Source organism: Ixodes scapularis, unplaced genomic scaffold (genome assembly GCF_016920785.2).
Source record: "Ixodes scapularis isolate PalLabHiFi unplaced genomic scaffold, ASM1692078v2 PGA_scaffold5__190_contigs__length_132052651, whole genome shotgun sequence".
NCBI lineage: Eukaryota > Metazoa > Arthropoda > Arachnida > Ixodida > Ixodidae > Ixodes > Ixodes scapularis.
The window spans coordinates 119,677,158-119,749,246 of record NW_024609880.1 but is presented as its reverse complement, the minus strand read 5'-3'; the positions used below and the strand labels follow the sequence as shown (position 1 = coordinate 119,749,246).

Genomic DNA, 72,089 nt, shown 5'->3' with positions numbered 1-72,089 from the left:
AAAAACGGCGTTCCCTTTCCTTCTTCCGGTGGGGAAATTTTTGTTTTATTTCTAAGAGGTAAATTCTAAAAAGAGTTTAAAAAAACAATGTATTTACAATAAGCAGGACATCTAACGTTTTTTATTACTTAGGGTTTATTTTGTGGGGTCCTCTCTTGGTAACAGTCGACTTCAGGAGAGGTTGTTGGCATTAATTCTCTTTTCAGTGCCGAAAATAGCGGTAGAGAAGTGAAAACATTTAGTTAAAGGAAAAGACAGAAAAAAGGACGTGTCAAACTTAACCACTTTCTTTGCTTCCACGAATCCTCATGCACTCAGAAAACTAAGGCCGACTATGGCTATCACTGAACTACAAAGAGACCTACAGTTACACAAAGAGAGCAGGTTACCAGACATCGAACGTACCCTTATATCCAGAACATTAACCAGATGCAAAAAAAAAATTAACCTTATTTACTTTTCTTTTTTCCCACCTTCAAACTGAACAACGAATCAAACCTTCACGAAAAACTGGTGGTTTTCAAGACCGACCGTCAAAATTCAAAAGTCCTAACCCATTTCAACTTGCTCGTCTCGCGCACAACGATATCGAGATTCAGACTGTTGTTAAGTTCGAACAAGAGACTGTGTGAATTAAAACATATGAGGTTGTTGTAAGACGCCCGTACATTGTGGGGCAACGGTACACTTAGCTCGCCTGCATCGCCCACCACCATAAACATGAATATGACAACACGCTGAAATTTTTAAAATAAATGTATCAACAAATGAAACCTTGTTTCCCCTTGTTTTCTTCTCCGGTGTCCTTGCATTACGGCATTCAAATTCGTATATTCCCATTTGATGGGATAAATAAGAATAAAAACATCTTGTGAAAGAATTAAAATATGTTAATTAACAAAAGGCAGATGTAACGTATATGTAACGATATGTTTCATTTTTTAAATTGTAACGGGAACGAGTTCCTTTCTCGTAGATGGAACTTGTAACGGGAACGCGTTCCAAAAATCAGAAGGAACGAGGAACGAGCTTGCGTTCCTTTTTTTGAGGAACGTGTACAACACTGCAAGGGGACGAAGGAGATAACGGGGGAATTTTATAGATCACGATGTAGGGCCAGCGCCCCGCCCCCTCTGTAGCCCTCTATCAAAAAGAGATACAATATCTCGGCCCATGGGAACGTGGGTGTGGTGTATTGTTCGGGTTTTTTCGCGGCCTTTATGTTTTTTGTTTTTTTTCTCTATTAAATTTTTGTTGCAAGTCAGCGCCTTCTCTTTGGGTATACTCTTCTACTGGTCCGTTGTTTGTTTGCGCTGTATTCTCGTTCCGATGCATCACCAACTCGCCCATATTTCTACGCTTCTACAGTTCAAATCGGGAGTAGCCGTCGGAGCTATTCGCACTGTTTCTTTGTTTTTCTCTACGCGTCGTTTGCTCTGCCTCGTTTATAACGCACGCGCGCGCGTGTTTGTCCGGCGAATGGGCATGCCGAACAAATATTGCACTACATCCACTTCAAAAACAACAAAAAAGTGAATGTGTTTAAGTTCTCTCAACACGGTGACCGGCAAGCGAGGGCAAGAGCCACCCCAAGGGAGAATCTTGAGTCTCAAAAAACCAGGATAAAAACTCCTTGTTGTGATTTGCCGGTTATCTTGCACAGTTTCAGGCGCTTTCTAATTTTTCTGAGCTTCCATCGAATGACTTACGTCGATTACCATCATGTCGGGGGTCATTACAGAAATAGGCTCAATGTGATCAAAGTACTTCGGCATCCGTTTAAGTTCGACAGCTTACGTCAAGGACTTGAGATGCTACTTATACTTTAACAGCCTGTTTATACAGAACGAGTGAAATTCCTTCTGCAAACGGATATGACTTTGAGTGCGGTGCCAGGTGGCCAGGTTAACGGCTCATTCATTGAACAATTTTTTCTATTACTACGACTGGGCAACCGCAAAGCTTCCTCAGTTTATTTATGCTGTAAATCATTAAAAAAAAAAGATAAGACGCGTGTAAAAGGTCACATCTATTCGTGTAAAAAGACGTGCACGTGAAAATATGCTGACTCGCGTGTTCCCGCACGAATATAATTATCGGGATCATTTGTGCATCGTGTGACGCGGGAACCAAATACAAAGTGCTGATAAATTGTTCTCATTTATACTTTATTCATTGGCAAACAACATTATATGTTTGACGAGTTGTCACAAACTGTAAAAGAAATTGCATAGCAATCACCAATCTATCAACGACCAATAAACCGCCCTCAATCCACCCCTCGTGTAAATACTTCCTTATCTGTTATCTTTACCAACATACGGAGCTTCCTTTCAAAGCGGGATTTTGTATCTAATCTCATGTCGTCATCCAGCAGCAATATATTACTTGCAGTTGAAAACGAGCGTGTTGGTTAATAGATACAAAACTTGAAAGTATAAAACAGAGAGGACGAGGACGAGAACAGGACATCTTTCATTTAGCAACAACATAGAATGGCACAACGATAAAACCGCCCCCCAAGGGTCTCAACGTACTCAAAGAGGGAAAGGAGATACTAGTTATAAAGGAAGGTGAATACACTAAAAGAAAAGTTTGAAAAGCGCATCAGTAATCTAGTTATTTTCGATTACTTAGAATTAACCTTGGTCATTGTCAGTGATAATGCGGAATTATTCTTGTTTGCAGTCCACAAAGGGAGTTGTACTATAAATATAAAAGTTTAAAAAGCTGTAGCGTCACGACGAGGCGTCAATATTCTAGTCATCTCTGGTGTTAAGAATTCAACCTCTGTCTTAGTCAATGATAATGACGGTGCAGAAATGTTGTTGTTAACAGTCCCCATGGCAAATGACTCGATGATTTCTTTTCCAAATCTGTTATTGTGCCCGCCCAGTACATTAGTATTAGAAAAATGAGGTGTACAGTCATCGCATGTGCGGCTGTGAACGACAATGGGGTGATACGACTCAGTTGAAGCCTTTGATGCTTCCAAGTTATGTTCTCTGAGTCGGTGGTTTACGCATCTCCCAGTCTGTCCCATGTACTGACTGCCACGGCTTAGTGGGATCGAATAAACCTTCCTTTGTTCGCATTCTACGAACTTTTTTGCATGTTTTACATTGCACCCTCGGGGACTGTCGCTCCCATTAACCTTTTTGCACATCTGTTTGAGGCGCATACGACAAGAAAAAACCACACTCGTGTCAAACTTGGACGCGATAGACCTTAAACGGTGCGCGGAATTGTGCATGTAGGGTATCACAGCGAAACGACCTTTCTTTTTTGAAACAACTTGCGGAAGTTGTGGTTTGATAATGAACCTCTCAAGGGTGGAGCGAAGTAGGTCAGCAGGAAAGCCTGCTTTTTCTAACCTCTGCTGCTGCAACTTAAGGCTACTTTCCGAGAAATGCGTGCACGACTTGGAGAATGAGGACTTGAAAAGTGACCTTACTATTCCATGCTTAACGGACTTGGAGTGAGCACTGGTGAAAGGGAGGACTGGCTTCTCCGACCTCTGCTGGAAGGCCCAACAAACACCTGAGGAATGAGGATGCAATCGTAAATCCAGAAATTGTAATCCTTCCACTGAAGGATTTTCCCGGGTAAAAGTAAGCCCTGCCGCACAGCCTTTGAAAACTTCAAAGATGCTGTCAGCGGACGCAGCATCTGGATAAATGACCAAGTAATCGTCAACATACCTAAAAACTAGGCAACCCTGGAAGGACTTTTTCAACTGATCGTTGATAGCCCTGTCAACAAAGAGAAGAAATATTTCACTAAGGACAGGTGCAAGGCAAGAGCCTATACAAACTCTCTTCTTTTGTCTGTAAATATTTCCTTCGTATTCTACCAAAGTGGACTGTAAATAAATATCTATCAGGTCGATGAAGCCCTCAACCGAAACGCCGGAGGAATTTTGAAAGTCGCAAATTCCGTGTTCATGGATTGCATTAGTCACAGAATCTAAGATGAGTTTTGGTTCTAGGCTGTAATACATATCTTCAATGTCGAAAGACATAACTGAGTGCGGGATGGAACAAAAATGAAGCGAATCGAAGCGGGGGATTAATTCAAGGGAGTTTTGGACTCTGAAAGGCTGAGGGAGGATGATATTAGACAAATGTTTTTGTAGATAACGACCCAGAGGCTTTTGCCAACACCCAATTTCTGAAATTATCCTCCTGAAGGGAACTCCATACTTGTGAGTCTTTGCAGTAAAGAAAACAGACAAATACTGTTTGGCAGGACCTCTCTTAAGAACGTCATTGGTAGTCCTGCCAAACAGTATTTTTCTGTTCTCTTTACTGCAAAGACTCACAAGTATGGAGTCCCCTTCAGGAGCATAATTTCAGAAATTGGGTGTTGGCAAAAGCCTCTGGGTCGTTATCTACAAAAACATTTGTCTAATATCATCCTCCCTCAGCCTTTCAGAGTCCAAAACTCCCTTGAATTAATCCCCCGCTTCGATTCGCTTCATTTTTGTTCCATGCCGCACTCAGTTATGTCTTTCGACATTGAAGATATGTATTACAGCCTAGAACCAAAACTCATCTTAGATTCTGTGACTAATGCAATCCATGAACACGGAATTTGCGACTTTCAAAATTCCTCCGGCGTTTCGGTTGAGGGCTTCATCGACCTGATAGATATTTATTTACAGTCCACTTTGGTAGAATACGAAGGAAATATTTACAGACAAAAGAAGGGAGTTTGTATAGGCTCTTGCCTTGCACCTGTCCTTAGTGAAATATTTCTTCTCTTTGTTGACAGGGCTATCAACGATCAGTTGAAAAAGTCCTTCCAGGGTTGCCTAGTTTTTAGGTATGTTGACGATTACTTGGTCATTTATCCAGATGCTGCGTCCGCTGACAGCATCTTTGAAGTTTTCAAAGGCTGTGCGGCAGGGCTTACTTTTACCCGGGAAAATCCTTCAGTGGAAGGATTACAATTTCTGGATTTACGATTGCATCCTCATTCCTCAGGTGTTTGTTGGGCCTTCCAGCAGAGGTCGGAGAAGCCAGTCCTCCCTTTCACCAGTGCTCACTCCAAGTCCGTTAAGCATGGAATAGTAAGGTCACTTTTCAAGTCCTCATTCTCCAAGTCGTGCAAGCATTTCTCGGAAAGTAGCCTTAAGTTGGAGCAGCAGAGGTTAGAAAAAGCAGGCTTTCCTGCTGACCTACTTCGCTCCACCCTTGAGAGGTTCATTATCAAACCACAACTTCCGCAAGTTGTTTCAAAAAAGAAAGGTCGTTTCGCTGTGATACCCTACATGCACAATTCCGCGCACCGTTTAAGGTCTATCGCGTCCAAGTTTGACACGAGTGTGGTTTTTTCTTGTCGTATGCGCCTCAAACAGATGTGCAAAAAGGTTAATGGGAGCGACAGTCCCCGAGGGTGCAATGTAAAACATGCAAAAAAGTTCGTAGAATGCGAAGAAAGGAAGGTTTATTCGATCCCACTAAGCTGTGGCAGTCAGTACATTGGACAGACTGGGAGATGCGTCAACCACCGACTCAGAGAACATAACTTGGAAGCATCAAAGGCTTCAACTGAGTCGTATCACCCCATTGTCGTTCACAGCCGCACATGCGATGACTGTACACCTCATTTTTCTAATACTAATATACTGGGCGGGCACAATAACAGATTTGGAAGAGAAATCATCGAGTCATTTCCCAGGGGGACTGTTAACAACAACATTTCTGCACCGTCATTATCATTGACAAAGACAGAGGTTGAATTCTTAACACCAGAGATGACTAGAATATTGACACCTCGTCGTGACGCTACAGCTTTTTAAACTTTTATATTTATAGTACAACTCCCTTTTTGGACTGCAAACAAGAATAATTCCGCATTATCACTGACAATGACCAAGGTTAATTCTAAGTAATCGAAAATAACTAGATTACTGATGCGCTTTTCAAACTTTTCTTTTAGTGTATTCCCCTTCCTTTATAACTAGTATCTCCTTTCCCTCTTTGAGTACGTTGAGACCCTTGGGGGGCGGTTTTATCGTTGTGCCATTCTATGTTGTTGCTAAATGAAAGATGTCCTGTTCTCGTCCTCGTCCTCTCTGTTTTATACTTTCAAGTTTTGTATGTGTGAATATATTACTACTAACTGAAACATGGTTAACTGCCGACGTCACTGACGCAGAAGTCCTTGCTGACTTGCCAAATTTTCAAATCTTTCGAAATGATCGGAAAGACGCACGAGGTGGAGGTGTACTCATCGCCGTTAGCCAACAGTTGTCCTGTTCTCTCATTACCATTCCCTCTGATATTGAAGCATTGTGGCTCATCTGTCGGGCTTCTCCGCAAACAGTTGTACTGGGCATCTGCTACAGACCACCAAATTATAGTACCGAATTTTCCCGTAAACTAAACGACCTACTATGTCAACTTTCTGCAGAGTACCCAAATGCACAAATTCTTCTTTTTGGTGACTTTAATTTCCCAAATATTAATTGGATTGACCCATCACCCTTAACTGTAAGCAACTCAGAAGAAAAATAATTCATTGAGGTTTGTCTCAATTTTAATCTAACAGAACCGACGCGCGTCGCTCGCGAATCTGCAAATATTTTAGATCTCATATTAACCAATCAACCTGACAGCCTATCATCCATAAACTACCTTCGAGAGATTAGTGACCACAAAGTTATTCATGCTGTCTTTGAGCTTACTCCTCCAAAACGTCATACCGAAAAGAAAACAGTACGCCTATACGATAAAGGAAGTTATGAAACTATAAATAACGAGCTGAACACCTTTTTTCCAGTTTTTGAAGCAACATTTCACAACCAGTCAATTCATGAAAATTGGTTGATTTTTAAAAATAAGTTAAACGAACTAGCAAATAATTTCATCCCCTTGTTCAGTTTCCACGCAGATCAACATAAACCGTGGTTCACTAAAAGCCTAAAAAAATTTAAAAAAAAAACAGGAAAAAACGTCTTTTCCGCTCAGCCAAGCTGTCGGCTGGCCCTAGTGCATGGGAAAAATACTACGCGGCTGAGGATGCCTATTTAACCGCAATCCGAAACGCCAAGTACACTTTTTTCCACGTGGACCTACCAAATATGTTGATTAAAAACGCCCGAAAATTCTGGCAAGTGATAAACCCTCAGCAAAAGCATACTGTTGCCATTATCAAGGAATTGGGCGAACCTGTGAATGATGCTGAATGTGCGAACATTTTCAACGCCGCGTTTTCATCGGTTTTTACTGCAGAATCTGATGTGTCACTTACAATGCTCCCTGCAAACACCGAGTATCCAATGTCTCCCGTCACTTTTTTTGCTGATGGTATTGCGTCAGTAATCGATAACATTAAACTGTCATCATCAGCCGGCGTAGACGAAATTAATTCCAAATTTTAAAAAAATACTAAACACATCTCTGCAGCATGTTTGTCCTTGTTATTTTCTCAGTCACTTTCTACAGGTAACATTCCGGAAGACTGGAAGGTGGGAAAGGTCGTTCCCGTCTACAAATCAGGTAATAAAGAATCTCCATTAAACTACTGCCCTATCTCTCTAACGAGCGTGCCTTGTAAAATCATGGAACACGTCATTTTTTCTCAAGTCATGCATTTTCTGGACTCGATCGACTTCTTCTATTCTTCGCAGCACGGCTTTCGTAAAGGATTCTCCTGCGAAACTCAGTTAGCCCTCTTTCTTCATGATCTGCACATTAACCTCGACTGTAACGTACAAACTGACGCCATATTTTTAGATTTTTCAAAAGCATTTGACAAAGTACCTCATCAGCGCTTGCTACTAAAACTTGCTCAGTTTAACTTAGACCATAATACCTTACGATGGATCAAAGAATTTCTTAACAACCGCTCCCAATCTGTCCTAGTTAACAACCAGTCTTCTAATCTCATCCCAGTCACATCGGGCGTCCCCCAACGGTCTGTTCTTGGTCCGCTTTTATTTTTAATATATATTAATGATTTACCGCAACATTTATCCTGTAATGTTCGCATGTTTGCAGATGACTGCGTAATCTACCATTCTGTCACTACCGTATCGGACCGATCTGCCCTCCAAAACGACCTTAACCACGTGCTGCAATGGTGCGACCGTTGGTTAATGTCACTTAACTCTACTAAATGTAAAGTTATGTCCTTTCACCGCCACCGCAATCCCCTTTTCTTTCCCTATACCACCACTACCACCCCCGTAGAATTAACCGAATCATATAAATACCTTGGTGTCACCCTTTGCAGCGATTTATCTTGGCGTACGCATATTACTAACATTACCTCATCTGCTAACAAAACCCTGGGATTCCTTAAACGTCAACTACGCCGTGCCCCTCAAGAAGTAAGACTACTAGCCTACAAATCACTAATAAGATCAAAGCTTGAATATGCATCCGCCGTCTGGGACCCTCACCAAGTATACCTCATCAACGCACTCGAAGCAGTCCAAAATCGCGCAACTAGATTCATTCATTCTTCATACTCGTACCATACCAGCATATCACCCCTGAAAGCTGAATCAGGTTTACTTAGTCTCGCTTGTCGTCGCCGCATCGCCACCCTCTGTTTGTTTCACAAGTTATTTAATTCCCCCCTCTATATCTCACCTTACATAGTACCTCCCACACGCATATCTCACCGCACCAGTCATCCTCTCCAGGTTGCTCGCCCACGCGCTCGCACTGTCACTTTTTCCACGTCATTCTTCCCCCGAGCAGCTCCAGACTGGAACGGCCTTCCCCACCTCATTGCTGCCATCACCTGCCCATCAATCTTCTTCGAAAATGTTACCAATCATCTCTCATCCTGAAGACTAGCACCTATGTTTGATTATTTTTGTAACCCCACCCCTTATGTAACACCCCCTAAAAGGGGGTCTTTAAGGTAATAAAATAAAATGAAATGAAATGGAAAGGGACATTTGTTTTTCCAGTGCGCGAGCTTCACTTCACGGAGAATGATATCCTTCGAGAGAGGTCACACGCGGATGATGCTACAGGGTCACAGGTCATCGTTCCATCGAAGCCTCCCCGCGTACGCCATAGTGCACTGTCATAATTTCAGCTTGACTTGTGGTGTAGATGCAAGTAGCTCTTGAGAAGAAGCTTTCTAAACCGCTTAGTTTCAGGCGAGAATGCAGTTATTACATTTGTTTATTAAGTCAACCTTGTTGATGCTGTGATGTACAATGCCTTTTTCAATCGTTCTTCATCTTGTAATTCTTGGCAAATATTGTTTAGAAATAATCCATTTTGCAGGAATAATTACATCATGCACAATTTCGTGCTTAAAAGTAAGCCCTACCTATCTCGAGAATTATACACCTTCTCGGTTCTTGAATTTTACATCAATGATTTTATGAAAGAATACCTTGGCAGTTTAAGAAAATTAGCTTCCTAACCCAAATTTTTTAACAGTTGGAATATAAAGAAATGAACAAGATTGCATCGATAAAACCTCGTTGCTAGGAAGGTAAACCCGCGCGTTTTACCTTCTCTTCCCCGCTTTAGAGCGGCAACGATGACGTTCTCTTTCGGCCATTTCCGGAGGGAGGAAGAGAGCCCGCACACAGCTTTATTAAGCGCTCAAAATGAAAGAGGGAACGCGTGCCTGTACCTTCCGCTGCATTGCCAAGAAAAGTTGTCGCGGAGTATAGTCTACGAGGTGCTGCCTAACCCCCGCTCTAAGCCTACACTCTAAGAAAAAAGGGAGGAGAAAGGTAGCAAAAGCGACTGTTCCTCCTTGTTGCGGACAAGTTGCCCAGAGAAGGGAGGAACGGCAGTTCAGATGAAAGGAGAAGGGCGAGTTCCTCCTTGTTCAGTTGGCGCAGGGGTAGAACATCGCGCTACTGACTAGGTGGTCAACGGTTCGATCCCCAAAAGAGTTTTTTTTTTGTAAAGTTTTTTTTAATTATTTTTGTTTACCAAAACACACATAAACAAACCCAGACCGATGAAAGGAAAATTAAAGTCCTTATTATTCTCCGAGACGTTTTCCTCCTCCAGGCAGACCGGAGAAAGCTTTCGCCCTCCCGACCCATCTTCTTTCGATTTCGTTTTTCGAGCACATCGCGCACGTTGTTTAATAAATTAATGTTGAGTTGATTGAGCTTCAGCGGCAGCGAAGGCCGCCTGTAATTCCGTCTTCTAGTCCAAACGTGCAGGACATTTCGGTTGCATTGACGTTTTTACCACTAATTTTATCAAACGAGCTAACGAAGCCGCTAGAAACAGCGAAGTTCCGGAGCAGTGCCAGCAGCGCTACATACACTGGGTAAGACGGCCGTCTCCAATTTGCGGGACACATGCGGAACTACAGCAGCGAAACCACGAGGAACTGTTTCGACGTTTTCGACGTTATGGAAATCGCGGGAACTGCGTCCAAGGAAGGCAAGTTTTACTGCCGGCTGCCTGGGTGCCTTCCGTGCTGAGTTCGGTTCCGTTGTCCCGTGCCGAGTGCCAACCGGCGTTCAACGTGATTCTTCTGCGTGTCAGCAACATCGTCAACGTGATTCTGTATTTCTTCGTGTCAGCGACATCGTGATGGCAGTGTTGTGGGTTGTGAACAGAAGGCTGGAATTATCGCCGATGTGACCGTGCGTTCGCGTATCAGTGGTGTAACAACAAGATGAGATGACGTAAACTGTCGGGCATTGATGCCGCTGGTCGGGCCGTTATCGGAGGGGCCGGGGTGTCGCAGGATGACATCCCGCTTTACATTAAAGAGTTTAAAACCACTTGAGGGATTAGGTGCAGTCGATCGACGTGTGGATAGTCATGTTGGAACGCTGGTCTGAACGGTAAGCTCCTATCGTACAGTGGCCAATGTGACTGTCGGTCCCCGAGAGCGATTGCGCTCTGGGGAAAAGACAACACTACGAAAGTATGACGGAAAGTACGTATATTTATAATGGAAGTTTAGCATAAAAAAAAAGACAGGCAAAATCAAAAAAAAAAAAAAAACGCTATCCTTTATTTTACTGTTTAAATATATTACGGTTCCTGTAGAAACTGCCCTCTAAGTGGCGCGCTGGGATGAGCGCTAGACGTTTTCGAGCTCGCAACGGCGCAGCTCCGTATACTTAACAGTTGTCGCAAGTCGCGGCTTTGACTGCATTCAAGTTGATCGAAAAGCGATTTCTGTGCCCGTGAAGCATCACTTCCAGCTGAGTGGGTATCCGCTCTACAGAGATTAACTCAAGACGGCAATTGCAGTTTTGCGCGAACAGCACAAATAGAAAAACGAACACTACAATATAAATACTGCATGGCTACGAAGGGCCATGCGGGAAAACAAACTCATGGCTTGGAACCACATTGGAGCGGCTCGATTTATTGGCTTTCAAATAATTATGGCATGATCGAGCGTCTTCTTTTTAATAAGAGATTCATCCCCTGAGCAATTAAAAATAGCCTCAGATGTATGACATTGCTGGAAAAAAATGAACATGTTCGGAATATTTGTTTTTGCTTAAAGAGTCACCGAAAAATTCCGTTCGTTCAAAACGACCACTATAAAAGACGGAAACGCAGGGCACGGTAGTAGTGATCGGGGTAGTGTGACGTTGTATTGATGTTTGTATGTGCGATGCCTGTGTATGCGTTCAATATATGTTGACCCGATGTATGTAGTGTGCGCAACGTGTCTACATGTGCTAGAGATTCTGAAAAAAAGGAAAGGCAATTGTGGCGTAAGGAAAAATATTTTTTGCAAAACATGAATTGGGCGGTACCTAGCGCCACCTAGCCTAGCTACGTGCGATTACTCTGCTTGACCCTGCGATCTGGTGGTAACACGCCATAATTTCGTGTTACCGTGCTGAGATAAGCCAAGAGGTTCCTTCGGATTTGCTTTTTTTTTTTTTTTTGAAAGCGGCTTTTGGTTTTGCGGGCGAATGATTTTCACTCCTCCGTGATGTGCGGTTGACGCAACGGTTGACGAAGGAATTGTGGCTCGAGGAATAGCAAAGGTAGGACATAAAGTCCGCGAACTGAGTGCCGGTTGTCTCCGTTGAACATCGCGGTGCTGACGATGAGAAGACTGAGTGACTGCATGCTTTCGAAACGTAAGTTTCTTTACCTGCAGGGGTAAAGAAACTTCGGAAATAAATACAGTTCGCGGAAAGCTCGTGTTACGTTTTTATTTCCTGCTCCTCTCGCTTCGTGCAATAGACTTAGTGTTCCCTGTTAAGCCTTACCGAGCTCGATTTGCTCGATTCGTGGCCGCCATAATGAGATGCAGTCGACGGAGGAACTTTTCCTCCCCTGCTTAAGGGAGGAAAGTTTCTCCCTTTCTGAAGGAACATATGTGTCAAGAGCGTTCCTCCCTTTAGGGAGGACTATACTGACCCTTTTTCCTAAGAGTGTAAGGTAAGCAACAAGAAGGGGCGGCCGACATCATAGAAACAAATCTCGCGCCTCCTCGCTGCAGACGCGACACTCTGAAAGCAATTTAGAGGATTGCCGCCGGTGGCGCTACAAGTGCAAAAACACCTGGTTAATTTACCGCTCTGTCGAATTTCCTTCGGTGAATTTGACGCAAGTGAATATGCACCATCGTAAGGGACGCAAGGAGTTAGACAAAAAGATAGCGTTTCAGCCCAAAAGAAATGGACAATGCCACCTCACCCCGCATTAACATGCTACGCCGTGACTAAGCACCTTATAGTTTCAAGATAAAGTGTCCAATAGCAGATGAAACAAAATATTGGCACGTTTTCTTAATCGTTTTAAGAAAAAAAAAAACTAAACAAAAGAAAACTTTCAACTGCAGTAGCGGAGGCCGATGAGAAAAGCAGCTAGAGTAAAGCCCGGTTCTCAAACCGATTTAAGGTTGTAGCCCTCGGCAACACAAGCAACTTGATGCTTCCTGTACACGCTGCGGGAGGAAGGCGTCCGGTTCGGAATGGATGGATGCGCAACACGGTATACAGGATGTTTCACTTAGCTTGTGCCAAGACTTTGGAAAAAAGCTGGTGCACGCTACGCTTGTTGAACCAATACAGTAGTGTTCATAGTCCTCTCGTGCAACTCCAGATATTTCTTGTGATATGCTAAGATCGCTGATTAATATCAGATAACTGTCAAACTCTTAATTTGCGCACAAATCCCCCTATACACAAGTGTTAGAGTGAGTTGAGCAATATCCTATCCTGTCATTTACATAAATGTAGAAATTGTGTGCCGAATTTTTTTTTATCTTTCAACAACTGCTCGAAGATCTTGCGCGATATTAATAGCATTAGACGTAATTACCAACTGTTGATCTGCAATGCATTTGCCATTAACTACGTAAAAAAACAAAAAAAAAAACCGGATGTAATTTTATTGCTTTAAAACATTAGACACGAAAGGGCTACCTTAGTAAAAAACGACACTATCGGATGGTTCTCAACGCTCACTACTCTATTAAAAAACGTACAAGAAACATACCTGCTGTCTGTACGGTTGCTTGTACACCCGTGAGCGATATGAAGGTGAGCAGCCCCCTTCTTGTTTTTGACACTCCTCCAAGTTTTGGAACAAGCTATATTCCAGAAGAGGACTGGAACGCAAAGTTTAGACCCCCAAGCCACGTACCATTTGAGACGTTCAGAGTTGATATAGCTTTAGGAAGCCGTAAAAGAGGCAAGAAACCAGGTAAGGTGTCCACCTTCATATTGCCGGCGGGTGTAGAGTTGCATAAAAATAACTTGACTTACTCAATTGAACAATTCCGGGTTTGTTTGAAACGCGTAGCGCGCATAGTGCTTTTTTAAAGACTCGGCGCAATTCAGCTGAAACACCCCGTATATATTTTTGTGTTCTTTGCTATCAGAACCAAATGAAATCGGTGGTTTCCCCAATTCATTTTATTTCTAGAGATGCAGGCCCCGACACGTTGGCAGATTTTTTGAATGTCAAGTGTGCATATATGCGGCTGTTTCCTCACCCCCCGAAGTGCAATTGAGGATCACGAGTGATAATTGTAGAAACTTCACACGTATTGCCCCGTTAGTGAGGCATTGCAGGTTACCGGATTGTAAACTCTAAACACGGGGGCCCCGCAGGTTATCATAAAGGCGAGAATGCAGTCGAGGGAAATTCGTTTCCATACGACATCTTGAAACCATCTTTCAATGTCATCTTGTACGTAATCTGTTAGTTCTTCTATTTGATAATGTTGCGCAGTACAGTTTTCAAAAATTCCAAGTTTTTTCTTATACTCCTCAATCAGTTCCTCTTCTTTTCTTATAATCTCGTCTTTCAGGTCCTCCACTATGCTTTTCAACTCGGTTTTTCTCAGCCACAAGTCGCATCCTATAAAAGCGAGGAGATACCAATTAATTGAGAAAAGATTGCACAGACAGTTTTGGGCGAATGGGGAAGTACTGAAACCTGCGGAAGCAGGTGACTCCAAATGAAAAAGAAAATCAGTGGCAGCACGGAGGAGTTGGTGAAAGTTAATACATTGATGTCTTGTTAATATGGACACCTCCGTTCTCCCCAAAAGATTGTCCATAATGCGAGTTGTTCATAATAACGAGACAAAAATGCATGTATTTTCTAAAGTTGTTCCAGAAAATGGTGTCGATATATCGGGATATCTATATTAACGGGGTTCATATTAACGGGACATGACTGTAATGTAAAATACAAATTTCATTTTTCAGACCGCGCTTGTTCTAAGTACTTACTGCTTTCTGTCTGTGTCTTTTTTCACTTTTTGTTTTGTTAATCAAGTTCTAATATTAACCCTTACTAATGGTAAACAAAATTTATATTGGTAAAGTTTTTTGTTTTTTTTTTGTCTTCAAACCCCAGATTTTCGTCGCTTCACTACACGATAAAAAAATGAATATCTCATTTAATGGGTATAATTTGTTTGTTAAACGAAAAAGGCAGGAACAGGCATTGAATAATTTTGTTTTATATTTAGAGCTCAGCTGCCTATTCTGACACAGCATTTCGTAACTATCCCTGTTATATTCCTTGAAAACATCATTTTAAAGATATTTGTTCAGATATTTATTTGTCTTGTGTCCAGAAACAGTCGATGCCTTAGTACTGGTACACATTCATACGCACACATACATTTTCACGAGGAAAAAAAAAACACAAAATAAAAGAACATACAAAAAAAAACGAACATGATGTTAGTAAATCTGGATCATTAGTACACTTTTAAACTCTTGCTCACTTCCAAAAATGTCAACCGCTGCACTCAGTGCATTCCACTTGCTCTGAATTCGTAAAATGAGGCCGATGAAAACATATCTTTCACGTAGAACGTATTCTGGAGACAGCAGAAAAACAAGTCTAGGGCAACGGTTTCCGTTATGTACAGTTTTATGCAAAAATGCATAATCTCGAAGTTTTGCCCAAGTAACATAGACTCCTACCTAAAAAAAAGGACCGGCGGTTGTAATAACGGTCGTACACAATGCGTGCCAACTTTCTCTGCACACGTTCTAGGTTCTCACAGCTGGTTACTCCCATACAGTTCCAAACTGCAGCATCAAACTCTAGTCACGAACGCAAAATAGTAGTGTAAAGTCTGACGAGACATGAACGCTCTCAAAATAACGGGTTAAGAAGTGTCCGAACAGGTTCATAATTAATTACAGCGCGACTGGGACAAGGACAGTCCCAGTCGCGCTGTAATTAATTATGAACTCTTACCAACTCGCCCAATTGTCCATTTTGCTATGTCCGAACAGGATATTTCGGAACGTGTGAAGCGATACTTGTCCGCCATTTGACGCGAAAGTTGAAGTCCGGCAGTCCGTCTTCACCACGGCCTTACCTCTTCTGCTTTTTTCTTACGTCATAACTCTCCATCTGTTCTGCCGCGCCTACGTATCCTCCCCTTTGCCATATTTGGAAATAGACTTGAACAACAGCGGAAGCCTTGAGCATTTGGCTGACAGCCAACAGAGCGTGTGAGTGGTTGTCTGGACCCACGTGATGAGCATGGACTATGGCTCCGTCAAGCACAGAAGCGGACAGTAGCGAAGAAAAGTTTTAACGGACAGAAGGAGATGGTCTTACGCGGAGAAGTGCCGCATCACGTGTTCTTGAAGTGTCCTGTTTGGACATCCCTTCATACACGAAAACAAACCTAAAAGTCCCATGCATAAACTAACCGACTTTTAGCCATGAGGTCATAAAAATTGCAGCCGACTGCGCGTTATTTGTTCTCGGAAAATGCGCGTCAAACCGAGACGCTGCCGGCAAGCAAGATGATAATTTTTTGACCGCCACTTTCGATCGCTCCCCAGACCGGACTCGGGAGCTCCAAAGTAGTTTGAGACGTCAAAATAATAGCAAAAATATGTTGACGAGAGACGCCAAAATGCTTTCTGAAAATACTTTCACGTATTGAGGAAGTGGCGTCACGGATATAAAAAGATTAAAAAATATTTTGAAAGTGAACACCGACATAGTCACTTCCTTTACCTTACACATATAGTACGTGTCTACGTACGAGTCTAAATCAAATCAAAGCAAAATATATCATTGGTAATAAGCAGCCCGCTTCATTCTAGAATCCTCTGTTAAGCAAGCTTGATTTGGCTATTTCTTCTTCCGTTATTAAGCAAACTGTACTACTATCTTTACTACCTAAATGAGTGAAAAAAAGAAAGTGTGACATTAACATCAATAAAGTTTTAATAACCTTACCTCCCCAGGCTGCGGGACTCCTGAGAGCGTAACATTGCGGCTCGTTGTATACCACATACATGTCCATATACTGAGGATTTTCCGGGAAGCGGAACAACTTTTTTAGAATATCTTCATTTAAATCATTATAGTCTAGTGTACTCAGCTGAGGTTTTGCAGCGTCCCCTGCGTGGAAAAATTGTTTCTGCAGTGAAAATTGTAGGTACCACCAACAAAAAATGCTCCACGTTTGGCGAGCACGAAACCTAAACTTACCCCTGTCAGGGAAGGGGGTACTCCTGGAATAGCAGGTGGAGTTATCATACTCAGCGTACGTGTAGCTTCCTGGGGGTAGTGGAGTAGCACTTGGGAGTGTTCCTGGTTTGGGGGGCAAAAATAATTTATCGCACTTTTACAATAGTTTAGACGATTAGGCAGCTGAAATCATTCCAGGCTGCACGCTAATCCTGACCTGAGAGTGAAGCGAAGCAGTAAAATAACTAATTAAAATTATGCACGTTACTGTAACTAGTAACATGTTTTGTAACTAAATAAGTTAAAATACAATGTTCGTAACTATAACGGTAACTTGGTGATAGCTTGTAACTTGGCATAGTTACAGTATCTTTAAGAAATTTCACTTTTCAGCGTCATCGCCGAGCACTTGAAATCTGTAGAAGCACCTGTTGGTGAGAGTGCTTGAATTTCATTACTATATTCGTCTTCGATGACCCTTGAATTTTGTTAAATGTGAGGGAAAAATATGGAGCCTGACTTAATTGCAAATGACATAAATTAGCATTGTGTTCGTGGTCTGCACTTTTGGAATTAAAGCAAACACTTAGCACTTTAGGAAATTTAACTCGTGAGACGATCGTCTGAAACAGGCTAACATATAACCGCAGTGTGGTAAATAGAGCAAGTAACATGATGTTGAACGAAACCCGCTAAAGCTTCTTCGCTGCAGGTACCTTTCTAAGTAAAATAAAATGGCAAAGAGTATTTAGATCCAAATAGAACGAGTCTGAACAAATGTTAAAGCAAGGGTGCCAGTGAGCTCCTGAAGAGCTGACATGATTAGCCCTGGAGAGTTGGGAAACAGAGGGACAGGACACACGAATCTCCAAGCACAGCTGAAGTTTATTTTACGAAACACAACCTTAAATTCACAACCAAGAGAAGAAAAAAAAAGCGAACAGACCAAAAGGAGACATCGAGGACAGCGATGACGTCACACGTACCTAACCAGGATACACGTACCCAAAGAGGGTACACATCAAGGCACAGCGCGAACACGACATCGGCACATTTTCGCATTTTACTTCTAAATAGTATTACCGACCAGGAAATTTTATCGCTTACAATATAGAACTGAATGAGCTCTTTCTGTTGCAATAATGTCTTGGATGACATCCCTTAGCTTCCAAGAGAAAAACTGGAAAAACCGGCGATCGCTTGTTTGCGCTAACAGTGTCGCGCTCTGTACACATAAACCCCAAGCCAAATTCCGGAACTAAAAGACGATAGATTTTACCGTACTACGGATAGAAACTGAGGACATAGTCCAAGTGCACAACCGAACGATCAATAAGCGATAAAATAAATGAGGTAATCCAAGTACTAATACGAGAAAAAGAAAACGGTTCTAGATTAAGAAACGCTTTCATGTTATTATCTAGAAAAGTATCATGTCGCTAAAACAACTAGCGTGCACATCGATCATCAATGACTATTTCTCTAAACGTTTGTAACAATCCTTTTTTGTGTGTGTGGAACACTTCAGTATTTTTCCAAACAACGAAACAATTTCTACAGGAGGTGAGGTTATTTGCTAATTTTGAACTTCTGGATTTGTTTTTACAGCTCGTTGGTGTTCAATTAACCTGCGATTAAGACACTTCTAGCCCACATAGCAAGAACCACACCTCACAGGAATCTTGTACGTTACGCACACACTGCAATAGACTGCAAGGTCCTTTATTTTTGTTACAGTCTGCCTTCTGTCACAAAAAAGGCGTAAGCCGGTCGAGCTGAAAATCAGGTTTAAAAACAGCTATAATACTTAAAAAACAAGCGAGCTCGTGACGATTCATGGTAATAAAACCCGAGACTCAGGAACACAGAAGGGGACGAACACAAGACAGCACAACACAACACACCACGTTGTGGTGTGTTCGTCCCCTTCTGTGTTCCTGAGTCACGGGTTTTATTACCATAAAAACAGCTGTCGCACCAAACGTTCCTGCTAGCGGCTTAAGGTGATGGGAGACATAAAATTAATACAAACAAGGAACCCTACTTTTTTCTACTCGTACGTGTTTCGTTAAGTTAGAATTTGTCATCAAACGAAGAATGACCGAAGATCCGAACTCCCTGCTGTAGTCAGCTAAGAACCATATACGAAGCTGATTTTTCAAACCGGCGCCCAAACGGTTAGAACAAGGAAACTTGGTGAGTTCGTTAGCACAGACCTGGTAACACCCCACTTTACTGAATGAGAACTTAACCTAAAGTGCAGTGGCTTCACCCTCTGTTAAAATGTCAGCTCTCAACACATATGTTTTTGAAAACTAAATTGAGCGTCGGCAATTAAATCACTTATGGCCATACGTCACGCGATAGTTTACAAGGAACTGCAACGTGAAAAGGAGCCTCCGGGCCTTAAGCAGAGTGGCAACGACGTTTTAATAGAGGCCTGGATCTTCTTCTTCAATATGTGTTAAAAATAATAGAGTGACGACTGGTGTGTTTAGCGTTCTAGTTCGCCCACACATGCAAAGTGGTGCCGAAGTCGCAACAAATGACGTCACAGAAGCCGGAGTGTCCTGCTGTCATATGTCGCGATCGCGGCGGTTTACCGTAGAAATGCTGCACATCCGAACGCGAGTGCCTCTGTTGTGGCGGCGTCCCAACTTCTCGCTGCCGAAGCTTCCGTTAACTGGTACACTGAAGGGCCACCTGGAGAAGAACAGGCGTCCGCCACACACCCCCACCGCTGCTGGGACGCCACCAGGATCGCGACTGGCGACAGCTTGACACTTGTATGACGTCATCAAGCGGAAATCTAGGGACAACATTTTTGGACGTTGTAAGCACTGCATTCGGAGACGCGTTCCAGACACCGTAGTGTCACTGGATACCCAGTGAAACGGCGAGTCTGCTGCTCTGCTGAGGCTTACCGGAGACTCTTTTTCACCCCCCTGCTTGCTTAGAACCCATGGGCACTTCGGACGAAGTGCCTTCGATGTAACTTAGTTAAATGTTTTTTAAGCTACCTTTAACGAGTTGCAATTTTAAGTGTGTAATTGTATCTTAACTCCATTTCAGGTGAGGTAACTGCAACTGTAACTTAATTAGTTTTCATAAATAACTTTTACAGCTCTGCAGTAAAGCTATGTCGGTCGATAGTGTCACCAATATAGGCTAATATTAGCAGATGCCACGAGACATTCGCGTTGCCAGGGGAGGGGCTTATGGGGCTTCAGACTCCCCCCACCGCAACGTTCAGCCGACCAATAATATACATATGTCTTGACGGTCCCCCCCCCCCTCCGCCTCCAAGTCATGGACACCCGAGCAATCTCAGCACCCCTCAGAAAAACCTTTCTGGCTACGTCATTGCTGCCAGATGCAAATCTGGAAACTTCCAAGCAGAGGTCGGCATTTTAAGTCGCCCTCACTCACCCTCCCCCTCACAGCCACACTCACCTAAGCCCGTCACTCACCTTTAACCTCACAAGTACACTCACCTTCATCCACTCACTCACCCTCATCCTCACAGTCACACTGACCTTCAGCCCTTCGCTCAACCTCATTGGACCTCACGGCCCTCACGTCCCTCACGCCACTCACACACTCACCGCCCTCATGCACTCATGGCCCTCACGCACTCACCACCCTCAAGCACTCATGACCCTCACGCCCCTCAAGGCCTTCACGCACTCATAGCCTTCACGCACTCACAGCCCTCACAGCCCTCACGGCCTCCGTCACCCTCACACACATGAATTTTCCTGGTTCAGAAAATCACTCACCCTCACCTCACTTGTGAAGACGAGGGTGAGTGAGGGTGAGTGGGGGCCCTCATGAGTGAGGTTTCCCGGGGTATGCTTCCAAGCCCCAGCCGTGTCTGCCCGTGGGGACCCAATACAAAACCGCATTGATTGCCTTTATTAACCCGCGTTTGCTACAACAACCTACCTAATATTTCGAGCACTTCTTTCTTAATAAAAATCCTTAATGGGTTCAGTGTTTGACCGTAGAGCCACCATATCGAGGTCCAAATTTTCCAAGCTTATATTAGTGAAGAGAGCTTCTCTTTTTTTTATTACTTTGTAAAATATGTTTCCGTATGATCACGTACTGAAACTAACCCCTAAACACTAAACCCTAGCATTCCTCTCATGGTAGCTGGAGCTTCAGTATATTAAAGGTGACCTAAAAACCTCGGTAGATCATCTCTTACGCGGGAGTCAATTATAACTCGGTTAGGCTTACGACAGCCCTCATGCCTTGCCCGAATATTTGCAACAAGGTAGCTAACGTGGTTAAATATAGCCTACACAATTTGATAATAAGCAAATGTGGGCACCATGGTGGGGCAATATTTGTACTAATGGCCAGTCAAAGCAAGCAGGTTTTAGTATTTACTCATACTGCTTAATTTTGTGAAATACGGTTCATCATTCAACCCAACGTTTTTGCTTTAAACAATGTTTGCTCAACACAATGCCAGGACAACCCCATAAATTCAAACAGACAAAATGCAAAAAAAAAATATATTATATGAGCAACCTTACTGGTTGAGAGTCGAGACCCGTAACAGGGCTTACAATTGGTCCTGCCCAGTGACATGATAGTGTGTTATCTTCAGCAGTGACCTTGTGACAATAACTTCCGATACAAGCCAGATTGCTACTTTGCTGCTCTTTAGTATTATTTCCCTTAATGTTCTCGGCAGTTGATCTGTCGAACAATGCCTTCTACAAAAGATAGCTTGCACACAAACGACGCAAGCTGGTACCTAACTCTATGGGGACAATGAAGTTTCAAAAGGAAATTGACACCTATGCTTGAGGTGAAATTTGTATGCTTCAGACTCAGAAAATAGAGAAACCTGAAGTTAAAACTTCACTGTATTTTTTCTCAGTTTCACTTTTTAGCTGGAATCGCTGTTCGAGGAAAGCATATAATTTCACGTTCTGATAGCGTAAAAAGTTAATTCATAAATGTCCTGAACTAAAATTTCATGAGGAGAAAAATAAAACTCAGTCTAAAAAAAATAAAAAAAACTCGGTCTTTCGTGATAAAAATTTTGTGAATTTTGATTTTTGATTTTTGGGTGTTATAGTGCTTTGTTGTTCTTCTAGAATTGATTTTTCTGCAATTTGTACCTTAACTTGTACGAAGCCACTCTACTTCACATTAAAACACACTATTTCCGGATTTTAAATATAATTTTTTTTAAACATTTCATAATGAAGTCACTTGTTTTCTGGAGCTTGACAAGCGTAGGATGCTGTATAATTGGCCTATAAGGTTGAAACTTCAGAATTTAAAATTCCCAATAAAGCTTAATTCGTCCTGAAAATTTAAATAAATTTGAATGAAGGGATAAAAAGTTGACCCTCTCAGACTATACCCCCCCTTAAAGCATGGTTGAAGTGAATACATGCATAGATTTGAAATTTGCATATACATACATACCTTTGAGGTTTGCCCTTATGACGTTTTCAAGCGGGTAGTCAGTTTGATTCAAAGCTCTCACTTGTATTGTGGTATTCTTGCTGAAATTAAAATAATTTACGAGCAAATTAATTTGAAAACATATGCGCAGAAATCTAAGTGAGAGAAGGAGACGAGAGCGTGCGGGGACGTCAAAATGTCGAGCTCTGATTGGAAGGATTAGTGGGTAGACCTAAAGCAAGCTGACTTCGCCTAACGTAGACTGCGTAATCTGCCTTCTTCGGACGCTCTTTCTTCAGTATTTTTTAAAGAACACCTGCATCTTTCATGCAGGGAACTTTTCTGGAATGCAAGAGTAAAGGGGAAGAGAATGCAGAAGTTTGTTTAGGTAAAGTCGGGAGTAATTTATACGCTGAAATCCGAAAATGTGGACATCGTTCGTATCAACAATGTCCAGGATCTTGAAGAAAAAAAATGTGTTGGAGAACGGCAGTGACTTTCAATACGTGTAAGGACTTCGATGATTTGAAGCGGTTGTTCGTTACAGCCTACCATTCAATTGCTGTTCTGCACGTTAACATTCGAAGTTCGAGAAAGTACTGATTGAAGTTTGGCCTCGCATTAACGCTCTTGTTTTAACGGAATCTAACGAACCCGAAGGTTTGTGGGATCTTTACCAGTTATTGGGCTACAATTTCTTTTGATTTTCTCGTGAGTATTCAGTCGGAAGGGGGATCGTAGTACAAGCGAAAAGTGAATAACTGTGTCTCAAGTCAGGACGTAAATTTTTATTACGCAGAATGTATTTTTCTAGAAATTGAGAACTCTTTCTACTCTTTCAGTCTATTAGTTCGCTATAGACCTCCTTCTAAAAGATACAGGCAATGTCTTCATGAGCTCACCGCGAGCGTTTGAGCGAGTTGCAGTCAGGAATTATTTTTCATCGTAGAAGATTTGAACTATGATTTTCTGAAAGATTATAAGTCCGAGATTTGCGACTACTTCAATACTTGCTCGTGTTTATGTTCAAAGTGTTATCAGTGCATTAACCATAGAAGAGGTGGTTGGCGGTAGATTGGTGTCTTCGTGTATTGACCATATTTGTGTCAGGACGTTAGAAGCAACAGTGAAATCGGCAGTAACTTCGCAAAAAAATGGCTCACCATTTTTTTTGTTTTCGTGTCAAATAGTATGGCAGTCCACCCCGTCAGCGGCTGTGAAAAGGGATCAACAAATCGTTCGAAAGATTTTGGACAGATTGGCTTTGTCATACGATTGGAGCTCTTTTCTCCAATGGTATCGTTACTCCGCTGTTTACTCAACAATTCGTCAAGTCCACGACTCTTTCAAGGCGAAGGCACAGAGCGCTTTGTTTCTGATATGTTCAATTAGCTCACAGAGTCAGTCTTCCTTCCTTTTGGCTTCCAGTACAAGAAAGAAAATTCCTCTGCTCCTCTGTGTCGGACACAATATCGTATTGTTTTCGTTCGATTTTCGTTTTTCAACCAGCCTTTAATTCAGTGTTTTTATTGATGTTGATTATGTTTCCGAATCAGACTTGATAGAGCCAGGCAAAAGTCTTGTTGGACAGGACCCTACAGTTCGTGATCAAAAAGCGTCCCCACATGCGCAAAGGCCCAAGCTCAAACGTTCATCACATACATTGTGATACAAACGATGATGGTCACAAAAACATGCACATATACACCACAGTCACAAAGTTGCACTAATACATTGGAGTACTTGCTTAACTCTTTTTAGCGAGTCCACGGTGTAAACATCGTCCGGTGAGCTATTAAATATAGAGGGTGCATAAAAATTTCGAATACCTTTTCAGTACTTCGTCATAACAAGAGGCATTTCATAGCACTCGGTGTACCAATGCGATCTAGACACGACATGGGGGCACTTTGAAATTATGACGCCAGAAGTGTTCCAGTACAATGGTCTGAACCAATAAAGAGCTGAACAATGGCAAACCCATGACTGTTATAATCTCTTCGGTTTGCGACATTGAGCCGTTGACAATGCTTCTAAATATTCCCTTCAAAATTTTGTCTTTTTTTACTCCATTATACGGGGCTGTGCCTCAAAATGGTTATTCCGTAACGCAAAACACTGGATACTAAAGCGTGAGCTATTTTCTTTTTCGTTGAAGCAGGAGTTAGAGACCTGGAATTGTGCAGTAAACAAGATACGTTTCTCAGTCGTTTACGCTGATGCCATTGATACCAGATGCCTTGTTAGTTTTGAAACTAAAAAGCGAACTTCGTAGATTAAATTAAGATATTTAAGGCATTTTTCGTTTGCTTTCTGCTCTTTTTTTCGTTTACTTGGCCGCAAAGCCTGGCCTTATCGATTTTTTATGTTAATTTTTTGTGTGCAAATTTTGATTTACGTAAAGGTTTTTTGTTTGTTTTTTGTGCACGAGAGACTGTGCGAGATTAGACTTGTTTTATTTTTAATGCGGGTGTTGTCCTACAAGCCCCTGCCGACTTTGATCAGACCAGATAACACACTTGGAGAGAGCGCCATTTGTGAATAGCTTATTATTATTATTATGATTATTATTATTATGCAAACCTGCACTCGGCCTTGAATATGCTGATCCTTCGCAAATAAAATCGTATTATTATTATTATTAATATTATTATTATTATTTAGCTGGTGAGTGAAGTACTTACTATTTCTTTTTTTCCGAATCGTAAATCATTACGGTGTAGTTGGCAGTTTTGTTCGTTTTGTCTGTGATTTTTGCTGTTGCGGAGATACATATCTTATAAACGGGAGCGTGGGTGCGAAACAACAGAAAATACGTATTGTTTGACGTTTCTTCTAGGACCTGCAATCATGCAAACAACACATTTCTTATTTATTTCCTTAATATTACGAGAAGACGCATGGCCGGGCCAACTAAATACGGCACTTACTCAAATTTAAGCATTCGTATCCGGTCGACAGCAAAAATCAGGCGTTGCCTCACTTTAAGTCACAGAAAAGTAATTGTGTTCGTTTATAATGCATACCCTTCACTGAACGCTCTTACACAAAGAACAAATCGAACGCCTGTATCACTAACATTGGTTTCAACACGAATACAAAATAAATATGCAGGTGCCACTATATTACTTACAAGCCCGTATATTACTTACAAGCCCTACACAAGTAAACCTTCTCGGCATATCTTGGCGTTTGAGGTTTGTTTTTGACAAGATGCCGGTCAATGCAATTTGCAAATAAACCTCACTTTTGCTATCTCGAGATTTCTTTCTGAAGAACAAAGTAGTACTTCATACTCTACTCGACATGCCAACTACTTACTTACTCATTTCTGATGGTCTGTGTGCGCAATCATCATAGTTTTTGTCAGGAACACATTTATGTGCCAAGAACACGTGGTTATTTAAATCATCTTTAAACTCAGAAATTTGTTTAAGGCTCTCCCAAATCACTTATAGACGTGCCTATCGAGGATAAAAACACCGAAAAATACTTGCAGGGCGTACTTAAGACAATTTGGTGGTGCGTTTGCTTGTCATTTATATCTTGAAGGCGATTGGCATTTATTTATGTTGGCAAATTTTCAATCAGTAAATATATTTGTAGTACGATCAATAAATTGGACTGCATGAAGTTCACATAACCACGTAGACCGACACGAGAGGAATATACTCGAAAATACGCCATCTGTTGAGTCTGCGGAAACGGGCTTTTTTTTTCGCTGTTTGGCAGAGAGAAACACCGGTGCACTGGGTATGCCAAAAAGGACTGTGTGCTCACATAACAGATCTGAAGGCGAATAGGCTAAATATGTAGAAAAAAGGCGTATTTAAATGGTATTCTAAAAAATTCTATACACAACGCCTTATTGCAAAAAGAAATGCGTAGAGATGCATGCAGTATTCCAAATTAGATATAAATAGCGCGAAAGACACACAATATGTATATAATATAAATCATATTTGGACATCGGTTTGCACGAGCTCGTAACTTCGCAAAATACTGTCTCGGGAGGCTAAGGCTTTATTCGGTCTTACGTGCACTTTCTCTGGGCCCTAACTTCACAACATTGTATTTTATCAGTCAGGAGCGTTCTGACTTTTTACTAGGCTGCCGACGCCGCATATTATTGCGAGACCACTATATATACTGTAAAGCTTTACAATTTGGAAATTCACTTTTGCTAGTGATAAGAACGTCGCATTTCACCAGAAAACAGTACTGTTTATCTTGTAATGTGATGTCATCGCCATAAAATTATCGCGCAAAAAACTAAGACAGGACGGCACAGGGGGACAGGGCAGTCCCATTGTTCCTTCCTGTCCTTCCTGCTGCTTGTCATTGCGATTTGCTTTCGCTAAGACAATAAAATAGGGTGGTGCAAAATGCACGCTGCAGAAGGGTAGCGCTCAGTGCAAGATCATGCATTCGAGACACAAAATTAGTTCTTGCTTGGTGCTGCGTCATGAGGATCGGCGAGAGCGTCTGGCAACACGAAAACGCGCTTTCTGGCATCTCTTGGAGGGCTGTTTTCGCACGCAAAATAGTTTCCGGGATCACGCTGTCTGCTCTGTGCCGAAGATGCAATGCGGAGAAAACTTTAGAACACAGTATGTTTTTAAAACTCTTTCTCTCCCCCCCCCCCCCCTTTTTTTTTATAAGAGCGCTCTTAGGCGCTTTTTTTCGGGTTGAGCAGCGTCGGTGTGAGCACGCTATATTTAGCGGGAAACTTGAGGTCACTTTACCTTCTTAAACTTCAACTTCAACTTTATTATTTCTGTCCAGGGGGAGGAAAAAGAAAAAAACAGACTTTTGTCGCTTGACAGAGTTTCTCCACCCCACCAGCATCGAAAGAAACTATTTTACATACTAGTGACCCCTAGAACAAGGTTTACATAGGATCAAAACACAACATTGAACGAAACAAAACAAAAATCTGACGTGCATTACGAACATGTTTTTGCAGGTCGGAGGTCCCATCAATAATAGGCACAAATAACGTTAGAGAAACAATGAACTAATATCCTTTCTGCTCAAACTCATCAAGTCCGTGCCCAATCTATGTGTTTTGTTTATAACATTAGGCAACGAGTACTGCAACATCTGGAGGCCGTAGTCTGTTCTCGAGCGAGGCGTTGACCATGTGTCAACACAACGGCCTGCATATGTGGGCACTCTTCGCTTAATATTGGCGATTGATAGAAAAACAAGTTGATTTTACCTTACAGACGTTTGATATGTTAGAAGAAGTTTATAATTATAATGCTCTGAAACTGGAACTATATTAAGGTTTTGAAAAGTGGTAATGTGTGAGGGTTGAACTCCGGATTGCACACAATTTGAATTATTCTCTTCTGGAGAACATGCAAATGATGCATATTTGTAGCCGTTGTGCTACCCCAAACAAGGAAGCAGTAATTACAGCAAGGGTAAAAGAGGGAGTTATAAAGAGAATTTAGACCGAAAGGGGTATTATATGACGGGATTTATAAATAATGCGCACAACTTTTGAAAGTCTCCCAGCTATACATTGTGCTTCGGCGTCTCAGCTCATGCATTCATTAAATATCGCAGCAAGAACCTTCACACTTTATACAAAGTCAATATTTCGTCCTTAGAGAGAGAGCACTTGAGTAGACAAAAACACTGTAGTTTTGGATCGAAAAAGTATTGCTTTCGTCTTATCTGTATTAATTACTAAAGAGTTTGAGATTGTCCAGTCACTTATCTTCTGCAAAACACTATTTGCCGCACATAAAACCTGGTGGACAACTTTCCCCGAAAAGAATAAACTGGTATCGTCTACGTAAATTATAAAATCTGCGCTGTCGCCCACATTTACTATATCATTGATGTATAAGTTAAACAGAAAGGGTCCAAGGATGCTCTTCTGTGACACCCCTGAGGTCAGTTTCTTTAAGTTAGAGTGCTGACTATTGATCACGACACAATAATGCCGATATTTAAAAAAAAAATTAAAAAAAAAACTCTTCATCATTGTTGAGGCTACTCCTCGCACACTGTATGCGTTTAATTTTTGAAGCAGAGTTTTATGATTTACATGCTCGAAAGCCTTTGAAAAATCAATGAAGACCGCCCAGGGTATTCAAATTCCTTTCGATGTTGTTTAAAATTAGTTCCTTCTGTTTTAATAGCGCGAGTTCCATCAAATGCTCCCTCCTAAAACCAAACTGGTAAGATGTTAGGATAGTGTTTTTCGCAGAAGATGTATAATCTGGCATGTATTTTTTTCTCTAGCCCCTTTGAAAACACTGGGAGCGCAGAAAGAGGTCTATGATTTCCCAGGTGGTTTTTATCCCCAGCACCAATTCAATTCCCCGCTAAATTTACTGGAGAAATTCATTCTCTACTAGTTATAGCAGAAACATTGACGTCACACGACCTCAACACCAATTCAATTCCCCGCTAGAGTTAGCGGAGAATTGAATTTTTCAGGTCACGCGACGTAGATTTTCCCGCTAAATCTAGCGGAGAAACTGGATTTGTTCATAGGTGATGTGACACCAGGCCATGTGATGTCATTTGTCGCTCTAAATTTAGTGGGAAAACTGAATTGGAGGAGGAGAGGAGGGGATGGATGAGGAGGAGGATGAAAGGAGGAGGGGAGGAAAAGAGGGTATGCAAAAAGAGGAGGGGCATTCTCTCCCCTCCGTACCCTCCTCTCCTCCTCCTCGAGAGCTGCGTTCTAATTTCACATTAAAGAGATTTGTAAACAGGTTTAATTTTTTTTCTTCTTTTATCGATGGTCCTCCTGGGAATACTTTTTACTCCTGAGGAACTCCTTCCTCTGTTTGGGGTGTTATTTTGACAATTATAGTCGTGTCATTTGTTAACAGTGATCCTACATTTCTTTTATTTCACTCTCCAAGACGGTTGGTCAATGCTTCGGGAAGAATTTGAGAACGACACTCCTATGAGACTTTGAGCGGCTGCCAAGTTCGGCTGTCCCTCTGAAGCCACTGGGATTTTTCGGTTCAGGTAACCCTATTGAAAATTCCATCAAGCTACGTAATTTGGGACACTGAATACCAGTCAGCAGCCTTGGTGGAACGTGATGGACCATCAGACGTCATCTGATGGTCCATCAGATTACGTCTGACTGCCACTGCCAAGGGATTTTCATCAACAAGGGCAGCATTTATATAAGAGTAAAGCTATACGCACTCATAAATATCGCCAAATGCCTCGACAAAAAAAAATGTTCGAGAAAAAAAAAATGCAGGACCACCGCTCATCGAACTCGCGACTACATGCGTACAAATCGGACACTTTGACCCCTATGTTACGCCACCGTTACAGAAACTCGATTTGTCTACTCGTCTTAGCGCAGCTCTTAGGGGCCCGTTCCTGGCTTGAGCGGCGTCGGCGTCGCCGTCGCCGTCGTCGTCGCCGTCGGCGTCGCCGTCGGCGTAATTAAGGTCATCCCAAGGCCACTTGAACCCCAAGGTCATCCCAAGGCCACTTGAACCCCAAGGTCATCCCAAGGTCACGTGACCCCAAGGTCATCCCAAGGTCACGTGACCCCTCCCCAAGAATCATCGGGGGTCACGTGACTCCCCAAGGTCACCCCAAGGTCACGTGACCCCTTCCCCAGGGTCACGTGACACCCCAAGTCACGTGACCCCCGGGGGCCCCGTGACCCCCGATGACGTCATCAGTGACGTCACTGATAACGTCACCGGCATCCGCATCGCCATCGTCATCATCACTGATGACGTCACCGGCATCCACATCGTCATCGTCATCATCGCTGATGACGTCATCAGTGACGTCACTGATGACGTCACCGACATCCGCATCGTCATCATCGCTGATGACGCTAGCGGCATCCGCATCGTCATCGTCATCATCGCTGATGACGTCATCAGTGACGTCACTGATGACGTCACCGACATCTGCATCGTCATCGTCATCATCACTGATGACGTCACCGGCATCCGCATCGTCATCGTCATCATCGCTGATGACGTCATCAGTGACGTCACTGATGACGTCACCGGCATCCGCATCGTCATCGTCATCGTCACTGATGACGTCACCGGCATCCGCATCGTCATCGTCATCATCACTGATGGCGTCAACGGCATCCGCATCGTCATTGTCATCATCACTGATGACGTCATCGGTATCCGCATCGTCATCGTTACTGATGACGTCATCGGCATCGTCACGTGACCCCCCTAGGTCACGTGACCCCCACCCAAGGTCACTTGACCCCCCCAGTACCCTTCCCTCCTCCTCCTCAAGAGCTGCGCTCTAATTCGGCGTTACAGGGAGTTGTAAACGGCTTTCACTTTTTATACGAGATCCTTCGGCTGCAAATGCAGTTAAGCCGTCAGCATGTTATGCAAAGCACTCGCACATCACTCGCCGTACTTCAGTTCTACTCACCTGCCATGTAGAGTACTTTCGCGTCGTAGAACGATCCCTTTGTTCGCGCGTCACCGGCCCAGTAGACCTGGTACACCTTGTCGTCTTCAACTACACCGCTAAAGTCCCTTTCATTGTCGGAACACACAACAGGCTGGGTCTTGTCGAGTAGAAATTCTACTAAAACATAAGACATTGTAGAGCCCGGGCAGGATCGACAGGTTGGAGCAAGCGGGCAAACAAAACGAGTCGAGAGCGATCGTTCATGAAAGCTCGGCGAAGCCTCTATGGGCGAAGCGAAGTGCGAAGTGTCGTGTTCGGCGCTTCGGCGGGCTTCTGATCAAGGTTGTCGGTCGGTTGCGTGTCATATCTTTCACCTCAGCGGTTTTATAAGCTCACGTCCCGAAATCGTTTTCTCGTGCATAGATTACTTTTCGTATTCATAGATTTGACGAAATAGTGGTATCCGAACGAACTTTACGTGCTTTGGCCGTACGTCTGTCTGCACGTCAAAGCCTTCTGACGTACAGTCAGAGACAATCGATGTACAGTCAGAATCACCACCAAGACGTCCTGATTGCATTTCGCGGCGGCCGACTGCCACCAGGAAACCATCAGAAAGCCGACAAGCGGGGTCTGACTGGAGTTTGACTGTCGGTCAGAGTAACTTGCTGGCCAATCAGACATGTTTGACGTACAGTCAGGCACAGCCAGCGGTCCACTAGAAAACATTGACTGCCTAACAGGGTTACATTGATGGATTTTTCCTTCGGGAACCCTACCGTCGACACTTTTAGTTCTATTTATCGTCGGATTAAAAAGTTAAATTTAGTCCTTTCAATGCTTCTATTCTCGGGGACAACTTTCTGAAACAGTTCAGCAACAGCGAAAACATGTTTGGGTGCCTCAAAGGTGTGTACATGTAAAATGGGTACTGCAACGATTTTTGTACTTTCAGTAATTACCAGTAAGAGGTTATCCCTGACGTTGATAACTTGCAGAAACGCCCCTTAGTTCTCGTCTCCACTCAATGGCAGACGCAGAAAAAATAAAGAACAGAAACAGCTTTCCCCTCCTCAACTCGCTATTAGAACAAGCGGACACGTGAACATTATAGACATGCGCTGAGTTGAGAACAAGTGAACGCGTGTTCAATAAAGACATGCTATGGCATTCAAAAAGAATCAAGCATGGGTTGAGCTGAAGACGTTGTCAGAGTTCGGCTATCCTCACATCTGATTGAACACGAACCGTTACCCGAATGTTTGGCGATGCTCATTGTCATGAACCCCAGCACCCGACTCGGGCTCATGAAAATCGAATGCGTCAAGGTGTTACGTGACTCGCGGTGAAAAGTCGTGTTGCCATGTGACGTCACAGTGTCGACAACGCACATAATCTAAGGACATTCTCAATTTAAGCCTACTTGACGTAGTTAGTCTCGTGACTACGTCACGAAGTCACGTGACATTACTTCACAGCATGTCTTAAAACCATGACGTCACGTGACCACGTGACATATGATTAATCATAGTGACAATACAAAAGCGCCACGAAAACCCATAATTTCTCATATATTGCGATTCGGTATAAGACAATTTGAGCACTGCATAAAAACACTAGCTGCCAATCTTTTTTTCTCAGACATTCATTCTGTTATACAAAAAAAGAAGAAAAACGGGAACCGTTTCGAACCGGTTACCGGTATATCTTTCCGGTTCAGTTCCAAGATGGCGGTGAAAATTTTTGTTCGGTTAAGTTCCGGTTCGGCCAACGTTACTAGAACAACTCAACTGAGAAACTACCATGGAGCCTCCTATGAAAAAGTGGCACCGGTTTGTACCCAAGAACCGTGCTAATAGCGACCGCAACGCCGCCATTTCTCCGGCAGCGGCCACTCTGGGAACTGCACGGCTGCTTTTATTGGTTTAGGAGTATCTAATTCGATAGCATCCACTGTTCCTCTTCTATTTTGGCTTTAATCGGCCATTTTGGCCTCGAGACATATACGGTGGACCGTGGAAAGGGTTTCAGGGATGCCAGCCCTGTCTCCGAAGCGGACGCGCCGCGAGTACTACCGAAGCTGGGTCGCGCTACCTGAAATCACCGGTGAGATATAGTCGTATAAAAACAATATTAATTGTGTCACAAAGCCTTGTAAACTAGATAATTTAGAAAACATCACGTGCCGCTCATTCTGTACTAATCTCCAGTAAAAGTTCGTAAACAAAGAGCTCTTCTCATTTGTTTTTACACAAAAACATGTTTTCTAAAAGGTCATGGTGACCACAGAAAAATAAAAAATAGATACAGCCGGCATTTTCGCATCTTGAGCCCGGGAGTTTGGTACTCTGGGAGCATTCAGTGGCTCTCGCCGTAGCGATATAAAGACGCTTTCATGTTTCAACTTGTTCCTCAAAGGCGGCGCTGTTATCGTATTCAGCTAGGTCTCGGTGGACGCCAGCGGTCCAGGTTTCAAGGGTGAGTTTCCCAACTAAGTGTTTCAGTAACTTTGGGTTCGGCTAAAAATAACGGTTTGGTTCCGGTTTTCGGTTTGATTCGGTTCCGGTTCGACACTCTGCCTCCAGCACTTGTGCAGAAAAGTGTAGGGCGGTGTGCTTCATGTCGTACACTGCCTTACATTTCTCTTCATCGGCGCGAGAGGTGAAGGTAAATCGAACGCACCTAGTGTTTCTCTGCACGCGCGACAACCACGCGGGGGGTCTGCGCGAGCAGAGCACGAGGCGGCACGAGCTCTCTCGTGAAGTGGCGCCTGCCTCCTAGGAACTACAAGTATGGCGGCGTCACGCATGCGTGGAGCGCTTAGTGAAATCGTTCTGTAAGGAGTCTTCACTGGGCGCCATATTTGTGGGTGCTGTCTAGAGAGCAAGCTCAGAACGAGCCGATATTAATAAACTGCTAAGACCGGCAATCCTGATAGTGTGGAATGCACGTCGCTAAAGAACCGTGGAAGCCCGCCATCAGCACGCGCTCAGCAGTCGCGCACACAACTATGGCCGCCAGTGAATACTTCCTATTACAGTGTACTAGAATACGGGGCAGTGTTTGGACCGGCGCGGCTAGGCGATGGCAGCCTGTGTGGCTGCGCGTGTAGTCAACAATTGCGGCGCTGGAGTCGACAGGGAAGCAGAAAGCCGCTGAAGCCCGCACGTGCCGCCGCACGTGCCGCACGCGCGTGAGCATGGAGCAAGTGCCCCCGCACGCGCGTGAGCATGGAGCAAGGAGCAAGTGCCCAGCCACCACCCTGTTGACCTTACCGCCAATGCACCGGTGTCGACACTTGTCGCGATCTACACCACGCGCCTCACGTGAGTGGCTCCGGTCCCAACACGGCACATTGATACTTTAGACCCATGTTGTAGTAAAAAAAACACTCTCCAAACTCCGGTCTAAAAACAAGCTTTTCATGCAAGGCTCGTCAAATTATGAGGCGCTGGAGAAATGCAGCCTTCTGCGTTAAGTCCTTATTTCGAACTCTTTTTGTTCGCCTTCCGCCCATTGAAAAGCATGCGGGAAGGGCCTTAGAACGCACCTGGTATCGCTGCGCCAGAGCGTTCTTCCGCATCAAAAAGTTCGTCTGCTTTCCTCGCCGTCACCATGCAACGAACACCGAATGAATAGAAGCACGCACGGTACCGCCGCGTGAAGCTAGCAACAGCTGACGCCATTTTACGAACGCCGTCTGCTAGCCAAAGCCGAACGCGGTGTCTCAGATCAACTGCCTCCGCCGGTGCGCCGCTAGCAAAGACGACGAAGCTGAGACATGCCGACGGCGATCGAGCAAGCAACAACACCGCGGGACGACTGCAACGGCGGCATTTATTCGGATCAAAGGCCGGCTTCGCCGGTGCGCCGCTAGCAAAGACGACGAAGCTGAGGCACGCCGACGGCGAATGGGCGAGCAACAGCACCGCGGGACGACTACAACGGCGGCATTTATTGGGATCAAAGGCGCGAAATAAGAAAGAACAATTTTTATTTGAATCATAACACGCGACATACGAGCTGGGGAGCACCATACCTTTGCTGGGTCTTTCCCGTGAACTTTTTACAGAGACACGGGGTGCCGCATTAAAAACACAGCTCCGTTTGCGAAATATGGGGGCCCTGAAAAGGACCGTTTAGACCGCTACCAGAATCTATAACTGACGTAACGAGCACTTGACGAGCGGTTGGCGCATAAGTCGTCTTTATGCATGCAGGCGGGTGACGGGCTCAGCGCAGCGGATCCCTCGAAGTCACCGGGGCCGTCAGAATCCTCGCCCGGTCTGCGTCGGGGCTCTAGATTTTGGCGGCCGCGGCGACGAACGACTGGAATCTATCAGTGTTTCCGCGCGCCTTGTCTCTCCTCCAAAACATGAACTTTGCAAGGTGACCAGTGAAATGGTGGCTCTCGCGCCGTCCAGATGGAAGAGAGTTTTTGACGTGGGCCCAGGTGCAATCCACCGTATTGGTGTGCGCACCAGTGTTCGCGTTGACAAAGTTAAGCTTATGGTTGACGGTGAGGTGCGTGAAGCGAGCGTCATCTGCAAGCTTGCGATAGCCAGCCCAACAATCAGTGATTATTCGTGTTTCAGGGCGGACCCACTCGGCTATTAGCCCTTGCAGGGTTTTAGCGTCACGGGTCTCCACGGGAAGAAGAAAGCAGCACCCGCTGCAACGCGCCACACCGCCGAAAACCCACTGGCCAGGCCTTAAATACCCGCGATGGTACTTGTGCCGACCGAACATACTCTCGTCTGGTTCTACAGTCACGCCGTCGCCACCAATCATGTCTGAATGCTTAAGGACGGCATTTACCACAACCTCCCGACAAAGGCTCGCCCAATCAGTTATTGTCTTACTTGCGATATCAGCCTCCCGCTGAATGACGGCGCACGGTAGGTTCTGGCATCCGGAGGATGATTTTCATGAGTTGGAGAAGCGTCAGGTGCGTGCGATCCTTCGAAAAGGGAACCGCTCCGTATCGAGACTTCGCGCCGGCACTGAACTTGGACCGACTTCCTCTTGGGCACCTCACGAATCATCCACACACTGCACCCCCCCCCCCCCCCCCCACCCCCGCCGTGTAGCCATCCGCAGATCTAGCGCGGACTTGCAGCTTGTCATCGCAGCTTCGCACTCTGGACACGCACGAAAGCCCAGGAGCCAGGACCAGGCCAACGCGCTGAAGCAAATTAATTGCTTCAAGAGGGTCTTTCATGGCGCCAAGAAGACGGCACAAGTTGAACGCCATGGCACTGTGATGCTCGCCTCTGGAAGAACAAAGCGCCGAGGGGGAACTGCGCGCTTCTTTGCATTTATTATATTTATTTCATCCGCCATTTTATACCTCGTGACACAATTCTAACAAACTCATTGGTTGATCGGACGGACCACACCATCGCGTGACAAAAAAAAAAAAAAAAAAAAACGCCAAACGTCTGTCCATGGACGGCATCGTCACAGAGAAGGGAGCAGTCGAACCCAACAACAAAATGAAGTAACAAAGTGAATAAAAAAAAAATAAGAAGGGAGCCGTTGGAGTTTCGGACGGCGTCTTCTTTGATGAGAGGGGCTTCTCTGGCCAGAGCGGCCAGAGCAGCCGTGCTACTCTGGCTGCTGGGAATATTCCTTTTTGTTTTTTTTTCTTACTCTACAGGGTGCCACGACCAGAGTGTCGAACCGATATTTTTATCGGTTCGGTTCGGGTTCGGGTTCACGGCTTTCGGTTCAGTTCCGGTTCAGTTCCGGGGCGCAAAAATAACGGTTCAAACCGGTTCGAACCGGTTCGAACCGGTTTGAACCGCTAAATTGAGAATATATTTTCTGCGTTGTTCTGTCAATAGGCACTATTTAGGCCATGAAACTAACTGCTGTAAACAATCTGATTTTTGCGAGGACCTATTTTTGAGAATTTCGCGAATCGCCTACAATTCGCGAAAAATGGGTCCCACGAACAATTTCGGTAAAATGTAAACAGATTGAAATTTATAGTGAGATTCCACCGCGTCGAGAAAATTACAACCCACGAATTATTCCAAAACTTCAGCTTTGACCTAAATCGCGAAATATTGAGCCCACGAAAAATAAGTCGTTTACAGTATATAGTTTTCTTTTTTTATCGTTTGTTCAATCCAGTTTTATTTTCAGGTACAAAAATTATAAAATTCTGTTATTTATACCTACACAACAAGAAAGGAAAATCTCCATTAACATACCAAACGTCGTGTTTATACGACTCAACATTCCTTCGTTTACCAGAGTCACATACATTGTACCTGAATCGAAATGTTTTCGCGAAGTGAAGTAGGTTGCCTAAAATACCGGTGACAGGTACAACTTTGTATCGCAGTATTAGATGTTGAATCGTGGTTTTGCCCTTGAACTAAGAAATTAATTACAGTGAATAAAATCATGAAATGGGCACCTCGTCGCCATATATACCATAAAATGTGTTATACGGAATACATTTCACAATATATATATGACGACGGGACGACTGATCTTAAGGCAATATAATTTTAAAAATGTCACAAAAGTCACGGGACAAGTCCTTCCACTCTATATTTTATAAAAACACTAAGCGACAATCGCAATGCTTGTTTTTTCTAACTAGCATTGTTTGCTCTCAGCACCATGATGCGGGCGACGAATCATGCGAAAAGGAGTGGCTGAAATTGTTCACTCTAACCTATGAGCACCTTCGTACTGAGATCGAATCTGACCTAAAACAGTGCTTACCCATGCGAACATTTTCTATATTGGATAAACTGGCATAGCCTGGTTCTGAGGTTTGCTCTTGACAAAATGCCGGTCAATTTAATTTGCAAATAAGCATCACCCTCTCTAATTGATGATTTTTGTCAAATAGAACAAAGTGGGATTTCATGCTCTACTCAATTCGGAAGCTACTTAATTGGACACTTTCTGAGCGTTTAAGTGTGCAATCGTCATAGTTCCATCATTCGTTTCAGTAAAAAAAGGCGATAATAAAAACACATAAAAAACGCAATAATAAACTTCTATATATTTGAGAAGTTATATATGCGTGAGGAACACATATAGTTATTTGAATTAGCTTCAAAATAAAAAAACAACAACATTATTTAAAGCTTTTCCAAATCACCTATAACGTGTCTATAGAGGATAAAAGCGCCGAAAAAGATTTGCAGAACATCTTTCAGATAATTTAAAAGTGCATTTACATATATATCTTTGAGGTGAGGATCTTCTAGTTATGCTGCCAAATCTTCAGACAGGAATTAAGTATATTTGTATTATCATCGATAAATTTGACTTTATGAAGTTCACATAACCGCCTGAGACCGACACGGAAGGACGATACTCGAAAATACGCCAGCTATTGAGACTTCGGCAACGTGCTTTTGTTAGCTGTTTTGCAGTGTAAAATACTGGGTTGCAGGGTATGCCAAAAAACACTGTGGTCACATGATATATCGCAAGGCAAATACACGAAATGTGCAGAAATAAGGAGATGACACGCAATTTTTTCTAAATAATCCCTTACACAACGCTTTACTGCAAAAAGAGATGCATAGAAATGCATAAAATAATATTCCTAATTAAACATAGATTCCTCGCAGGGCAAATGAAGATTTTTAGAATCCTAATATAAGTCACTTTTGGGCATCAGCTTGCCTCAGCTCGAAACGTCGCGAGATACTATACTTCGTTCCAGCTTCGGTCCGAGCGCGGCCGATGTTATGAGCCGAAGGGCCAATCAAACAGCGCAAAAAAGCGAGCGTCATGGCGTGCTCTTTGTGCCTGATAGGACTAGCCGGTGGAGGAACGCGCACAGAGACACGGCGAATATCGGCTGGTCCTATCAACTGCAGAAAGCACGCCATGACGTTGTGCTTGTTTCGCTTTTTGATCGGCCCTTCGGCTTATAACATCGGCCGCGCTCGGACCGAAGCTGAAACGAAGTATACTAATGTTATCTTAGGTTTTACGTGCACTTGTTTTGGGACCTTACTTCACGACTCTGTTCTTTATCAGTCATGTGCTGCAACATTTCATTAGGCTGCCGTATATCATCGCGAGACTGCTATAAATACTACACAACTTTACATCTTGGACGTCTACTGCTAGTGTTGCGAACGTCGCACTTCACCAGAAAGCTGAAGTATTTAACACGGTTTGCACGTGACGTAATCGCACTAGATACTGGTTGTCATTGCGAGTTGTTCTTGCTGAGAATATCAAATCCGATGGGGCAAAATGCACGCTGCAAAATTTTCGCGCTCAGTGCAAGCTATGTATTTGAGAGGCACACATTTTTCTTGTTGGTGCATCGTCGTTAGACACGGCGCGAGTATCTGGCGCGGCGAAAACGTTCTTTCTGGCAAGAGTGTTTTTACAAATAAAAGTTGTACCAACTACCCATCTGTCACTATCGTTTCCAGGCCACGCTTTCTAGTCTGCGCCGAAAGTGCGCGGTAGAGGAATCTTTACGACACAGTATGCTTTAAAACTACCCCCCTCCCCACTCCCTTTTTTTTAGTTGCTCCTCAAGATACTTTTTATTCCTCAGGGATTGCCTGCTCCGTATTGAGTGGTGTTCACTCGACAATTATATTTGTGTCACTCGTTAACAGTAATTCTTCCTTGCTTTTACTTTGCACCAAACTGTGAAGGTTAAACAAAATACAGGGCGGTCGAAACTTGGAGAACTTGAGAACGACACTCCTGTGAGACTTAGAGCGGCTGCCAACGTTTGGCTATCCCCGTGAGACCACTAGGATCTTTCTTTTCAGCTATCCCTCACGTACACACTAATAGTTCCATGTAACGTCAGACTAATACGTCACATTTAGACCCTTTAACACTTCTATTCTCGGTACAACTTTCTGAGGCAGTTCAGCAATAACGAAAACATGTTTGGGAGCCTCAATGGTGTGCATACATCTAAAATGGGCCGTGCAGCATTTTGTTTACCTTCAGTTCAATAAATACCGCCAAGTTGTTATCCCTGACGTTGATAACTTGCAAAAGCATCCATTAGTTTGTTCCTCCGAGAAATGAGAGACAGTCGAAAGAAAGAAATGAAACAGCTTTCCCCTCCTCAACTCGCAATTAGAACTATCAGCCACGTGATCTGATCCTAATATATGCAGCGTCAGTGTTTATCATAGTCATAAGCAGGGTTGGCAAAGCGAAGCATGGGCTAATCTTCAGATATAGTTTTAGTTGGGCTATAATGGGGCCCGAGCCCCACTAAAGCGACAAACAGAAACAAACGACAGCGGCTAGCCTTAAACCAGAGTATTTCGCGATTTGACAGGCTTTGTAGAATAAAGAAGGCTATGCTTAAACACGAGTATCATGCACACGATGGTACCATTTGCAGGCTTGTAAACACTCCTGCTAACTTCGCGAGCACCGAACAACTCAAAGCCGTATAAAGGTACCATCGCGAACATGCTGCATGTGTCTGAGGCTTGTCGCTTTCGTTTGCTTCTGCTTCTAGCTCTAGTGGGACTCGGGCCCATCATAATCTTTGAGTTGAACACGAGCCGTTACCCGAATGTTTGGCGATACTGGTTGTCATGAACCAGAGCATTTGACTCGGGATCATGACAATCGGGTACATCATGGTGTCATGGGACTCTCAGTGCGAAGTTGTGATGTCATGTGACGTCACGGTATCAACAACGTTAATAGATCTAGCGACGTCCTCAGTTTGAATCGACTTTACGCGGTCAGTCACGTGACGTCACGGGGTCACGTGATGTGACATTACTTGACAGCATGTCTTGACATTATGACGTCACGTGACGATGTGACACATGGCTATTCATAGTGCCGATAAGAAAGCGCCGCAAAAAACCAGGATTTATTATACATTGGAATTCTGTATATGACGATTTGATCAATACTTAGAGGAATTAACGTGCCAATTTTTTATTCCCAAATAATAAATTTGTAATACTAACAAAAAAAAATTACCGTGAACCGTTTTGAACCGGTTACCGTTATATTTTTTTCCGGTTCCGTTCCGGTTCAGTTCCAAGATGGCGGCGAAGATTTCGGTTCGGTTCAGTTCCGGTTCGGCTAAAAATAACGGTTCTGTTCCGGTTTTCGGTTCGGTTCGGTTCCGGTTCGACACCCTGGCCACGACCCTTTTTTGAAGCTGATTTGTTAAATTAATAACAAACAACGCGTTGGAACGGAGGAGGTAGAGAGTCTTGGCGTCAGAATTTGACGTGGTAGAAAAGAAAAGAAAATAACGAATGCACAATACATACCGTATGCCAAGACCGTTATACTCCGCACTGGGCGAGGCCTTATGACGCAGCCGACGACCGTTAGGCTATTTATTTTGTTTCTTTTGATTTTTTTATCGTGACGACTACTCCACTTCCTGTGGAGACCCGTGACGCTAAAACCCTGCAAGGGCTAATAGCCGAGTGGGTCCGCCCTGAAACAAGAATAATCACTGATTGTTGGGCTGGCTATCGCAAGCTTGCAGATGACGCTCGCTTCACGCACCTCACCGTCAACCATAAGCTTAACTTTGTCAACGCGAACACTGGTGCGCACACCAATACGGTGGATTGCACCTGGGCCCACGTCAAAAACTCTCTTCCATCTGGACGGCGCGAGAGCCACCATTTCACTGGTCACCTTGCAAAGTTCATGTTTTGGAGGAGAGACAAGGCGCGCGGAAACGCTGATAGATTCCAGTCGTTCGTCGCCGCGGCCGCCAAAATCTAGAGCCTGTTTTGACCGAGCGGGGTCCGTGGTGGTGGAGGGGCGACTCGAGCCAGGCACTGGGCTGGAGCTCAGCAGGGACAACGATGAGCCGCGATCTCTCTCGAAATGTACACTGTTTATTTACATGATGTACAGTTGGTTCAAGACCAGAGAAGATATTTGCTTGTCAAAGTTCGCCCATTTTAAGCACTTGGTTCTCCCCAGGTCCCTAGGTAGGGACCCCTACATCGGCGGTTGTCGGCCAATCACAGAAAGGTGTCCAGTTCAAACCCCAACCCACATTCCATTATTACGCACACTGAGCCGCCGTAAACACTTCACCGTCGGTCTAGGCGGCGCCGAGAGTCTCACCAAAACACCGGCTCGTTGGAATTCACGCAGCTGGTCAAAACACCGTCTGGGGCCGAGACGTGACGTGCCGACATTCGACTCTTCGTGTCTACGCGTTGAATGAAGGCGTCCCGATGATTTCATCGCCCCGGATCGTTCCCTGGTGTGAAACCTGAGATGTTGTTTTCCCTCTTCGGATGCTATATCCAGACCTGTACACGGTAAAGTCTGGCTACATCACGGCGCCCGTCTGGTGCGTCCGCGGGGCAGGCGTGCTTTCGAAGCGATGCTTGCGCCAGGCTCGCTGAGTCAGATGACCTTGAACCCGCGGGAGGCGCTCGACGAAAACAAACGGCCCGATGTAGACATTGTGAACATGGTCCGGGGCCCATTCATAACAGCTCTCCACCGACGGGGAGACGGTCTAGAGGTTGAGCGGTCTGCAGCTGCTCTGCCGAAAGCCGTAGAACTGGTGCCGTCTCTTGAGATCCCAGCTCTTGCGCTGCAACTTGGGTCACTTTTCCACCACGTGGTTAGCTTGCGACTCCCAGAATCACAAAACACGAAACACGGGAAGCAAGCGAGCGTCCACCCCGCCCGGAAATTCGCCAAGTGAAAAAAAGAACATTGTCACTAATATATTTCTCTAAAGTGAGTGCGTCACGATCAAAGTAGGACAATACTGAACTATAACTTCCTTACGAGAAACCAGCCTCCATAAAATATCAGGTTAAGGTACAATAAAACGTAGTAAAACCGGACTCCCGTGAAAATAAAGCCACCAACTATTACTGAAGTAACACCGCGTCTCCTATACTGAACAAATAAAGAAAAAAAAAACAGCAACCGTGTTACAAAAACAAAACTTGGCTTGTATACAAAACGCTCTGAAGCTGTACAAAACGGTATTACCGAGAAAAGGGAAAGAAAGGCCCCAAACGCATCTTACATATCTTAACTGGTATAAGCTTAACTCCACTTTTCTATCTGACGAGTGCGGATGGCATTCGAAGCAAGGCCAAAAATTCAAAATCTATACAATCACTGGAAAACTCTACAAGCTTTTTCAAGAACGCTTTTAGTACATGCGACTTAGGGTGTCGGCGTTAGGATTCAGCTTTCCTCGCTTGTAAGTTACGCGGAAGTTAAATTCCTGCAACGCTAAACTCCACCGCAGGAGCCGTCCGTTTTTGGGTGACATCTGCTGCAGCCATGTCAGAGGACAGTGGTCCGTTTCGAAGGTGAACATGGCACCTGCCAGGTAACAGGACAACTTTTGCGCGGCCCAGACCAAACAAGCGCACTCCTTTTCAGAGGCGCTATACGCCTCCTCCCTTGTGGTTAGCTTGCGGCTCGCGTAGAGGATGGGGTGCTCCTCGTCCTTGACTTTCTGGCACAAAACCACACCCAGTCCCCGGTCGCTCGCGTCGCACTGGACGAAAAATGGCTGAGCATAGTCAGGTGCTCTTAGCACCGGCCGCCGCGTGAGCGCGGTCTTTAGGTTCCGGAAAGCCTGCTGCGTTTTTGTTTCGGGTCTCGGGAAACCGTCTACGGCCGCTACCTTGATTTCCGAGGGTCGTCGACGCCCTTGTCCAATGACGTGACCTAAGTAGGTCACCTCAGCACGCCCCAGCTGACATTTTTCGGCTTTTACCGTAAGGCCCGCTTCACGTAGCCTACCAAACACTTGACGTAAGTGCAAAACGTGTTCTTGCCATGTTTCCGAAAAGATCGCGATGTCGTCGAGATATGGCAGTGCGAACCCCTCCATCCCGCGAAGGACGCTGTCCATGAGTTCTGAAAAACAAAATGGGGCGTTCTTAAGCCCGAAACTGAGCATCAGCGGACGGAACGTTCCGAGTGGTGAAATAAATGCCGCATAGCGGCTTGCCCGTTCCGTCAGGGGTACCTGCCAATACCCGCGAATCAGATCCAATGTGGAAATGTACCTGGCTGCACTTACACGCTCTACCCTCTCCTCTATGTTTGGGATGGGGTAAGTTTGGTCTCTGGTGATCGCATTTAGTCTCCGATAATCGATGCACGGGCGAGGATCTTTACCCGGCACTTCCACGAGTATGAGGGGAGAAGTGTAGTCACTTTCGGCGGCCTCTATAACTCCGAGCTCAAGCATGCGTCTGATCTCTTCGGCTAGTATGTCACGTTGTCTTGGAGAGACCCTGTATGCTTTCGATCGAACTGGGGTGCCGTCTGTGAGTTCGATGTCATGGCACACCAGATCAGTACGACCAGGTCGATCGGAAAACACTTTATCGAATTCCTCGATCACATCGCGCAGGTCGCTCACCTGATCTTCAGTAAGAACTTCGGTTTTTACTGCCTTGGCCACTACCGTATCTACATCGTACAGTCCCCGTTTCCCCTCCCATCTAGGAATATCCGTGGGAACTTCCTCCGGTGTGTTCCAAGCAAGGCTAACCTTCTCTTTCCTCCCCACGTAGGGTTTCATCAAGTTAGAGTGGTAAATCGTTACCTTCTTTCTCGTCCCTCCTGATTCTACAGCGTAGTTCGTGTCAGAGAGTTTTTGGAGCACTTTGGCTGGGCCTTCCCATTGCACCTCCAATTTGTTTTTCTTTGAAGCTCTCAGCAACAATACCTGATCTCCAACTTCAAACTTTCGGGACCTGGCCCCCTTGTCATAGTAGAGTTTTGCCTTGAGTTGCGCCCTCTGCATGTTTGCCTCCACTACTTCCTGCGTCTCATACAAGCGATCTAGCAGCTTTAGCACATACTCCACCACCGTCGGGTCTTCCCCTTGGCCCTCCCATGATTCGCGAAGCATGCGCAATGGTGAGCGCAGCGAACGCCCATACACGAGCTCGGCCGGACTGAAACCCGTGGCCTCGTGTGGCACGGTGCGCAGGGCAAACATGGTGGCCGGCAGACAAGCCTCCCAATCTGTTTTCTGCTCGAAGATCAAAGCGCGAAGAACTCGCTTAAAGACGGAATGCCATTTCTCTACAGAGTTTGATTGGGGGTGGTACACTGAACTGTGGACCACGCGAATGCCACATTTCTCCAAGAAAGTGCCCGTGAGAGCGCTAGTGAACACGCTGCCCTGGTCCGATTGAATTTCAGCGGGAAATCCGATTCGCGCAAAGACAGACAGTAAGGCGTCCACTATCTCCGCCGAACTCAACTCTTTCAGAGGACATGCCTCCGGGAACTTTGTTGCGGGGCACAGTAGAGTGAGCACATACCTGTACCCCGATTTGCTCGTGGGCAGTGGACCCACCGTGTCTATGACCAGCCGGCGAAAAGGCTCAGTGATCAGCGGGACGAGCCTCATCGGTGCTTTTTTCTTATCGTGTGGCTTCCCTACCCGCTGGCACGTGTCACATGATCTTACGAAGTTTTCCGCGTCGCGAAAACATCCTGGCCAGTAGTATTCCTGAAGCAGCCTGTCTTTGGTTTTCTTTATGCCAAGGTGGCCCGACCAAGAGCTCCCGTGACACAACTCCAAGAGATCCGAGCGGTACTTCTGAGGCACGACCAATTGGTCGAGGTTCCTCCCTTTGCGATCTTTGTAAAGGCGATAGAGTACTCCAGCCCTCATCTGATACGAGATGTTCCGCTTACTGATTCCTTCTTTCGCGGTGTCATACAGTACAGTAAGGCTCGGATCACTCTTTTGTTGCTCCATCAGAACCTCTCGGTCTACCTGAAGCAAGGTCTGAAAACTGCGCGAGGAAGGGGAAAGCAGAAGCCCCCTATCGTCCCCCGTTTCGCAGTCCGCCCCAGCGTCTCCGTCTACCGCCTCCGTGTTTTGGCCTTCCGGGGGTTCCCCGGCCGCGCCTCCGCGTTGCGTCGGCATCGTTTCAGTTTTGTTGGCAGAAGTAATCTCCTCGTTGTCGGAGGGAGACGGACCGTCCGAGGTCGATCTACACCTCGGTGACACTTCCTCCTCTCCCCGACTCACCACCTCTGCGGCTATTTGGCGCGCTTTTGCCCTCGTGAGTGCCTGCACCGCCCTTTCGCTAAAAACGAGGCCCCTCTTCCGCAGTATCTGATCTGATTTGTTCGAAAACAAATAGGGGCAACTAAGCGACAAATTCCGAGAAACTGCTGCTTCGGTCTCTAGTTTCCCAAAGGGACCCTCTACACTGACGCGAGCAATGGGGAGGCAGACTTTCTGGTCTTCGACTGCCTGCTTAATCCAGGCACACTCCCCCGTGTAGTCCCCGGGCCTAACCAATGACGGGTGCATTACATCTATGGTTGCCGCGCTGTCGCGAAGAACGCGGCAAGGCCTTCCATTTACTCTCATGTCATGCACGTAGGGCTCCAGAAGCCTCATGTTCTCATCGTCATCGGCGTAATGAAAGACGACTTTTGGTTTCCGGCAACCCGCCGCGATATGGCCACTTTCTTGGCAGTTGTAGCATACAAGCGGCTTGCGTTTTTCAAACGCCTTTTCTTCCTCGGGCTTTCCCTTCTCATTGAACCTGGGCTCTTTAGAGCCGTCCTCGTTTGGAGACTTTCCTCCGTGTCGCCTACTTTCCCCATAGCTGTCTTTGCCGGCCTTTGCCGCATGCCATTTGCCGGTTCCATAGGGCTTATTAGGCTCTCCTCTAGCTTCCCTCTTGAGCGGGCGCTCCTCTCCCGCTTTTCTGCGTGAAGCGTACTCCTCGGCCAGCTCCCCCGCCCTCTCGACGGTGTTCACGTCAGGCTTGTCCTGCAGCCAGAACCTCACAGCGTCCGGGAGGCAACGGTAGAACTGCTCGAGGGCCACGCATTCTACAACCTTATCGTGCTGCCCGTAGACGTCCGCGCTTTTTAGCCACTCAATCAAATTTGCACGCAGGTCGTACGCGAGCTCCGGATATCCCTGGTCTGGTTTCTTTCGCATGGTACGGAATCGCTGGCGAAAGGCCTCTGTTGTGAGGCGATACTTGCGGAGCAGGCTCGCCTTTACCTTTCCGTACTCTTCGGCGTCCTCCCTGCTCAATCGCGCGACCACGTCCGCGGCCTCACACGGGAGGAGCGTCAGCAGTCTTTGCGGCCAAGTTTCTCGCCCGAAACCCATTTTCTCGCAGGTACGCTCAAAGTTCACCAGAAAGAGACCAATGTCCTCTTCTACTTTGAAAGGCTGCATAAGCTTCGACATTTTGAAACCCTCGACTTTCCCTTGACTGGAGCGCTCCGAGCTAGCCTGCCCGCTGTCGAGTTTCTTTTGCTCCACCTCAAGTTTTTGACGCTCAATCTCGATCTCCTTTTCTTTCAAGTCCTGTTCCCGCTTATTGAAATCGAGTTGCTGCTGTTGAAAATCGAGCTCCCGTTGTCTATTGATCGCTCTTTTCTCAACCTCTTCCCAGCTCTCCAAGATCTCCTCATTTTCAAAACCTAATGCACGAATCTTATCAATGAGCTGCTGCTTTTTGGTAGTTTTTGCTACTTGAAGTCCCAATTCCTCTGAAAGCTGGAATAATTCCGGTTTCTTTAATTTTTCCCACTCCATGCCTGCCATGAATGCCACTCACGCTCGGGATATCTCTCTACCGAGAAGTATTATCAAACACTCTTCTCTAGTAGCCCCCTAAGTTCGCCAAAACGTCACTGACAAATTCCTAGCTAAGGAACGACACTTGGCGATTTCCCGAACGAAATGAACACTCACCGACCTCCAATGTCCGATGCTCGTGAGACCATCTCCACCGCTGCCAACCAGTTGTTCTGACCGAGCGGGGTCCGTGGTGGTGGAGGGGCGACTCGAGCCAGGCACTGGGCTGGAGCTCAGCAGGGACAACGATGAGCCGCGATCTCTCTCGAAATGTACACTGTTTATTTACATGATGTACAGTTGGTTCAAGACCAGAGAAGATATTTGCTTGTCAAAGTTCGCCCATTTTAAGCACTTGGTTCTCCCCAGGTCCCTAGGTAGGGACCCCTACATCGGCGGATAGTCGGCCAATCACAGAAAGGTGTCCAGTTCAAACCCCAACCCACATGCCATTATTACGCACACTGAGCCGCCGTAAACACTTCACCGTCGGTCTAGGCGGCGCCGAGAGTCTCACCAAAACACCGGCTCGTTGGAATTCACGCAGCTGGTCAAAACACCGTCTGGGGCCGAGACGTGACGTGCCGACATTCGACTCTTCGTGTCTACGCGTTGAATGAAGGCGTCCCGATGATTTCATCGCCCCGGATCGTTCCCTGGTGTGAAACCTGAGATGTTGTTTTCCCTCTTCGGATGCTATATCCAGACCTGTACACGGTAAAGTCTGGCTATATCACGGCGCCCGTCTGGTGCGTCCGCGGGGCAGGCGTGCTTTCGAAGCGATGCTTGCGCCAGGCTCGCTGAGTCAGATGACCTTGAACCCGCGGGAGGCGCTCGACGAAAACAAACGGCCCGATGTAGACATTGTGAACATGGTCCGGGGCCCATTCATAACAAGCCCCGACGCAGACAGGGCGAGGATTCTGACGGCCCCGGTGACTTCGAGGGATCCGCTGCGCTGAGCCCGTCACCCGCCTGCATGCATAAAGACGACTTATGCGCCAACCGCTCGTCAAGTGCTCGTTACGTCAGTTATAGGTTCTGGTAGCGGTCTAAACGGTCCTTTTCAGGGCCCCCATATTTTGCAAGCGGAGCTGTGTTTTAATGCGGCACCCCGTGTCTCTGTAAAAAGTTCACGGGAAAGACCCAGCAAAGGTATGGTGGTCCCCAGCTCGTATGTCGCGTGTTATGATTCAAATAAAAATGGTTCTTTCTTATTTCGCGCCTTTGATCCCAATAAATGCCGCCGTTGTAGTCGTCCCGCGGTGCTGTTGCTCGCCCATTCGCCGTCGGCGTGCCTCAGCTTCGTCGTCTTTGCTAGCGGCGCACCGGCGAAGCCGGCCTTTGATCCGAATAAATGCCGCCGTTGCAGTCGTCCCGCGGTGTTGTTGCTTGCTCGATCGCCGTCGGCATGTCTCAGCTTCGTCGTCTTTGCTAGCGGCGCACCGGCGGAGGCGGTTGATCTGACACACCGCGTTCGGCTTTGGCTAGCAGACGGCGTTCGTAAAATGGCGTCAGCTGTTGCTAGCTTCACGCGGCGGTACCGTGCGTGCTTCTATTCATTCGGTGTTCGTTGCCATGGTGACGGCGAGGAAAGCAGACGAACTTTTTGATGCGGAAGAACGCTGCGGCGCAGCGATACCAGGTGCGTTCTAAGGCCCTTCCCGCATGCTTTTCAATGGGCGGAAGGCGAACAAAAAGAGTTCGAAATAAGGACTTAACGCAGAAGGCTGCATTTCTCCAGCGCCTCATAATTTGACGAGCCTTGCACGAAAAGCGTGTTTTTTGGCCATGCCGCGTCCTGTTTTTTTTATCCGGAACATGGGTCTAAAGTATCAAACTGCCCCCAACACTACCCGGCAGAGCCGTATACACCGACACGCGGGCTTGACGTCACGGAGCTGCGGCGGCGCTGCGATCGCGCCGGAGCCGGGGGGTGTGGGCAAAAGCGCGCACGTTTCGCATGGGCGTCATAGCATTTCAGCATTGCGCGAAGCTGTGTTGCCGTTAATTTCACCGAAATGTACAAGAAAAGCAGCGGAGTGAGTTTCCACAAGTTCCCGGCAGACTCTGAAAGGCATAGGAGGTAGATAATATCCGTGGATCAAAAAGAATGGTCGCCTCGCGCGAACGGCCGTTTGTGCGGCAAACACTTTCTTGGAGGCAAGTGCGGCTTCCACTTCAATCTCCGTCCCGAGGCTTGCTTATGTGCAGGGAAACCGTTGTCTGATCGAGACCACCCAGATTTTGTTCCCACGGTGTTCGCGCACAACGCACCGGCCAAGCGCTCGTCGGAAGCTCGCTACGCCCGTGCTACCGAGCAGAAAGGGATCGGCGACAGAACGGCAGTGCTGTAGGCGTTACCAAAAAAAAAAAAAAAGTAACGAAATACGTTACTCGTTACTTGCAAATAAAAGGTACGCGTTACTGAGCTCCGTTATCTAAAAATAAAAGGAACGCGTTACCGCTACCGATAAAAAGTAAGGCACGTTACTTCTGCGTTTTGACGATACACGTCATATATCAAGCAGAAACTGAACATAATTATTTAATCTCTTTTTACGGTTTCACCTAAATACTTACAAAAAAAAAAACGCAAAGAAAAACATGGCTTGACGCCTAAAACACGGAAACAATTGAAGTGTAATTTCTTTAAGACTTGGGAAGTAGTAATGACTAAAGTAACAGCGTTACTTGAAATAGTAACATAAGTACGTTACCCGTTAATGTGTCAAAAACGTAACGAGTAGGTTACTACGTTACTAAAAAAAGTAACGCATTTCTGGTAACGCCGTTACTTGTAACTTAATTGTTACCGCCAAGACTGCAGAACGGACAGACCTTTATTGGTTGTAATGCCTTGTGGTCATGAGGGTATGAAAAATATCATACCTTGACTTGAAGACGCTCTGTGTATTTAATAAATTAATGAATACACACACTTCCGCAGACCCACAGTCTGCTAATCCCGCCGGCAGTGCGGAAACCGACTCGAAGTAATCGTAGGCCTCGAGAGACTTGTACGCCTGCACCGTGTCGGCCGCGAACTGGCTTGGCGAAGAAACTAAATAAGCGAAGACATGAGCCGCCGACTTCCGTGGCAGCAAATTTACGTCGGAAGTCCAGCAGCTAGGCCTTGTTTACGGCGTACGGATCCTCGTAGGCAACGCCGTCCAAGCACAGTTTGTTTCGATACCGCTACCGTTCAGGCTCGGGCAACGAGCTCAAATAGTCGGGCATAGCATACGACATACGTTATGAGGAAACACGACACACAAATAAAGATACAAGCGTCCCTACAACGTCAACAACGAGCGCACGCCATAGAGCTCACTGGCGAAAACACGGAGAGCCGAGCTGCTTTTGCCCACATAGCTACCGCGCATGCGCGGCCTTCCGGCCGTGTTGGTAAACAGAGCCGCTCCGCGTGTCGGTCTATATGTAGAGAGTTTGGCCATTCGTTGGGAAGTACACTCTAAGAAAGGAGGGGAGTTCGAGAGAGTTAGACGGCGTGACAGCACCCACAGCGTGCGCTAGCACCCCTTCGGAGGGAATATCCTCTCTCAAATAGAAGGAGCGAGCAAGGGGAAAGAGAATGGGGTGCTACAGGAGTCCCCTGGGGATTCGAAAGGATTATGGGAAGGGGAAGCCTGCCCTCGGGCCAGGCTTCCTTTGCGAAGGGGGAACGTGGATGACTGGCCTTGAGAAAGTTAAATCCGATCCTGGAGTTTATGTTTTTACTTTACTTCTTTTTTTCTTTTTTGCTTCACAGATTCTTTGAAATTGCTGACGTTCCCTTTTTCTTCGTTTTTCTTTTTTACGTTTTCCTATTTACTTCCAAGTTCAAAAAGTTACCTGACTGTTTCATAGAGGGCGCTGGCGGGCAGGTCGGCGTAGAGTTCCTGTATAGGGTCCCTACGGGAGCCAGAGTTGCGCGTTCATGCATGGCATGTGGATAGAGCTCCTCACGTGACTGAATTCGGCGAATAGCAGCGCCGCGCGTTCGAGGCGCGCTCAAAAGCCAGGGAACGTACGCCGGGGCGCGTGCAACGTCTACTTTGCTGCGCGACACTTGATACGGCTCCTCACGTGATCGGATCTCGGCGAATAGCGGCGAGGGCGGCGCGCGGCACGTGGAATCAAAGGCGCAACTCTGGCTCCTGTAGGGAGCCTATACAGGAACTCTAGATCGACAGACCGACACACCATGCCGTGGCTTACATTTTGCGAGATCGAGTTTCGACAAGCTTACGGTTGAGCATGTAACCTTCAAAGGAGGTTTAGATCGGTCTTATTTACGCTTCTGATACAAATGTCTTTGTCGCTGGTCTCATCCGGTAAGATAGAGGACACAAACCAATGTGAGACAATCTGGGTAGCTAGAACGATAATAAAAATATCTCGCCATTAATTTGTTTAGCGGTGGGAGACACTGAAAGGTGCATTCCGGTGACAACCAATTTAGTCAGCTGCACGCGCTGGCGACCGAAAAACGTTTAACTTAGGAAATATATAGCAAAAAGATAAAATCGTGGAGAAAGCGTGAAGACAGCATTTATTCTAGATTTGATGTTCCGCGGGCACGACGTTTTTGCGAACTCTCGAAGCTTACCCGATATTAATTTATGCCGCGTTTTACATATCGTACAAATAAATTGTGAAATAAAAAGCCCGCGACCACACTCATCCAGAGCACAACTTTTCACAAAGTTTTTGTTACACAGCGCCCTACCTCGCCCAACCGAAGTTATTAGTGCTGAGGAGTCAGGACATCGTCGGAATTTTTCACTTGGTACGATGACCCACTCTGTTCGCGTTAGGAAAATTTAGGTTAAAAACTTCTGGGGGCATTCCTTTTTTTATTTTGTCAGTTTGAGAAGTTTCTTGACTGCTTCATGTACGGCGCTGGCGCACTGCCTGGTGGGCCGAGACGCCATTCCGTAAATTACATTTTGTGTGTTCCAGTTTCGACAAGCTTACGGCCCTGGCGTAAACTGCGAGCGGATTTTAGGTCGTTTTCGTTTATTATGTCCCTGTTATACGAGGGTTCCGACCGAATAGAGGTAACATTACAACGTGAGACGGGCTGGGCGGTGGATCGAAAACAAGAATATTTAAAGGGGCAATGGAATGGTTTTAATGCTGAAGGAATTCGCAGCTTGTAATTTTTGTATCGTTTATCTTAAAAAAAAAAAAGATAGAAATCACGTCTATTTTTTTAAATAAATATCGCGATCCCGTTTCGTAAAATGCAAAGCAAAAAACGGTAATATCTCGGGTCTTTAAACCACGCGCGGCGGCTGGAGTGACGGATATTTGGGTACATCTGGGTGAGTTTTCGTGACGCCATCTGCATGAGGCGCACAAAACCATTCTCTATGATGCTGTGGTGAAAGAATGCGAACACACGTACGTTCAGACACAAAAGGGACGATGAAAGGGGGCTCGACATTAAAAAGACTATTTACAGAACCCAGACACACAGGTTAAACCTTTGCTCCTGCTTTTATGCGAATGACTTTGGCGTAGATAGGTGTGTCTATTTCCGCTTCCAAGTCCAACAGGATGGCGCCATTCCACGCGGGTACGAATGAGTGCAAAAGGGTCATCTTGAAAAATCAGTTTGTTGAAACTGTCGTGTATGAAATATCTCTAGCTTGCGGGTCTACGCATGTAGGTCAAACTTAAAGACGCATTAACGACAGATTAAATGAGCATAAAAGGAATGCCAAGACCCTTACAACGGCCTCTGAAATAGCTAAACGTGTTCGTGAGCAACTCTGAAGTTGTGGTTGGGGCACTTTTTAGGGAATAAAATGTACAAAATGCAAAACATGACCTTTTTTTTTTTTTTTTTGCAGGGTTGTGTTTTTATATTCTGCTTCACGATTTCGGGGTCTGTTAGGGATTGTCTCTCTAAGTTTTTGATGTGTCACGGTTAGAAAATTGGCTTACAACGTGTTGTACTAGGTTTAGGGTTTCATGACGCAAGTTATCGGGAAGGGGCGCAGTATGGCAGCACAGGGAGGGCTCTCCTGAACGATAGAAGGTGACCTGCAGGCGGACATTCCCCAAGAGAAACAAAGGTCCCGAGCCCCGCAAGTTCACTTTTCCCCTCTTCTCTGCCGTTCAAGTCCACCCATCGTCTTTTCTGCGTCCCGATCAATATTATAACGTTAACAGAACGCCCTTCCACGTTTCGCTTTAGTGCGATGACCGGCTATTCAGATGCTTGTTTTACAGCAATCTAGGAATCCCACGCATTCTTCGAAAGTTCGAAACACATGCTCCAAAAACAAAACAAAAACAACACCGTGATTAAGTTTAACAAATTCAGTTTATGTTTTCGGGTGTTTGCTGCAATGCACTCTATTTGACATGTCACAAACTCAAAGGTATGTACATATCTTCTGTGAGGAGGTCTAGGCAATCAAAAGTTGTTCTGGATTGAAACTGTTCCTACTGTAGACGGATAGTTTTGCCACCGCAGTGCGGAAGCTAACGTGGGACCTTAACGTTCATCGTGAAATAATAATAAATTTTGCCATGAAACGATACTGAATTTAAAGATTAAGTACTTCAAAAAAGAATGCTGACAGAAGTATGTGAACTTCATGCTCTCATGCAATGCCTCTGAACTGTGCGTTTTTTTTTTGTTTTTTTTTTTGTATAGTTTTAAAAGCACGAGCGAACTCCTTTTGCAGTCGCTCCTACGCAAAGCTTGCTGACGCAGTTTCGGGAAAACACGACGTTGATATACCACGGGTATACCTTCTGAACTGTCGTGACTGATATTCGAATGGGGTTCATGTGTTGGACTCGAGCACTGCACTGCACTTAGGCTTAGCCGCAATTGATGCCTTGCGGGACATTCAAATTTTGGCTCGAGCTCAATCACTGCAGTGACCGCCGGAACAGCCAAATGTACGAAGTGGGGAGTGCGTACGGAGTGCGGAGTGCGGCGCGTGCACCGTTCATTGACAACCGCTGCGCATTGCTGTAATGATCATTCGCGGCGCATCATTTGCAAGAAATACATAGGGCAGGCGAGCTGGTTGGAAAATAACATGCTGTATTGGTAAACCCTGGGACGGAGAGAATTGAAAAAAAATAGACAACACAGCTCATTGCCTCAGACTTGTGGCCGCTTTTTCTGTTCAAAGTGCAAGAGCAAGTTGTTTTTATTAAATATTTTCTGCGACTACTCGTGCGCGGCCAGAAGTGCTAATAAGTGTTTGATAGGTTATAAACTGGAGGTATCTGAATAATAATTGGGTTGTGTGTGTGTTTATACAGCCTAGAACTTGGTCTGCCTCACAGAGGCGACGAGTCTCCCAGCTGTAGATGAGCAATTTAGCCAGTGCGGTACAGCCGCTAGCCTGGGGTTTTTAACGTGCATCACGCAGTAGTGATACACGACCGCACGCCGGTACGATGCTCATCCAGATCGAAACGGGCAGGGGTGGGGCTCGAACCCAGGATGCCTGGGTTCTGCAGCGCGGAGGTATCTGACGCTAGTGGAGAACAGTTTTATTGTCCCTTTATCGCACTCCTGTACGATGATAATCCGAATCCAATGGGGCAGTGGCCGGGATCTAAATCAGTAATTCTACAAAAATTCACAACCTTTTTGTCCATTATATAAGCAATATTACGACTTAAAGTGAGAAGCTAAAAATAATTTTAAAAACTTCCATAAATATTCGTTTCTCGAAGCGCGAGTTTTTTTTTTTTTTTTTTTTTTTTTTTTTTATACACAAGACGTGGATACAGGACGTCAAAACAAATCTGGTCAATGTTTTATTAATTGCTCTGCTCTCCTATAAAATCACGATGGAGAATACAGAGCGCGGCCTAAAGAAGACGAAGTAATTTACGAAAACTAACGTCAAGGTGATCTCTCCCGAGGCTCTGAAATGTTTTCGCTGAAGCTTTCCCAGCGTACGCTCACAATGGGGGCAGGTGCGCCAGCACCCGGCCGCTCCTTATAATCCCTTACGTCCTCCAACCCGATTTCGCTAAGCTAGGGGAAGGACGGACTCGACAGGCTTGTTGTTCCCTTCTGCCCTTGGATGAGCATTGACTTTCCTCTAAACTCCGGTTCACAGCCGTGTCATCCCGTACCCTTATGGCGTCACCGGCGACGTGGTAAGGCTACGGGTGTTGTAAAAAAAGAAAAAAAAAAGTTATAAAAAATAAAAAAAAGCAACAACTCGAGGTTCAGGGCAAGGGAACAGTACGCTGGGGAGGGGGAAGCAGGCGGAATGGTGGATAGAAGGGATGTTCCTTCCTCTCCGCTCCAGCAATCCGTCTGCTTCCTCCTCCCGTCCTACCTTCAACGGCGTGCACCAGTGTCACTTGTTCGTGACTTCCAAGACATCTACAAAAATTATCGTTGTTGGTGGCAGCCGAACAGAGAAAGGAGTGCGCCAAGCGTTTTTAGAATCGGCCCTCAAGGTGTTCGTCAACGAGACTGATGATTCAGGTCAGATGTGGCGCTTCATATTTCTCTTAGTACAAATTGCTTAGAGCGCACTGGTTCCGTCAAATTATATTTGAGGCCATCGGAATAGTCTGCTGTCGACTGGTGTTATAGTCGAATAATTCGTGCTAGAAAACAAAAGTCGCATAGTCAATGGCTTGCCGAAATTGGCGAGCTCATGTTGTAAGCAGAAATATTCTCGGAATATTTATTTAAGTTCCAAAATGTTAAATACCGAAATATTGACATAGATATTGGCTTGTCTAGAAAATTCTTGCCTAAATAAAAAGCCTACAAAATGAAAGAGCTCTCAGGGGAAATTCAGTAAACCATTCATGTATTAGTCTTTCAAAGCATCTCAATCGCTTGGTTACTAGTAGGGCTAAACGTCGGTAAAAAAACATGTTAGCACGATTAAATATTTTCTCTTATTCACTTAACTAATTGATTAATCGGTTTCGTTTATTACCATGAATAATAGACTAAAAGAGTCAAAATGGGATATTTTGCTTCCGCTGAATATTGTTATAAACGGCGCAATATACAATTCAGGACTTTAAATCAACCTTGATGTGTAGTTGAAATTAGCCAAAAGGCATTCACACTCCCAATTTATTACTCCAGCCGCGGAGGCAAAGAGGTTCCTTCATATTCTCCGGCAATAGCGAACTGCTTTGATTATGCGCTAAACGGACTCTCGCCAGGCGCTGAACGTTACTGGGACACGTATAACTTCCACTTGCATTACGGCGAAGACGTGTTTATCGTTGGTGATCTGTTCAGGACTTCGAGGGAATGCGAAGAGATTGTTGTTTTATTCACTAGGTAGCAGGGTCCTTGTTTTATCTATGCTTAACATCTACTATATTCAACTTTTTACGCTTATTCAGATTTATACTAATTATTTCTAAGAACAATATTAATTTCAGACAATCATTTTTGTTTCCACAGATTCTCAACAAATTCGAGCAGCGCAGTGATAAGATGCCTTATGAAAGCCTCACTGTATTTTTCGAGCCAAAGTCCTAGCAGATCCTTGAACTGACATGGAGAAGGTGGGCTCACGAAGGACGCCTCGCTATTCCTCAGACATGCGCAGCTGGAGCAGAGTATAGCTGAAGCAACCGATCAAGAAAACCTACCCATCACAAAAATGCAGCGAAACTCGTGTCGATGTCCTCACAGAATACGCAGTGGGTTAATCACTTTGACCTACAGAGCTCTTCAAGCGAATGACGCAGCTCATAACACTGTTTAAATCGAAAACGCGATCTGCGCAGGACAATATTTTCCTTTTCCTGTGCGTGCCTGGCGGGGTTCCTTACGAGTCTTGACAAATTACGAAGTTAAACTGGCCCAGTTTTCTAGCTTAGTACATGACCAAATCGTGTGTGACGTTTCGAGAATTGGCGTTGCACTAATTGGGTCCAAATTGAGCTAAATTCATATTCGAATTATATGCATCCCCTAAACATGTGCCCGCTTCGTACTAGGCATATGAAGGTCATATGTATGTTAAAATAATTTAAACACTACCTGTTCACTTCATCTTGTGATATGTGAGCATTTGGTGAAAGGCCTCAACAGTCTATGCAAAGTTAATGGCTGCGAACATCGAAATCATTACGTGACATTAAAAGAAAAATTATGCACTCACACAGCATACGGAAGCAGGCAATCTCTGATTATTATATCTAAATATTAAAAATAATAGAACGTATAATCATGACCCATGTTTGCATACTTTTTTTAAGTGCAGTACTTTATTATATTGCAGGTTCCAGGAGAAAGATAAACTCATCTGACGGTCCTATTCTCTACAGAGGACGCCTTCTATTCTGCAGCTGTACAAGTCCAGGTGGAGGACCTGTCGGTGGATGTTGGCGACGGCATCCATGGCTTCAGCCTCATAATCTATTGAACTTTGGATATTCAATATGCAACGGGGATCAAGTCCGCCTTGGCTCTTTTTGAACGTACGATCGGGCTGAAAGAAACACCACTGGAAAAGGTTGCCCTGAAGCTTCTTGGCAGGCTACAAGCTTTTAGTAATTATTTTTTAAGCTTTTGACCTGTATCAAGTTTTTGATTTTACAATAAAAACGTGGTTGACAATATTGTTGGCTGACATGGCTGGCAGGACTTTTTTTTCAAATGTCTGGATTGTGTGTTACTAGAAGTTTTCAGTTAAATTTTGATGCCGGCACGTTGCCCGTGGATATTATTCTCTTACCCCTGAAACCTCCTCGAAGTGCCTCCTTAAGGAACTTGACACGCAAAGAATTCAGAACTCTCTCGTATGACAGCTGGCCTTAGGAATCATCGCCCCTCCAGCACACCTGAACAAGCCAGTTAGCTGAGTTTCGGGGTCTGAAAAAGTGCCTTCACTATTTGGAGCTCCGCGAGACCCATGGTGTACAAAAGCGACCCCAAAAGTGGGGAGTCGCGGAAAACCTGGAAGGTTGTGTATAGTGTCTGACAACACTCGCAATTAGGGGGATCACGCGAGTCTCTAGGTATAAAAACGGGCACCACAAAGCACCCAATTTAGGGGCGATCAAGTGATTCCCTGAGAGTTGTAAGCGGTACTAAATAATGCCTGGATTTACGGGTGTCACATGAGTACCTGGGTGTCACAAAAGGCGCCAAAAAGCACCCTATTTAGAAGGGATTCGTTGACTCCCTGAGAGTTGAAAATGGTTTCATGCAATTCCTCTAATTAGCAGTGTAATATAAGTACCCTAATGTAACAGAGGGCGCCTAGCAGCACCCGAAGTAAGGGGTGTCGGTTGAGGCCCGTGGACTTTGAGGGGGGTGCTAAGTGATCCCGTATATCTGGAGAGTACTTGAATTCCCCAACCTGAGAGGATACCTCAAACACCCCAGGGGAGTCACATTTGGGACACGGTCTAACTCCCCTGAAGGGAGTACCCGTATACACCCTTTTTTCTTAGAGTGTATAGGAGACAAATGAGGAGGCGTCATTGGCCGAAAGCGGGCTGGGCGTGTTCCGGGGCGTCTTCAGAAATTCGAATGTGACCAACCAGAAGCCGGAAATAATACCCTGTCGGTGGTCGCGAGAAACAAACCTGATAACTTCATTGGAGTAACTCTCGATGGCTGAAAATACGGTACACGTGATGTTTCAATCACGCGCATCCGAAATGATGGTGGAAGCGTGCGACTAGCGGAACGGTCGACATAATCCGTACGCCAAGCGCCGAGGGCCGGGAAGCTGCCGTCCGAGCGGTCACACACTGTCCGCGCAAAACAGAGTTGAGCGGCACATTCGTTTCTTACATCTTTCTGCATGATCATGATCAAAACACCACGTGACCCTATTTTCAACCACGAAGAGTTACTCCATTTCACTCTTGCGCGCTTATTAAAACCATATACGAACATAGACCTTTGATCAGAACTCTTTCTCGCTAGCACCGCTAGGGGATTCTTTTCGGCTTCTGGTTGGTCAAGAGAGCATGCCAAGCCCTCTTTCTGAGTCTGCCGCACGCCCTAGCTCTGCCCGTGCCTCCCATTGACCAAACTCTCTACATATACGGCTCTGCTACCCGTATTCTATCAATTACACTGTAGTTCTAGTGTAACCATGGAGGTAGGAAGAAGAAGAGACGACATTGCGACTCAAGCCAGCCAAGCGAGAAGATCCCAAGTGAAGCCGAACGTGGAGGACGCGGTCGGTGGAATGCCCCCAAGGGTGACCAAAACCACACCAAAGCCTCTGCTGGCGCCAAATCAGGTGTCCTTTCCGTCCAACAGCGATCTTTTTGTTCTGGTGATCGTTTGGGGTCGTGACTTTCTAAACCGGACGCCTTCGACGACTTCACCTCTTATGGCCTCATGTCGCCCGCAGAACACCTCAACGATGGTTTAACTCTGGCGCGCTATCGAGCTTCCTACCCTTTCTGGTATTTACTGATTTAGTGGTTTTCAATGATACTCAGCAAGTTTCTGATTGGAATCATATCTTTACCTTCAGTCATTATAAAGTTAATTCACAAAGTTTAGTTAGGTAATGATTAATCGTGATGATTGTCGACTTATATAATTTCTCTCTGACCGTGAAACTCACCTGCACAGTCCGCATAAGTATATACTTTCGTGTATTTTTAAAACAAATCTGAAAAATCCTTAAAGAAACACACTGAATTTCATTCTTCATCCCCTCTTATCTTAATCACATACCTGCCACGCATCTTGCAGAGACCCAAGTTCTGGGTCGTTGAAGGTAGGGTTGTTTTCCGGGTTCTTGATGGTCATTTTCTCCGTCCAGTGAAAGCTCGGCGTCCATTCCTCGTACTGCGCCCAGACCTCAGCCGCGGCGACGCATGCGAACAATAATGCGTACTGGAGCCTCATTGCAACGTACACTCGTCTTTCGAGATCGACTGAACACTACCTAGGCGATAGAATAAATTTCTATTTCTTTATTGTTATTTCAAAATACAGCTGTACCGGATCACAGCTGACGTTTGTGACGAGACTCTCGTGAGGCAAAAGCATTCTTCAGAGAGGTTGCGTTTACGTGTCAGACGAGTGCTCGTAATACACAACAAAGTAAAAAAAAAATAAATGCCAGAAGTAGCTCGGGAAGGCAATTGTGACTTCTGGTTGTGCCCATGTCCTCGTCCCCATGGTTTTTGTGGTTGCAGTTGACACAGACGCCTGAAACAGCCTTAAAGCGACAGAAACGACAGAGTCACACTTCGTCGTACACGCTGGGAGAATGAACTCATAACCTGACGAGATTAGCACAAAAAAACACTAACTATGCCGCGTATGGGCATATTCCAGATCAAGACCATCACCTACTTTTTATCGCACCCCGGCTTGCACTGGCGTGGGGCGATTATTGCCAGAAACAAGGAAACGAGGTACGACGTGGCCAACTATGGACACTGACGTCCTAAGCAACGGCAACACGAGACGTGGCAGGACCCTACTGTCTTTTTATCGCTCCAAAACCAATTAGATTTCGGCACTTTTTTTTTATAACAACACCCAAGAATGCACCACGGAGCGAGAAGAGTGAATGTAATGAGTTACGGCCGGTGTTTCTTAAGACGCCACTGGCTATACGTAGCTTGTGGTGATGATTAACTTTATTTTTAACAGGGAGGCGCCATGGCCTCATTGGGGGAAGGGGAACATAGGTAGGAAAACGTTTACATTCGGCGGTGCGCTCCTGTCGAGCGCGCCAACACCCATGGGGAGAGTAGCGTCTCCCTGGCCCGTGCCTCGTTACCCGTTTGATAAAGCAATTGTTTGGTCAACGCTAGAATAATAAAACGTAATTTGGAACACTAGAAAATCAAACCCTACTGCCGTGCGCAAGTGAAGATTGAGCACGGCTGTCTTGGGTTCAATCCCCACACGTGATGGCCTGTCGGCGTGCCGTCATGTACCTCTAATGCGCGACGCATGTTAATAAACTCGTCTAGCGGGGGTACCGCACTGGCTAGACGCCAGTGCAGTACCCCGGCCAGTGCGGGGGTACGCCAGCCAGTGCGCTACCCCCGCACCGGCGTCTCGCCAGTGCAAAGGTACCGCACTGGCTAGACGCCGGAATATAGACGAGGCTACAAGGAAATCCGCAAAGTCGGGGTCACACTGCTCATACACCATGCAATAGACAGTCTGCAAACACGAATCACCGCAATATCCGGGGTCCGAATGCCGCGTGCCCGAGTTTCCTCTTTAAACCTCATTGCCATGCGGCATTCAAAGCACGGATCTCGCGGTGATTCGCGTTCGAATCTGTGCAGACTGTCTTTTGAATGATGCATAAACAGTGTGGCCCCGGCTTTACGTTTATATTTTGAACGTAAGACGTGACATTCGTGACTTAATTATCTGGCGCAGACAGCTGGTGTCCTTTTTATTGACGAAAAATAAATTATTGTGCAGATTTAAATTCGTGCACGCGTCAAGTTTCTCCAGATACATTCCCGTCATTTCGCTTCGAAAGCCAATTAGCTAAAGATTTCCTTTGCACCTGGCCTGCCGAAGGGAATATTTTAAAGCTGTGTTTTGATTCTGCGGCATGACCAATGAGACAGAGGGGCTTGGAACGTGGAAGTAACCCCCCCCCCCCCCCCCCCCTCTCCCCAGCAGGTTTAGGGTATTCAGATGATTACTTGATTTAATTCACAGCACGAGAACAACAAAATCAATCCAAATTTTACGAAATATGGAAACGGGTGACAAGATTAGAATATACTCACAAAACGTATAAATGAGAAAAACCTGTTCTCACTACAAAAAACCTAAGACGGAATCCGAGTCAAACAGCAAAACTGTGTGTGATTTTTTTTTTTTTTTTAAGTAACGCTTGACGCATATGACTTTATATTGCATCCACTGTTTGGCTGTTGGCTGTTTGTCTATATATATCTTGATAACAACGTGAGAATTTTTTATATGCTCAAAACAAAACAAAATGAGACCTTTCTCAATGTCTTTAATGGTTAAATGGCGTATTTTTGTAATCGTGGCATTTATTTAGGGCCCACATTGCCGCAGTTTGTATTAATAACTACAATACAATGAAGATATTTGAATACGTAGTTTTTCAAGCTTTAATTCATATAATTTGTTTCGTATAATATTATTTCAAACGCGCGAACAAGTATGGCAATTAAAAGTGTGCGAATTATCATCACTGGTCTTGAAAATTTTAATTAACGAGTTATAAGATATAAATACTCTAAAACCCTCAATGTTCGAGATCCCTTAATTTTCGCAAATTTCGCAAATAAATAAATTCGCAAAACTTAGGGGCACGCAAAAATTTTGGTTTTTAGAGTTTGAATGCAGGCGTCTGGAATTCGCGACATTTAGTGGAGGGGATTATATCCTCTGTGAACGAGTCTCGAAATATAGGGGCCGTGGAAATAAAGGGTTTTACAGTAGCCTACAATAAAATAAAACATTCTAGGTAATCTGAGAAATCAACGTGAAACTACATTATTCGTGGGCAAAGCATATGGTGCTGTCAAAGCTACTTTTGACTATCGGGAAAACTTCCAAAGTCGCCGCCAATCTTTTGGAACCAAATGCCCCCACCCCCTTTCTCACTTCGGAAAAAATAATCTTCTCAGAGCATTTAGTTTCATTCTTAAGCGCCGTCGTCTTGCCAATCTCATGGCTTTCCAGTTCGAAGGACGCCTGCCCGCTTGCACGTCTGCTCACTGCAACACATTTCGTTGGCGCTGGAAACCGGTGAAACGGTAGTGAGCTTTAGTATTGCGTATGCGAGCGAACGCAAGCACTGTGTGTTTGCGTTCGCGTTGCGTGTTCCACACTGCGCTTTTGCGGAGCCCGAAATTCCGGTCTTGGATTGGAGCATGGCGACGACGCGGATGCACACCGCGCAGCACGCAACTCTAACACAAACACACAGTGCTTGCGCTTGCTTCTATACGCAATACTAAAACCCTCTAATAAGGTACAATAGACCCTTCCTGAAATTCAGTGACATCTGGTGGTTATAATGGCAGTCTAACTTTTGCCGTACTAATGACGGCAGTGAAAATGGAGTCTGCCGTATTTTATCGGGCACCGTCACTTTGGCAAGTCAACGGCGAGCGACAGTGTACGCTTCACAGTGCATTTCCTTCTCAATCTCTTTCAGTGACGACAGAAACAAAGATGCAACCAGTCAGAACGAAGCGTCAACCCACGTACACGGCTTGATAAAGTTCTACAAATCAAGGGGCTTTGGAGCACCTTGATGCTACCAACAGATTGGCTGGGCCCGAGCTAGAAATGAACGCTTACGCAAATCTTGCTGTCAATTCCTGCTTCGCATCGTGCTAACGTCACGAATGTATAGCCTCGAATTATCTGCTAAGGAGCATCTTCAACTTCTTCGTTCATCAGTAAACAGAAGGCTCCATTAGTGCGGCACATATGCCATTTTTCCGATGATGATGGTGATCAAAGTGACCAGACTGAATTTCGGAAAGGGTCTATCGAATACCGGCTGCAGCGCTTCATTGGGACCGTGAATAGAGTTGTTTGCGTTCAAAAATTACATTTCGAGGGCCATGATCGCGAGCAGTTCGACCGTGCCGGCTGAGCAGGAGAACCGGGGGACCCTTACTAGAGCCCTCCCCCTTTCTGCCGCTGGAGGGCGAGCAACGAGCTGGAGACGCGAATAGAAAAACGGTCCACCAGGTGTCTCTGTTGCAGATGAAAAACCTAGTCAGTGCGGTACCCGCGCTAGAAGAGTTTATTACCGTACGTCGCGCAGTAGAGGTACACGACGGCACGCCGACAGGCCGGCACGTGTGGGGATTGAACGCAGCACAGCCGTGCTCAATCTTCGCTTGCGCACGGCAGCAGGAGATTGAAGGCACGGCGGCTGGCACAGGCTAACGCACTGCTCCCTGGCAGTGCGTTAGCCTGTGCCAGCCGCCGTGGATAAAAACGCACGTCAACGGATCCCCCAAGGAACTGAACTCCTCAGGTATTCCAACATTGTAGGCATTGACGTCACTTGGGTGCAGCAGCGGAATGCTGACAATGGTGTCGACTGATTGACGCGTCCGTAGAGGGATATTGTGATAGGCACAACTCCCACCCCCTCGATCGCTTGAGTCGTCGTCCGCCTTTAAACATTAAAGGGATGGCGGTATCATTTTATAGCACGAAATGGTTTCTAACGGAAACCCCCATTCCCAAAATGTTTGGCCGTCCGTCCGTTCGTCCCAGAATTTCGCGCTCAATTTAGCGGGGAAATTTCAGTGACCTGACCTAAACAATAATTCAGTTTCCCCGCTAAATTTAGCGTGAAATTTGATGGCACGTGACCTGACATCAGGAGACCTACAGACCAATTCGGTTTACCCGCTAAATTTAACGGGAAAATTGACGTTACGTCACCTGTACACCAATTTAGCTGACCGGCCAAATTTGGCGGGGAAATTGATAAAAATATACCGTCCTTCTTCATTCCCAGAAATGAGTGTTTAATATGTTCTAAAGAAATTTAAACGATCGCTTCTCGAATACCGCCTTCCATGCATTATAGGACTTTGAAGATAGAGATCGCTATCAATTCTCTTGCGCAAAGGGAGCTAGCTATGCCTTAAACTTTCACAAGGTCACGTGGCACGACCATACAGCTTTGATGAGATTTTAAGATTGCTGCGGGTAGGCGGCCATATTGCTGTCAATTTTACAGGAATCCTGAGGTTTGAAACAATCTTATAGTTGGATAGAATAATGCACTATTTACTTTTTTACTTTCATGTGGTTGTGTATGTTCACGTGAAGCAAATGATGTTTATTTTATTTTTATTCGAACAATAATTACGCATTGTCATCTTTATGTATTTTTATTTTGAATGGAAATGAATTTTTATTTAGCTTAGAACTGGCATATTCACCTATTGAAAATACATATTTCACACCACTATTTTCATACGGATGAAAATATGATTCGGTGTAATTTTACAGTTTAAGTTCTAACGCAGTAAACAGCACCGAATGTATATTGTCATGGATGAAAAATGGCCGACGATAAATAACTGAGAAAACTTAAAGTTTAAAGGGGACTGAATATATACCTATAAACTTAAACGAACGCGACGGCAACTGTCTAAAGGCCGGTTCACACATACAGCGAAGCGCTAATTTAGCGCTCATGTGGCGCTTCCTAGCAAGTGAGGTAGCGCTCTGTTAGGGTTCCAGAAGCGCTCTGTTAGCGCTTCAGAAGTGCTTTGTTAGCGCTACAGAAGTGCTCTGTTAGCACTACAGAAGCGCTGTGTTAGCACTCTCACGCTCCTTGTGCCGTGCTCGCTGCTGCGGTACAGCGCTTGGACGGCGATTCCTTTGTTGTTGTTTTTACTTTGGCATTGACAGAATAGGAAATAAAACAGCCGCTCTTCAAGCAAAGGGTCTGGGCAGACGATCCGGAGTCATGGACTCTGAGCGACTAATTGATTGGGTACGATCTCATCGCTTTCTATTAGATATGCGTGACCCTGGTTTCAAAGACACGCAGTTAAAAATAATCGCCTTCGAAAGAGCTCTGTGTCTCGGTCCGTCAGCCTGGAAACAAGGTTCGCCGTGTACCCGTCGGTATTTTGGTGGCGAAAGATTTCGCGCACCAGAAGGCTCTTAATTCTGGGCGTTAGGCCGTCCACACACATATGCACTACTCGCGTATCCAAGAGCATTTGTAACATTTCTATTTCAGCATCCCACATGTCCGCCATGGTGCTGCTGATGCCCACCCAACCACAGGAACCGGTACCGCAGTGCACGGGCTAATCCGCAGCACCTCGGTACAAGAAGCGCTACTGAAGCGCTAACACGGTGCTGCTAAAGCGCTAACAAGGCGCTACAGAAGCGCTAATCGCGCGCTATGTTAGAACTGAGTCACACGCTAGGAATCGCCACATGAGTGCTCCTTGGAGTGCTCACGTAGCGCTAACTTAGCGCTCCGTTGTATGTGTAAACAGGCCTTTATGCTGCCAGTCACTGTTATCGTTTTGCATCGGTCAATAGCTATCCAGTCTGAATAGCTTTTCTATTTTGACATACGACAGACAAGGCCGATGCGCTGTGTACATTTCCATACTCGGGAAGCAGACGATGCAGGCTTACGTTCGTCGGCAATTACCTGCGTAGAAGTAGCGCAATGGACCTTTCACACACTTGCGTCCGAGTAGGTAGGATGAAACAAGACCGGTTTTTAAGCTTCTTGCGACGGCTTAGGACCCGCTCTGCAGCAGCACATCCGGTCCTACGCCGTCGCAAGAGGCTTAAAAACTGGTATTGTCTCACCCGGTCCTATACGGTTGCAACTGTGTGAACGGCCCTTCAGATTAAAGAGCCAGTATGATTATGTAACGGAAAGAGGGTGCATGGAAGTGAGGATAACGTCCACTTAAATTGAATAATACATGTTTTTAGGCGAACGTTAAGGCCTTGCGGCGGCGTCTCAGACCACTGACGCCTCGTTCGCAAACGCCAACGAGGCGTCAGTGGTCTGAGGCTACGTTTCACTAGCATGTAACGGTCAACCCCGCAGCTCCACCAAAATGTCACGAATGACAATTGATGAAGCGGTGAAAACTGAAGCAAACTAAACGTTTAATGGGGCGAACTTGTGCGAAAAACAATATATAAAAAGGCTAGCGTCGCAGGCGTCGATGGCGGTGAAACAGCAGGATCGAACATTGGGGCGAGACTGACTTTGGCTCGCCAGCCGAAGCCCCCTATGTACACGCGTGGGCTTCTGGAATAATCGTCGTAGAAGGTTCGACGCGTGGAACATTCAGACCCGAAAGAAAGAACAATGTTCTCGAATTCACCAGGACGCGACATTTACAGAAATAACAAAAAGACGCGTCCGCTCCCGGGCGTCGAGCCTCGAGCCCTTTGCGAAAGAACCATGGACAACAACCTCTCGGCCACGGGCGCGCTTGCTGGCAGACGCGTGTGGCAATAGTTTATGCTCTTGCGTGTTGTATTATTTACGGTGCAGAAACTTTCTCGCATCCTTTAGAGTTAGAGAGCGTAGCCAACCAAGACTTCCAGCAAGGCATGTATTTGGGCTAGTTGGTGGTACATACTGTTATTGGTTTGATTTGTTTGCTCTCTCCCCTTTCTTCTTTTTTGTGTTTATTTCTCTTTTTGCAGAGCAATAAACTTTCAGCTATAAGTCAGCGCTCTGTCTGTGTGTTTCTTCGGCCTCGTCCTACGTCTTTTTTGCGCTGTTCCCACCAAACAAGACTTCCAGTTGACGATAAATTGTAAGCTTCTCAGTTACCGCAGCTACATATATAATGTAACAAAAAGATTGAAAAACAAGAAAGCTTTGAAATGGTAGTATCACCATTTATTATCCTAGTAATAAGTTGCATTAAATAGTAATTTGTCTTGAACAAATTTTAGGGGCGAAGTTCTTTAGTGTCCGTCTGTCCGTCCGTCCGTCCGTCCCATCTGTCGTCTTAAAGAAAGACAAAATCTTTCCGCAGTCGACAGGATTCGAACCTGTGAAGGGAGACCCCAATAAATTTCTAGTCCATGGCCTTAGCCACTCGGCCAACACTGCGGGACGAGTAGGGTTCTCTGAGATCTGGTAGCAACTCAAGAGCTGGGGATGTCATGGATGAAACGTTGCATGTAGCCGATCAACGTCTATACATGAGAGGGCGCCGAGTTCAAATGCGTATATAATCGCGTCAAACTGTGCATGCATTGGCTCAACGTTTATAGACGAGAGGGCGCTGCGGTCAAATAGATGGATCCGCGAGAACAACCACTGGCTCAGCATTTCACCGACCATGAAGCAGTAATAATGAAGTCGAAACGCACACCGGAACACAGCACTACCTATGAGCAATCAAAAAAAAATCAGCACCATCAGCACTACCTATGAACGATAAAACAAATATCATCAGCACCACCAGAGCTTTGCCCCAATCAACATCATTCACCACATGAAGATGCGGTCATTTTTTTAGTTGCCTTTTCGGAAACACTTAGGTCAACCGGAACACCATATTTGACAACGCAGTACCGAACATTCGGTATTCGGAATTTTGTTCCGTCCCAACAAAACCGTCGGTGAGCTTCGCTTCAAGCCAAGCAGGAATAGAGTTCTCGAAGCCTACGGCAGAGAGCACCATTTTACTTTCACCGACAAGTCGGCAGTCGAGATCTATGACCCCTTAAGTGTTCTCAGACAAACTCGTCTTCGAAGATAAGTGAAAAAACAAAACCGAGCCCAAACCCCTCCCTCGGGTAAATGAGCGTGAAACTATGCCCTACGTACCAATTGGAGCCCCTCACTGAGGAAAGCAAAGACAGTAACACTGACTGTGACGTAACGTCCGCCGATCCCATGCACGCCCGCGTTGGATGGGCTGGGCGGTATTTCGTAGAAGCCACAAGCGCCGGCGCGTTGTGCTGTTCATCTACCTAAGTCGGTTACGTTAACGCGCCGCATTCTGATACCGAGGCTTGCCGACCGTTTCAAAGTTTCAGATATAAAGGAGCGATGCAACGATTTTGTATTTTGCGCAAATACCGCTTAGAGCGGATCCGTGACGTTAATGACCTGTGAAATACACGTTTTTTTTTTTCCACACAATATCGAAGTTGCAAAAAAAAAAGAAAAAAAGGAAGCGAGCAGAGTTCATCCCCTCCACTCGCAGCCAGAACAAGCGGCCACGTGATCTGGAGCCGATTATACGCCGCCAATGTTGATCATAGCCATGCGCAGGGGTTGGCAAGGCACAGGACACGTAATCGCGAGGCAAAAAATACAATAGTTCCCGACCTTCAGCGGCGAGCGGCGGCCATGAGAACCACGCGGCATGACGTAAATGGGGGACTTGTAAAAAGATAGGAAGTTGTGCAAATCTCCTGCTCGATAAAAGGTAATTTTTCTCTAAATCTTGTTGTTCCAACGTAAATATAAATGCGTTAAAAACCTGGTATCATCAACAAAGCTTTTATTGTACGGAATTTTTGTGGCGCAATCTATCCGAGGTCAACAAAACCGTCAGTTCTATCTGCTACCGCGAACAGTCGCCAGAAGCCAGAGGGGAAAGGGTCAGAGCCGGACGGGGATGGCCGGACCCGGACACTTTCCTCTTTTCGCCATGTTGACCCCGCTGCGCAAGCATGTGGTCACGTGGTCGCGAGCGGATGAGCCCTTGCTGCTCACTGATGGCTCTTGAGAGAGAGCTTCACCGGAACCCCGCGTGTCCCCCGTTGACGTCACAGCGCACGTGACTCGGAAGATGGTGAAGGAGTTGAGAGGTGCCGATAACCTCAATCTTTGTCAATTTTTAAAATAAAAGCTAGGTCATGCAGGCAAAAGCGGATTTTTGTTCTTTACTTCATTAGGTCGAGGAGCCAACTTCCAAATTATTTACGGAAAGCTAAATTGTTGCACAGCTCCTTTAAACGCGAATACGAACAAAAGCTCGATTTCGCGGACAGATAAGTCACATGGTCGAGGCATACGATATGCTGAAAATTACTCTCGGTGGAGCAATTCTGTAGTCATCGCCGCTTTCCTTAGCTGATCAAATCTGATTAGAGTCTAGTACTATCTCTCCGGAGCCCATAGTTTTGAATTTTAACGAAATCTCCGAAACAAAAGTTTGACATGAAAAAAAACAAAAAGCACGGGGAAAACAAAATTATGCACTGCAAGTTTATGTGCACAGGCTACACTTAACCGTCGCATTTGAAATACATATAAAATAGGGTATTAAACAAGAGAAAATCTGCTGGGAACAGGCGGCCCGGCCGAGCCGGCGCGACCTGTTCCCAGCCGCCATATTTGTATGGTGGTGGCGCCCCCTATAGGTCGCTGGAGTCGCAAATAGGTTTAAGCGGCCCTTTATCAATTTACCTTGAAAAAAAAATGTTTTGTAAAGGTGAATGTTTGTCAGCAATACTTCTGGTCAAGGGTGCCCAGATCTTTGTGCAGAACCCGAGGTTATTCGATTAAGTAAATATTTTCTAGTGCATATGTTGCACTGCATAAAAAAGGTGTGCGAAAGGAGGGACTTATATTCAGCCAACACTTTGTACTATTTCACATACAAACTTCACAGCCAAGTTTGGCTTCACAATCAAAACAGATTTTTATTGTCAGTTTCGCCAAGTTATAAATAAAAGAACCGCTAAATTTAATTGAACTTGAGAAAGAAAACGGGAAAGGACGGACAAACAAACTTAGAAGAGGCACGAATGACAACATAATGCAATTAATTGATTTTATTACTTCATAAACACTATAAATCAATAAAACCACTCTGAAACGAAAGCTCTTTTTTTTTATTTTCTTTGATAAAATCATAGCGCCAAGATGTTTCGGTGGCGCCCTCTAATGGTTTCCACTCGTGACGTGACGAGCAGAATTTTCCTCGCCGGGAGGTCGCGAGTGTCGTTCTTGCCTACTTATTATCAGTTGCGAACTGAGCTCGACCGTGTGTGTAAAAAGTACGATACAAGCTTGGAATCATCGCGTTCTTAAGTCATTATCGTCAAAGTTAATAAAATATCATAGTGAACGTTTGCCCAATCACAAATGCAGATCACAGCGACGCGTTTGAATGCCACTGTCACCAATAACCCTCATGTTTCTTTTTCCTCGAGGCAGATGTTATCTGTGTCGTTCTCTTCAATTTGAAAGTCTTTATTTGTCACCATATGTGTTGGCTGTTCCACAAAATAAATAACTATCGCCAGCTCACTAGCACACAAACTCTCTTTTGGTTAGACTATATCTTATTATCACAGAAAGATTTTATCACGATTTGGTGTATGTAATACACTCCCGTGTAATCTGTTACTGTTGATACCAGGTGTGTTGCCATACCATGCCGAAGTTACCAACACGTTTCGCACATAGTTATATATTGCATTAGGGGTATCTGGTCGTCTGACAGCACTTGTAACTTCCAGTACTCATGTCTCGAAGTTTCGGGTCCTATAGCAACTTCCGGAAAAAAAAGGCTATAAAATCCAAAACTCTGAGACTTGGTACCTGTGACTCTCGGTAACTAAGTCTCAACTAAAGCGCGATGCATGGGTTAAGAACTTGAGCGATTGTATCAAGTGGTATTTGCTGAAAGTACAAAATCGTTGCACCACCTGTTTTTTATATTCAGCTCTTTTTTTATGCGGAAAGCAATATAAGAATAACTCAGCAAGCGAGAGCAATGCTCCACGATACATAAGACTCTCGTCTGCCATTTAACAATAACAATAAATCATCGTTGAAGTGCACGACGAGTTTGTACTATAATATTCCTCAGGATTGGCTCCTTGGTACGGCGTTGATTGATGTGAGCAATACATTCACTTTTACAATGTAGAAGTTTTCTCAATTTTGTTTTTGCTGCAGCTGCTGCAGCAAAACGCATTATGTTCATTCTGCTGTGCTTGATCAGGATTGTTTCTATGATTTAGCTACTCCAGCCCGAAACTCATCAGATATTTCCCAGACATATGAGACTGTTGGCTACTCTTGAAGTATTTCAGTTGTTCTATTTATTGACAGCACAAGCCTCGATATGTTTCATTCTCGCAAACGAATGGAAATGATACCCAGGGTCGTCTTAAAAATGTAAATCTTTTGGGAACGGCGTATTCACAAAGAAAAACAATAGGAAAAAAAACTCTTGCCAGAATTATTCACGTAGTTGTCAGAATGATGCACAGCTAATACATTCATGGTGTTAAGTGGCCTTGGGTTCATGGTGCGGCAAAGAAGGCAGTCGACGTCTTGAGGGAGCCTCACACAATT

The 72,089-nt window shown here is 45.3% G+C and overlaps 1 protein-coding gene across 1 annotated transcript; it reads right to left on the bottom strand.

Annotated features, from left to right (window-relative positions):
- Positions 1-13,941: 13,941 nt before the first annotated feature.
- On the bottom strand, positions 13,942-60,188 carry LOC121838000. Its single transcript, XM_042293949.1, has 6 exons — positions 59,990-60,188; positions 25,007-25,164; positions 22,344-22,423; positions 16,914-17,015; positions 16,659-16,823; positions 13,942-14,294 (listed from the first exon to the last, which is right to left on the bottom strand). The coding sequence occupies exons 1-6, from the start codon at positions 60,161-60,163 to the stop codon at positions 13,972-13,974; spliced, it is 1,002 nt and encodes a 333-aa protein (XP_042149883.1). The 5' UTR covers positions 60,164-60,188; the 3' UTR covers positions 13,942-13,971.
- Positions 60,189-72,089: the final 11,901 nt, after the last annotated feature.

What these genes read in the sequence shown, in the direction of transcription:
- LOC121838000 (XM_042293949.1), bottom strand. Translation starts at nt 60,163, where the DNA reads ATGAGGCTCCAGTACGCATTATTGTTCGCATGCGTCGCCGCGGCTGAG. An exon ending in GATTCGGAAAAAAAGAAATA is followed by an intron (nt 22,424 to 25,006) that starts GTAAGTACTTCA and finishes TTTTAATTTCAG; the next exon opens with CAAGAATACCACAATACAAG. An exon ending in GAGTCCCGCAGCCTGGGGAG is followed by an intron (nt 14,295 to 16,658) that starts GTAAGGTTATTA and finishes TCGCTTTTATAG; the next exon opens with GATGCGACTTGTGGCTGAGA.